Genomic DNA, 72,089 nt, shown 5'->3' on the forward strand with positions numbered 1-72,089 from the left:
ATAAAAATTAAAGAGAAGCTGGTAGGGCTTTCCCCAGTCTTTCCTAAATTAAGGAGATTTGTGAGTTGAAAGAGGGACAGAGGACAGAACATTTCCCACAGTCACACATTTGACTTAACGTCGCCTCATCTTTGCTTACTGAGAATACTTTGAGAAATGTTTCTGTCTTGGAAATGATTTTAAGCAGGCAGTCAACAGATTTTCAAAAGCCCACTGTATCAATACATTTCAAACTCACAAAAGCCTTAAGATATGCTATACGACTTGCGTATCATGCATAGCACATGGTGGTACTATTAATTGAAAATCTACAGACACAAGCTTAGGATTCAAGGAGTACAAAGCAGTATCTACTTTTCTGTTGTTATGGAATTCTAGTACTTCAGTTCAAAAATATATTGATTCAAAAACAGTCACCTTTAAGTTTTTGAATAGTATTCACATTGTAATGAGGGCTAAAGAAAGATGTTGCGTGACTCACTTATGAAATCATCTCACTTTGGGCTTTTAAGATTCATCCTTAGGTATTTTAAAACACTAAAGGCACATCTCCCCTTGTTGGTTTATGGAAAACAAAATAAAACAAACCATACACATTGGCACACACACACACGCACACGACACACACATTGTGCTAAGAGGTGATTGGAACTATAAAGACAATTCATAGCATGTAATTCTTCTTCCATTCGTCCACATGGTTGTCTACTTTTCCTGATTGTTTTGTGTGTGTGTGTGTGTGTGTGTGTGTGTGTGTGTGTGTGTGTGTGTTTGTTTTGTTTTATAAACTGGGTTCCCATTTTCTGGGACACCTGGATAGCTCAGTGGTTGAGCTTCTGTCTTCGGCTCAGGTCATGATCTCACAGTTCCTGAGTTCGAGCCCCATGTCAGAATCTCTGCTGTCAGTGCAGAGCCCATTTTCAGATCTTTTGCCTCCCTCTCTCCCCTGCTCCCTCCCTCCCCTATTCTCTCTCATTCTGTCTCAAAAATGAATTAAAAAAACATTAAAACTTTTTTCAAATATAAACTGGGTTCCCGATTTCCAATGCTCTTCATTCTCAACTGACTTTTCTCTTCCCACTCCGCTACCCATAAACATAACTCCTTCTAATTGAGTCACAAATAGCTCCACGGCAGAGAACGATCTTAAAAAGAATGGTTTTGAAGACCAAAGATTTTTTAAGTCAGACAATTACTATTGCATATCTGGGCTTCTTTCACATTTTACCAGAAGAGAAATGACTATGTGATTAGAGTCAACTAATGAGTATTTTTTGGAAGGTGGTTTGGTGGAAGCTTCGCATCTCATCTTAGCAGGCTTGTTTAACATTAAGAAAGTCCCACTACTAGGGTCTGTCTGATGCTTGTCTCATGTATGGACTCAGGTGTGTGTTCCTGGGAAGAAGGCCACAGTAAAGTCCCATTTTCATCTACTTATATGAAAGGCATATATTATCAAGACGACTTAATACAATTTATGTTCCCCCTGTGTAGTGTTCGTGAGGTTTAACCACTTGAAAGTTATTCCTCCCCTTTTTTCATAGTCTATTCTTTATAAAGAAATCACCATTTAGAGCCCATACCTAAAGAAGTGGGGTTCATGCTCTACCATTTAGGTTATAAGCCAATAATTATTTATTTCATTGTTCGACTTGTCTCTGTTTTAACCACTGGAAATTCTTTCAGCTGGTTTCTGTATCTTTTTTGATATCATTGTGGTGTTTGTGGGATTTTTTCATTTGGTTTTTGTTTGTTTCTTTTTGGACACCTTCTTATTATCTGTTAATAGAAATGCTCCAGGCACATCTTGTACATCTCTGTACAAGATGCCCAGTCCTAGGGTTCACTGAGAATAGTTTTAGAAACCAAGATTTGGGTGCTATATATCTGAGCGTTTTTTTAAATAAACCTACTTCTTCCCTACTTGATATCCCATGCAAATATTGCAATAATGATAGATAGTCTTTGATTGAGTTGTTTCTGAGTGCTCCACAGTTTTAATTACTACATATTACTTCACTTTGTCTCTAAAATAATCCTTTAAGGTTGAGACTATTGTTTTCTTTATCCTATCCATAATATGGCTAATTGCTAAAGGTCACACAAAATAATAAGTTGTGTGGTAGGATTCATACCCATGCAGTCTGACTAAGGTCACTCTAATCCAAAAATGCTGGGCATTTACACCTTTTGTAAGATGTATAATCCTTTCTCTCATTCATCATAGTACTTTGTATTCACACGATTGCCTCCTTTTATTTAGAAAGTAAATTCTAATGCTGTGGAAGCCTTCCCTAAAAACCTAAGTAATATATGGGAGTTAGGCCCTTTTCTTCTGTTTGCAATAGCTTAGAACACTATATTATAATTGTACACATTTAAATCTCTCTTTACCAATTAATAAACTCTGAAGAGCTGGAATTCTGTCTTTTATGTCTTAAAACTTGTCATAATCTATCAATACATTTTGATGAATGCATGTTGACTTTTCTCCATCAGGATATAAACAACTGGTATATTTGATTCATATTAACATTTTCAGGACTAATTCATAGTCTTTGGGCCACATTGTAAATGTCGAATAATCGCCGAGTAAATGAATTTGGACTCATGAAATAAGTCTTACTGCTCCTCACGTGGATGGAATTTGGATTATTTTTCAAATACGAATTAAATACAGAAGGGCTAGATCAAATTTCATGTAAGTCTTTATGCTAAGAATTTGCTGTTCCAGTGTGTGATCCTTTTATCATTTCAAATTGTTTCAAGGTTCATGAAACTTTGTATTATTTTGTTTTGTGCTGGTTTAGAATGAATTTAATTCTTTATTAAGTGAATAAACACAATACTTGACTCCTTGTATATTTTACCCAGGCCGAAAGAATATATGATTTAAAACAATTGGGTAAAATGGTGAATTTTTTAAGAGTTATAATGCTGGAACAGAGGAGAATTCTTTTTGGAAGTAGATTATTCATAATTTCTTGTTTCTGGCAGAAAGAAAAGGAGGGGGATATAAAATCAAAGAGGACTTAACCCTTTATCTTTATTCGCCAAATTCAGTGAACAGAAAAATATGATGGATTTTCTAGGAAAATATTTTGTTATTTTGGAAACATTAAAAACAAATCAAAAGAAAAATAGTTATTGACCTAAATCTATCTAGTGTTAGAAGAATTTTTTTTCCCATTAATCAGAATCACTTTGCTAAAATCTATTTAAAAGGTACTAATTTTTAAAGTATTTGAAGAATTTTTGAAGAATTTCAAGAATTTTTGAAGAATTCGTTTTTGATACAACTGAACCAATCCAATATGATTTTAACCTACTGGAAAAATTTAGAGAATTGTGTTTATTAGATCTTAATCTCTGTATGGGAAAGAATTTCTTACTTATCTTTCTGCCAATTCTTACCCCTTGTTCTTGAACTGAGTAAATATTTATTGAATGCCTGCATAAAAGACATTGAGCATTGGACTTCAGCTCAAGCCATGATCTTGCCGTTCATGAGTTCAAGACCTGCATCAGGTTCTTTGTTGCCAGCATGGAATCCCCTCAGATCCTCTCTCAGTCCCGCCACCCATCTCCTGCTTGTGCCCTTTCTCTCTCTCAAAAATAAATAAGCATTAAAAAAAAAGACTGGTTAAAATTGTGTTTTCCAGGAATTTTCTCAGAGGAAAAACTCTGCTTTAAAAATACTAAGTAATCTAATCAAACTAGTTAATAAAATAGTAGGTATTGAACTTTAACATTATTCTATCCTTTATCAGAAATAAATTATTTTGTTTAATTTACTTATATAACTACTATTGCATTCTTGCTACTTGGGGGAGGGAGTAGCAATTGTAATATGCAAAGAAGTTACTTTGACAGGAAACAAAGGACAGATGGAGTCATGTGGGTTTGTTTTCTAAATTGCATTTGGAGTTTTATTTTCAACATTAATAATGACATTTATAAGCATAGGCAAATGAGTCACAAATAATAATCACATTGTAGCTTATTAACACTGATGTTGTCTGCAAAATTCTTAGGATATGTCTGTTGCACAAATAAAAAGAGTAATTTGGAAATTTTGTAGTTTATTTGTGCCTACAATTGCACAAATTAAAAATATATTCAGATATCCTTATATGTTACCACTATGGATACTTTATCTCTAAAATGTTAATTTCATTTTAAGTCCCAGCACACACTCCGCTAATTGGGACATACAAAATAAATATTTGTTGGATTAAATCTTATCCTACATCAGTATCACTTTGGGTAAGAAGGATGATCTACTAGAAATTAAATGACATTAGTATCATCATTGAATTTTAATCAAATTCTATGCATCAACTTTTAAAAATCATTTTAACCGAACTAAATAATCAAGATATTTTACCCTCATGTATTTTATATTTTGAAGTTTTTATTTTAATTCTGGGTAGTTAACATACAGGGTTAAATAGTTTCAGGTGTACTGTGTAGTGATTCAACACTTCCATACATCACCCTGTGTTGATCACAGAAAGGTCCTCCTTAATACCCATCACCTGTTTTACCCCTCCCCCAACCAGACCCTCAGGTATTTTAAGTCTTGTTCTGGAGACTAGTCAATTCAGTAAAGGCTATTGCTTCACAATCCCAATAAATAAGTTTCCTTGTTTTAAAAAGAAAGACTCTAATTTTTCATACAGATTTACACTCAATGAAAATCAACAAATAAATTCAACATATAAAATTGTTTCTTGACAGTGTGCCCAGAATGTTCTAATATTTCATTTGTTATTTCTTCCTGTGAGTTGTAGAAATCTAGTTTTCAAATTATTACATTGATTAGTAGCACATTATGAGCCTCAACTTTTTCCATCATGCATGAAGAAAAAACTAAAGTCTTAAAATGAATGCATAAATATATTTACAACAATGACTTTGGAAGGAGTGACAGAATTTGTGATTTTGTAAATAGTCCACTTTATGACAATAAACCAATCGTAAATCAATCAAAAATAATTTGTTAAGTTTATGCTTTCTTTGTGCCTAGCATATATATGTATAATATGTGACCCTTTTCCTCTGGCTATATATAGCTATTTCAGCTATTACAACAATACAAAATGGTACAGATCAAATTCCAACACCGCAAGTGGCAGGGGGATTTGGATTGCAAGTATGTTATCACACTGGGAAAGAACAGACTAACAATTTCATTGAAAGTTGACTAATTTTAGAAAATGTATCAAATCTGCATATAAAGAGAAGGGACCAATAATGAAAAACAGGGGCTAGAACATGGAACGATCCCTTAGCCAGCCATGATAAACTATTCAATGTTTAACTGACAGTTTGAGGATAGTTTGAAACAGTGGTTCTCAAACTTTTGGCTTTAGAGTCAATTCGAAAAATCATTCAGAATCACAAACAGCTTCAGGGTGCCTGGATGTCTCAGTGGGTTGAGCATGTGACTTTGGCTTCTTGATCTCATGACCCAAGAGTTCCAGCCCACATCTGGCTCTCTGCTGTCAGCGCACAGTCTGCTTTGGATCTTCTGTTCCCCTCTCTCTGCGCCTCTCATGCTCTCTCTCTCTCAAAACCATATAAACATTAAAAAAATCACTAACAGCTTTTGATTTTGTAGGCTAGATCCACTGATTTTTATCATAGTTTAAATTAAGACTGAAACACTTTAAAATATTGTTTCAAATGGGGTGCCTGGGTGGCTCAGTCGGTTGAGCGTCTGACTTCGGCTCAGGTCATGATCTCACGGTTCGTGGGTTCAAGCCCTGTGTCAGGTTCTGTGCTGACAGCTCAGTGCCTGGAGCCTGCTTTGGATTCTGTGTCTCCCTCTCTCTCTGTTCCTCCCCTGCTCACGCTCTGTCTCTTTCTCAAAAATAAATAAACATTAAATTTTTAAAAATATTGTTTCATTTAAACACAACAATGATAAGAGCATTTTATATTAATAAAAATAACATTTTAATGAAAAATACTATACAATTTCCACAACAAAGTATAATTTTCATGAGAACAGGTGCATTGCATATTGGCCTTTCTCTTTAACATAGAGTTTAAGACAGCTAGATCTACATAGCAACTTTTTCATTTAATCTGTTGTGATATTTGGTTTGCTTCAAGTATACAAAGAAAATTTAGACTCAACACATATACTTAGGAAAAGGAGAAGGGAATATTTTAATCATCTTATCAGATAGTTGCAAATAATATAATTTGATGTTACATTAAACTTTAACAAATGGCAGTTTCTTAAAGGTTAGTTGCAATTTGGAATCCAAAATCATATCAATAAACTCATATTCTGTTAAATTCCATTGGTACATCTCGTACTTAAAACCGATTATTTATTTATTTATTTATTTATTTTTGTAAAATAATTAGTCATTTCATTTGGAAAATTTTACCAGGCAACATAAACTTCCCAAAGGTTTACACACTTCTTCAAATCAAATTGATAATCACGTGTTAGTATCACCATGGAGCTCATCAGAAAAGTTTGTTTCTCATATATTGAGAAGCTATCTGGCTCATGGTGGTGGATAAAAATTTTCCAAAATTCAAAGTGTCTCTTGATATTAAAAATATGTCATTGGCAACACACACTGCTAGTTGTTTTCCTTGAATTAGCAAGCCCTGTTTCTTCACTTTTGAGCAAATTTCTCCTTAAAACCAAATTCTGAATAGCAGCAGTCATTGTTTCTCATAAAATGGTGTTTAATAACAACAATAACAAAGAGCTGGTTGAGCTCACAATTCATACAACTGTACAATTGTTTGTCTCCGCTACAAACGTCATACTGAGGTGGGGAGTAGAAGTGTTTTATACATACTTCCCACTTTCTCACTTAAGGCAAATATCTACTAGAATTAATAATTTTCTAGGGGGGCGCCTGGGTGGCGCAGTCGGTTAAGCGTCCGACTTCAGCCAGGTCACGATCTCACGGTCCGTGAGTCCGAGCCCCGAGTCAGGCTCTGGGCTGATGGCTCAGAGCCTGGAGCCTGTTTCCGATTCTGTGTCTCCCTCTCTCTCTGCCCCTCCCCCGTTCATGCTCTGTCTCTCTCTGTCCCAAAAATAAATAAAAAACGTTGAAAAAAAAATAATTTTCTAGGACATTCTTAGGTGAAATAAATATTGTTTCCACGTGTGTGCAGCAGGGGAAAAGATTACTTTTTGTACGTTTTGGCACCACTGTCTTGATTCGTGTTAAGACAGCGACTATTTTATACGCACTTTTGCTTTTGTATTATCAATACAAAGGTCTGCATTTTCAAATATTATCTCACTATTGTTAAGAAAATGATTTTCCTGCATCAGCTGAAAAGATCTCAGTGAAATTTGAGGGCTAAAAATCACACTGTGATAACCATTGCTCTAAAAATATCAACTCAAAGCTGATGGTATTCTAAGGAATTGACAGGAAAGTTACCATTGACTAAAGAAATTTTTGAAGTGAAAGAATACAGTATATTAATATAATGACAGATAATATGAATCTATCTTAGTAATTGATTTATTATGTTATATATATATATATATATATATATATATAATAATTTTAATATTATTTGTCAAGAAATACTAAAAACCTGTGAGTGAGTCACTACTGAACTTAGAGATCCAGAGAATTTTATCGATCACTCATAGGTTTTTGTTCAGTACATAGTGGCTTTAATAAACTCATAGCCAGTTTGATAGTAAGCTATGATATTATATCACTTTGGCCAAAAGGATAGGAGAAAGTCTAAAATTTCTAAAAATGTTTAGGGCAGTTCCATAGGTTTTATATAAGCATAACTAAGCAGGAGTGTCTATTACAATGTAGGGATTTTGGGAAATATACGTATTTTTTCTCTATTGTGTATAATGTTGAAAAGGGAACATCCATAGCACTGAATATAGTATAAACTAGACACACTATTGTCCTGGTGGTTAATATTGATGGATGATTATAATGAACTATTTCAGAAAGTGTTTAAATTTTAGGGATCAGGCTTGTTGGCTATAAGAAGAAACTAGTAATTTACTAAATATGTAAACAGTATTTTAATGACATAAAAGCAACACAAGTAAAATAATGGGCATCATTATCGAAAATAATGGGCATCAAAGGCAGCAATTGACATCAGTTCTGTCAATAGCTATAGTATATTATAAAATAAAAATAAAAATCACAACTTGGAAATATAAGACCACATCTTCTCAGAAATCAGAAATACTGAGAATAAACTTTCTTCAAAAGGCTCAGATGTTAGTCAACCTAGATTTTAAACTTGACTAACGTCTTTTTAAACACGGAAACTTCTTTCTCAATCTATTTGCAACAAACTTCATCTAAAATAAATGGTGCCAGTTTCTCTGTTGTGACATATATTGTTTTTACTGTATTATTCTTCTATACTTCCATGTATTTTAATCTTGTATAAAAATATTTTACTTTTATTAAAAAATGATAAAACTCCAAGCAAGTACACCAAGATTTTAAAAAGTTGTTTATCCTGAACAAGAGGAATTCAAAAAATGATAAGGTTCTTTAACTTTTCTGTATTTTTTTGCATTTTAATAATTAAAATTAAATTTATTAAAGTCATTAATCATATTGTTATTAAAAATAAAAAAAATATTTCATGCATGTGATAAGCCTAGGCACACTATAAACTTTTATACTTATTAAATACTCATAACAACTCTATTCAACTGAATATATTATTACCCCTTTTCAACAGTTAGCAAACTGAGCTTGAGAGATTAATATCTCCTCTAAAATTGTGTTACAGATAAAATTAGAACATAGATATGCTTTATTTTCTCTATGAGATTTGCACTTCATCTGTTCCATTGAGTAAAGGGACCAATTAATTCATTCAAAACTGCAAATCCAGTTGTCTGCTCTGTACAGAGCCTTAGGGTTATAAAACTATTTCTATTTGTAGCCTGTTTCCAGTAAATAGAATTTCCTTTCTCTTTTATACATGCTTAACAAGAATGAAGAAAAAAAGGGTTTGGGGAAGAATATTGAGGAAGTATTTAAATATTAGCATTGGCTGAAGTAAGTGAAAAGATCATAGGAAACATCTAGGTGTGTTTTCACTTATAATTCCTAGAAAAATCAGCCCTGGTGGTTTCTGTGTAGAAGTTAAATACCGTTTCATCTCATCTGGCATGTGTGAATGATTATGGTTAAGGAATAAGAAATTATTTTAGCTAAGGGTGCCTGAGTGGCTCAGTCAGTTAAACGACTCACTCTTGATTTCAGCTCAGGTTGTAGTCTTGTGTTAGTGAGATCGAGCCCTGGGTTGGGACTCCATGCTAACAACTTAGAACCTGCTTGGGATTCTCTCTATCCCCCTCTCTCTGCCCCTCTGTTGCTCTTTCTCTTTCTCTGAAAAATAAATTAATAAACATTTTTTAAGAAGAAATCATTTTAGCTCAAGTCTTACTTTCTACAATGGATCTTACACCCTATGAGATCAAGCTTTTCTGCAAAAGAATCTTCTTTTTAACTTTCCCTTGGTATTCTTTTTCTACTCTTCTGCTTTCTGAGCTCCTTTTCTTCCTCTGAATGGGTTTAGTCACTGTGATCTTTTGCTCCTAATAAAGGGAAGGACTGTAAGGGGAAACATAATGTTCAGAGCTTTTAAACAGAATCAAGTTTGCACCATTTTGGTTTCAGTGAGAGTTAAGCCTGAATAGGTTTCCAGTCTGTGATCCATAGTCTGTTGAGAAAAGGACATAATGTGGGAATGGTGATTAATTTCTCATAAAACATTCTCAAGTCAAGGTTTTCTTTATGGTATAAGGGAACCAAAAAAGATATAACGGCATTTTCATTTTCTTTATATGTTGTCACATTTCACTCCCACTTCTCATCAACAGAGTTCATGGTCTTCTCATCTAGAAAAAAAAAAAAATCCTGGGGCGCCTGGTTGTCTCAGTCAGACAAGCGACCGACCCTTGAGTTTGGTTCAGCTCAGATCTCACAGCTTTGTAATATCAAGCCCTGCTTGGGGATTGTGCTGACAATGTGGAGCCTGCTTGGGATTCTCTCTTTCCCACTCTTTGCTCCTACCCTCATTCATGCTCTCTCTCTCTATCAAAAGAAACATGTAAAAAATCCTTTTATTTAGGGGTGACCTGGGTGGTTCAGTCAGTAAAACATCTGACTGCTGCTCAGTTCATGATCTCCCAGCTTGTGGGTTTGGGCCCCACATAGAGATCTGTGCTGACAACATAGAGCCTGGAGCAGGCTTCGGATTCTGTGCCTCCGTCTCTGTCTCTGCCCCTCCCCCACTCATACTCTGTCTCTCCTTCAAAAAAAAAAAAAAATACACATTAAAATTTTTTTTAATTTTTTTATTTAACTTGTTCAAGGTAGCAATATGTTTTTAATCTGCATTTGAAGTATCACACATCATCTTTTAAAAAATTCTTCCAGTTTAATAAAATATAATGGATGTATTGTGTAAGTTTAAGGTATACAATGTTTTTATTGATTTGATGCACTTACATATTAAAAAACGATTACCATTGTAGTGTTAGCTAACACTTCCATCACTTCACATAATTACCATTTCCTTTTTGTGGTGAGAACATTTAAGATCTACTCCCTTAGCAACTTCCAAGTACATAATTCGGTATTGTTAATATAATCACCATGTTGCACATTAGACCCCAAAACCGTATTCATCTTTTATGAAATGTGATTCCAGTATAGTTAACATAGAGTGTTTGTTATATTAGTTTCAGGTTTACAATACATTGATTCAACAATTCTACATGTTACTTAGTACTCATCAAGATAAGTGTACTCTTAATTCCCTCCTCTTATTTTCCCCATCTCCCCACCCATCTCCCCTCTGGTAATTCTCTACAGTTTATTCTCTATAATTAAGAGAGTGTTTTTGGCTTGTTTCTTTTTGTTGTTGTCGTTCATTTGTTTTGTTTCTTAAATTCCACATATGAGTTTAGTATATGGTATTTATTATATGGTATTATATGATATTTATCTTTTTCTGACTTATTTCACTTAGCATTATATCTCTAGATCCATTCATATTTTTGCAAACAGCAAAATTTCTTTCTTTTTTATGGCCGAATAATATTCCATAAGATTATATATATATATATATATATATATATGTATATATATATATATATAATGTTTTTCCATTCATCTATCCATATTTTCACTATTGAAAATGCTGCAATAAACATAAGGGAGATGCATCCTTTTGAATTAGTGTTTTCATATTCTTTGGACAAATAATAGTATGATTACTGGATCATATGGTAGTTCTATTTTTAATCTTTTGAGGAACCTCCATAGTGTTTTCCACAGTGGCTGCACCAGTTTGCATCCCTATCAACAATGTCAGCCAACGTCTTTTAAAATTCTCTTTAGGTGCAGCTGTTTGGCTCAGTCGGTCACATGTCCGACTTTGGTTCAGGTCATGATCTTGCATTTTGAGAGTTGGAGTCCTGCACTGGGCTCTGTGCTGACAGGTCAGAGCCTGGAGCCTGCATCAGGTTCTGCGTGGGTCTCTCTCTGCCCCTCCCCAACCTGTGCTCTCTCTGTCCCTTTCTCTCTCTTTCTCAAAAATAAGTAAACCTTAATTTTTTTATAATTCTCTTTAAAAAAAATTTTTAACTCTATAGACTTCTAGTAGATTTTTTTATAATTTTCTTTTTCATCCGAAGTTAGTAAAAGGAATGGAAGGGGAAAATATTAAAGAAAAAGAGGGTAGAAAAAGGAAAGGATACAGTAAGGAAAGTAAAGAGAAGAAAGAAGACAGAAGACAGACCGCTAACTTTTACTCTTCATTGAACATAAGACCAGATATATGTGTTAAGTCATTTCATGTTCATATTTATAATGGTTGGAAGAATTTCTACTTTGTGATATGTTTACATAAGTGTTTATATAAAATCTTGTTTTATATTTTGAAAAAAAATCAGGTTTCTCAGCATATAGCTTTCATTATTTTCAGTTAAAATACATGATTTGGTTATGCATACTATATATTAAATTAAATTATTCCAAGAGGCTATTTATCCATTTTTTATTTTCAAAATACAATTGCCTTATTACAATTTGACATCATTTTATGCTACTTCATTTTCAATGGCTCTGTTATTAGATCTTCTTACTCCTTAATGATTAATATTTTAAATAATTATAATTATGCATTATCTTCATTCTTTCATTTTTTTCTTCAAATGTTTGCTTGATGTTTATGTTGCTGTTTTAGAAATAAACTGAAAATTAGGTTTTGCCTGATATATAAAATCTTCGAGCGCTGCCTGGGAGGCTCAGCCAGTTAAGCATCTAACTCTTGATTTTGGCTCATATCATGATCTTCCAGTTCGTGAGATAAAGTCCCATGTTGGGCTCTGTACGAAAAGCGCAGAGCCTGCATAGGACTCTCTCTTGCCTTTTCCTTTTGCCCCTTTCCCACTTATTCTCTCCTTTTCAAAATAAATAAATAAATAAATAAACTTTAAGAAAAATAAAATAAAATCTTTGAGGTTATGTTTTTTTAAATTTCCATTGAAATTGGCTGTACTATCTAGATCAGTGTTTCTCAAACTTTTATATGGGAATCATATTGAATGCAGGTATGATTTCCCTGTTTGGATTGGGACTAAGTTTCTGCATGTCTAATAAGCTTCATGGTGATGGTGATTCTACTATCCTGTGGACTGCATTTTGTGTACCAAAGACTCAGAGAAAAACGTGCTGTATTTGAATTCTCATATAAAAGCAATCTCTTATTGTGTTTTATTCATTGTATTTTTTCTTTAGTCAATTGATTTTTAAGACAGTGTTTTTTGGTGTGTGTATGTGTGTATGTGTGTGTTCTTTTTTTTTTCATTTTTTTTTTTTTGTTTTGGTTTTTAATATGGAACACTTCACGAATTTGCATGTCAGCCTTGCACAGGGGTCGTGGTAATCTTCTCTGTATCATTCACATTTTCGTATATGTACTGCTGAAGTGAGCACAAAACAGTGTTTTTCAATATTTAACTGATATTGGATTTGATTTGTCTGATTATTCTTTTGATTAGCAATTTCTCTCTTTTTAATTTTTTTTAACGTTTATTTATTTTTGAGACAGAGAGAGACAGAGCATGAATGGGGGGGGGGAGGGTCAGAGAGAGAGGAAGACACAGAATCAGAAGCAGGCTCCAGGTTCTGAGCTGTCAGCACAGAGCCGGATGGGGGCTCGAACTCACAGACCGCGAGATCACGACCTGAGCCGAAGTCAGACACTTAACCGACTAAACCACCCAGGTGCCCCTCTTTTTAATTTTTTTAAATTCTCATAACATATGTCTCAAATAAGCATGCAGCAAAAAATTACTCATTATCTAAAATTAAAATTTAATTTGTAACCTGAGTTTTATCTAACAAACATACTTTAAGTTCTTTTTTAAAAATTATTAACGTTTATTCATTTTTGAGAGACAGAGCATGACCTGTGGGAGCTGGGGGAGTGGTGGCAGGGCACAGAGAGAAGGGGAGACATAGGATCTGAGCAGGCTCTGGGCTCTGAGCTGTCACTACACAGCCTGATGTGGGGCTCCAACTCACAAACCATGAGATCACGACCTGAGCTGAAGTCGGATCCCCAACTGACTTTTTTGTTCTCTTCTCCCCCACTTTTGCCATGATATAGTGTGTTCTTTATGTTTTAATGGCTTTAATCAGAAGTTCTATTTCATTTATTATTAAGCTGATAATATTCCTTTTCCTTATGTTTGAGTATGACATTTACTTGTCTAATGATCCATGATAACGCATTTGGAGATTTTTGAAGCTATATTGGCCAGTATACAGCATATCATTATTTTAAGTGTGCATAGGCTTTTTACTTTTAATGGTGGAATTAGGATAATTTATGACTTTAGCTATATTGGCTAAAGTTTATGTCATCTTATTTTATTTTTTCTTAGCATTACTGCTTTGCCCTGACCTTATTAGGGTATTATTAACGTAAACAGCATATTTGATTTCCTTTTATCTTTTAAGTCAATTGGCAAGGTACAAGCTTACTTAAAAGTTATAATGAACTGTAGTATTTTGCTATGTTTTCCTATTCTCAGGTAATCAGAAATAACTTTGGATTTTACTATATTCAAAACAAGCAAGTAGTTGTATCCTTTTTTGGGATGTGGGGGCTTCAATGTGTCCCTCCTTTACCTACATTTGCCCATCTCTATCAATTTAACCCCAAATTCAGAAACTCTTTTTCTGTGGTCTTTGTTCTCTTTAAATTCTGTGTCTTCTAGCATTCAATAATTAGTTAGATACGTAAAATATAACCTACCCTTGTTAATATTTGTCACAATATTACAAAAGCTCACATCTCAAAACTAAACAGCAATATATACTTTAAAATAATTCATCCAAATAACAGAAAACAGTATCCAGAAATTGTTTAATGAAAACCTTGTATATACTCAAATACTTTAGAAGTCGTGAATGGCTTTTTAATTTTTGTTTACAGAGGTAACTTCTGATTGTTCACAACTTTCTTCTCTGACAGACCTTAAAAGTTCTGTTGCATTGCGTTTTCATTTTGTTACAGTAAGAACTTGAAGCTACTCTGATTTGTGCATTGTATTATGTCTATTTTTACCTACTTACACTTACAAAATCATATTTCAATATATTACCAAAAAATCAAAGGATATATCATATACAGACACTGATTTTCCATTGATCATTTTAATTGGAGCTCAAAGAGTTAAAGTTCTAAATTCAGAACTCATTCCACCAGGTGAAAATTTATTCCACATTATATTTTCAGATGAGTTCCATGAATCTTCTTCTATGTTCTTCCTCAATACATTTAATTGTTCCCATAATAAAGTTCTAGGTTTACCTTATATCAAATATGTATTGTGGTAGTACCTTTATATCTATATAACACCTTGATTGAATTTTCTCTTTTGTCATTTCTGCATTTTACTGCTTCCAACATTACCCTATTAATACATTATTCCATTAATGTATTATGTTTTGGTTTGAAATATGCATCTGTGTGTTCAAATCTACACAACTATTTTTCTCTAATACTCATGGAGCAAGGATTAATATTAGATATTCTTCTTGTTCTATTTTGAGGAAATGTATTTAAGAGATAAATTTATTTCCAAAGACTTACATTCAGAACAAAAATTCATTTGAGCTATATAGCATTTGCATTAGTGTTTATTTTAAACCATCTTCTATAGGGGCACCCAGGTGTCTCAGTCAGTTAAGCATCTGACTCTTGGTTTTGGTTCAGGTCATGACCTCACAGTTCTTGGGTTTGAGACCCAGATCAGGCACTGTGCTGACAGTGCAGAGCCTGCTTGAGATTCTCTCTTTCTCTCTTTCTCTCCTTCTCAAAATAAATAAATTGATTTAAAAAATAAAATGCTTTCTTTAATAAAATGTTTTTAGTTTTAATAAGTTGTCTGTACTGACAGCTGAAAAATTCCTTCATTTAGATGATTATATTTGTATGTTTGTGGAAGAAAAAGAAAGGGGTTGAGGCAAATATTGTTTAACATGCTCCAATGTTGAATGTTTCTTATATACTTCATATTAAACAAAAGTGCTACTGCATTGCATTTTCATCTTGTTACAGCAAGAGCTTGAAGCTACCCTGATTTGAACATTCTATTATGCCTGTAACTGTAAGTTACAAAGTCATATTTTAAAATATTACAAAATATAAGAAAATAATTAACAGAAAATTCCTACCAAGTAGTTCAGACAATTCATCATTCCAAGACAGTGTGGAGTTACAGAGATGAGATCAGGAAAGGAGGGAAGATCTCGACTATGAGCCTGGCCATTTTTATTTCACTTTTTTCCAGAGGCTCTTTTATTCCAGAGCCTTCTCTAGAAGTAAGAACAAACTAAGAAGAGATCAGTACTAAAATCATGGCTGAACTTGCAGTCATCTACACTTCTAATTGGATTACAATGATCATGGATTGGTGAAATTCCTCTGCTAAGTGAATGCCAGAAAAAAAGCATACATTCTTTGGAGGAAATAGAATCAATATAAAACCAATAGAAAAAGAAAATATAATAGAAAGTAGACACTTATATTATTTTTACCTTTTTTATGCATCCTGCTTGAGTTTCACCATCAAATAGCCAGTCAGAAAAGAGAAAGATAATAATAAAGACTGAGAGAGAGAGAGAGAGAGAGGAGAGAGACAAAGACAGATAAAAACAGATCTTTAGGAAGTTCAAATGATGAGATTATCAGACAAGCTATGAAATCAATATGATTAATTTGTGGAAGAACTTAAAACACAAAGTAGAAAATTTTGCCATTCAACTGGGGATTGCAAAAAAGGGAAGTGACTGTTTAAAAAAATTACAAAAAGATAATACCTAAAATTAAGAACACTTAAGTTTAATAGCATAATTGACAGAGCTGATAAGAATAGGAGAGCTGTGAGATAAGTCAGTATAATGTGCCTAGCAGGACAAAAGGAAGGAAAACAGACAACAGAAAGAAAAACAGAAGATTCAAGAAAAAGGTCAAGCACAGGGGTAACCAAGTGCTAAAGAGGTGAGAATGGTTTGGACTAGAGATATATGTGAGGAAGTCATGACTGATAACCTCCCAAAATGATGAAGGTCACCATCCACCAATCAAGAAATCCACACATGTGTGCGGCGTGCACACGCATGCGTGTGCACACAGATACAGTTGGTCAAAGTTAAAGAACATTGCTCCTAGTTTGTATTTCTCAAGACACCACAGAATACACTTTAAAACATTTTCAATCCAGCATAACACACACTGAGTCCACACCTTAACACAGTAGTTTGCCTCAGAACATTTTTGAAAAATTGTATTCTTCAAGCAGTCTTATATGGCATAGAGACAAGGAAGATACACATTTGCTTTTCCAGTAAAATTGTGTGCCAATAACATAATTATTTCTCTCTTTCATTAATAATAATCATTTCGTTAGCTCATTATTACAAAGTTTCAAAAACATTTTTTTTTAATTTAACGCTTAATACATTTTTAAATTTTTTTTAACATTTATTCATTTTGAGAGAGAAAGAGACAGACAGAGCGTGAGTGGGGGAGGGGAAGAGGAATAGGGAGAAACAGAATCCGAAGCAGACTCCAGGCTCAGAGCTGTCAGCACAGAGCCCTATGCGGGGCTTGAACCCACAAACTGTGAGATCACAAACTGTGAGATCATGACCTGAGCTGAAGTTGGGTGCTTAACCGACTGAGTCATCCAAGCACCCCTGCTTAATATATGTTTTAAAAAACTTATTCATTTTCAGCTAAGAAGTGACATTTAATATGGAAATAACTGCATCTGAAAATTTCTACAATAATATGGTTTTCATCAACCACCTCTTTCAAAGAATTTTATTCTGACCGTCTAAAAGTGATTATTTCTGGATACCTATTATAATCTTACATTCAATTACTCTTTCTGTGACTATATTTACCTATTTTTACAAAAGGCTCCTAAATATGATGCAATTAAATAGCATTTCTCATCCAGGTTAAAAATTCAGCTGGTCATATAACTGATCGAAACTTTTGATCGGATCAAATCAGGTCATCCGCTTTGGTTTCTTGTTTACTTTGTTAGTTTCTTTGTTTTTGAAACAGTAATAAACTCAGATTTCAAAATTCAACAATTATTAAAAAGAAAACAACAGGTGCATCTGGGTGGTTCAGTCAGTTGAGCGTTGGACTTCGGCTCAGGTCATGATCTCACAGTTCTTAAGTTTGAGCCCCAGTGGGGCTCTGTGCTGACAGCTCAGGGCCTGGAGCCTGCTTCAAATTCTGTGCCTCCCTCTCTCTCTACCCCGTCCCCACTCATGCTCTCTGCATCGAGCTCTGCACTGACAGCCTGGAGTCTGGAACCAGCTTTGGATTCAAAGAGAGGGGGAGTCTCCCTCTCTCTCCCTCCCCCATTTATGTTCTCTCTCTCTCTCTCTCTCAAATAAATAAATAAGTAAATAAATAAATAAAACATTAAAAAAAGGAAAAGAATAAAAATTAATTCACTTGAGTCCTCTGGAAATGCAGTCACCTCTCAAGACACAAGCAACGTTACAAGATTTTTTATTTCATTGGAGAGATATTGTATATGAGTGTGTGAAGGTGTGTTATGTCTAATATAATAAATATAATATAATATAATATGTATAATTTTCCTAAATTTTTGAGGAAAGTGATATCCTGCATTACATCTTTCTCTGTTTCAGAGACCTTTTACATGCCTCTCACTGGCTTCTAAGCAACTTGTTATACTAGAATGAAACTCATTAAAACTAGTCAAATGAGAAGGGTACATTCTTTCAAGAGTTCCTAACAGATTGCCATATATTATAGTCACAATTTATAAAGTATTCTGTCCTTACTTTGTTCATATTCTGAAATGTTCCTTTTGTTCCACTATTTACTTTTGCTTTCCACAGTTGAGTTTGTTATACTAAATTACAACAGAAAACAAGGCAGGGTACAGACATCAAACAGAGACAGGATGACAAGAATTTGCAGTTTTTTGTTTAATATTTCTAATGTAACATCAAAATTGAGTATTAAAATCAATATCCTTGTGAAAGATATCACCATCGGGAGTGAATATTTGAAATGTGTTTCTTTATACTCGATAATTTACTAACATCAGTTTTGATATATATGTTACTTCCTTGCACACATGCTCTTTATATCCTGGAAATATAAAGACCCCTAGATGAAAAATGAGGATGGGATAAGTGACCCCATTTTAAAAACCTCTACCCCAACCAACTATGGAGATTTAAATAGTGACATGGGGATAGATGAGGTTATTTTAAAATATTTTTAAATATGTGTATTCTGATAAGCTTTTAAATAATTAAAATTCCTCAGAGTAACTATTCTGGGCATCACATGAGCAAATGTGTTTAAGGATCCAGTGGGAAAACAATGAAGCTTGTCTGTGGTTGCTAGCATGGCATAACACAAAACATGCTAAATTCTTAAACAAGCTACTCAGATCCAGCATAGTTTTGCCATGTAAGAGAAAGGAAATACAGGTCTTCTGCCACTGTAGATTTTCTACAGAAATCAGAAATTCAGATTGGTATTGAAATACTCTGATTTCTACATGTCTCCCAATTTAGCTGATACTTAATGATGCGTGTTTCAGAATATATAAGGTTTATTCTACTATCTCAGTAGATTCTCATGACACTCCTATACGTCAGGCAAAGAAAGCAACTGAGGATCAGGAAGTATAATTTGTCCAAGGCTGTTCAGTAGCAGCCAGTAGTTCAGCAGTAATTCTTGATGCCTGAATTCTGATAACACTTCTCCCATTTGATACATTAATTTATGGTGAGTGAATAAAGAGTCCTTCTGATTTTCTCTACTTTGTCTGAAAATACCAGCAGGGATTTTTGTTGTTGTTTATGTCCCTTTGCAACAGGTGTCTTTCCTTCATGCTCAATAGTTATTTCAATTAAACTGTCAGGATATGTTTCACACTCACCCAGACCTGGCATCTTACGGCAGTGTGTGCACAACCTTTTACTAGGAAGTCTGGAGAGCTCTCAATGAATGTACAAATGGCTTCATATAAAAGTCTTCTGATCTCTCTCTGTATAGCACTAAACAAATCCCTAAATAGGTTATTGTTGTAAGAAAAATCAAATATTTGGTTCTAATTACACGTAGATTTAAAACTCAGTTTCTACAAGGACTGAAAGTAAAGGACATTAAGTTTTGCTTTGTAAGCTCTTCTAGGAATGAATTGCATTGGCCTCTTGAAATGCCTCCTAGTCATCATTTTCAAAGGCATTTAATGGTTGTACTAGATCTAAATCATAACTTACATGTGCATTGATACTTGGTAGTTGTATTAAAGGCCTGAGTCAGCACTGGCCATGGCCGAGCAAGATCAGTTTATTTGGTGGCTTCCACCCAAGTGGAAAAGGTTGCAGCTTTCACCGTGACTGTGATAAACCACTCCGTCTTGTAGCCTGATAGAGAAGATTCTTTGAACTTGTTATATTATTGTCTTCTTGGTTATAAATTTGATATAAGTTGTAAATTTAAATATGGCTTTTCATAATTAAAAAAATCATAATTGTAGAGTTTTGACTTTGAAGGCAAATGAGAGAACACAGCCCAGTTCCTTATTTTTAGGACAATGAGGCACACAGCAGGATGACTGCTCCAGGTCATATAGCTTGTTAGCAGCTAAGTTGGAATGAGAACACAGGGCTCCAGAATGTAAGGCTAATATTTGAACTCCTGTTCTATGTTGTTAAGTTCTAGGATTTAGTATTCAGCCATGCTGACATAAATGGAAAGAAGAGGAGAGGTGGGAAGTCAGACTTGGAAACAACACTGATATTCTTTGTTAAAGATTTCCTACTAAATGTTCACAGAGGCTATAATGTTTTCTCTCTTACCGAAAAGCACCTGAGATAATCAACAACTTCACAAAAAAAGGCAAAACCACACAGATTTGAAACAACCATGACATTTCACAAGCAAGAATTTCTTCCTACAGATATTTATTTTAATTAATCTTTTGATGCTCTTTTGCATTCAAGCTATTCTTCTAGGTGACATGGGCCTAGAGAGTTCCCATACTATGAAACTTAGAAATGACACAGTGCAAAATAATTCTTCCATCAAGTGTTATTTAGGATCAGGAGGAAGTGATATCATCTCTGATTAATATATCCAGAATAGATTTATGGAGCTAATACATGTGATTTGTCATTAAACAAAAAATAAACAAACACTTTTCAACAGGTAGTAATGAAAGCATCAGTCCCAATACAACTAGTAATGTATATTCCCGGCAGAGGGAGTGACAAAATAAAGGTATTGACCTACATCAAGAATGTAGCAAAGGGTACAATTTGAGAGGTAGTATATTTCAAAGGTAGAAGTTGAAGATAACCTTGGTAAATAAAAAAATCTTGAATGTTATACTATTGCACTTAGGTGTTATAAATATATGAAGAACTATAGAAGATGTTTAAACAGAGAAGTGATAATGATTAAAACGACAGTTTAGAAAGATCATGCTACTGATAGGATGGATAGCATAGGGATAGTACTGCAAGGAACGAAGAATTTGAAGACCTGCATTTGGATGGAGCGGTGGAAATGTATGATACAGAAGCATGTGACCTTCTTGAAATAAAATCAACATATCTTTGTAATTAATTCAATGGGGAAAGTGAACAATAGAAGCAAAAAGTTACCATTGGGGCCCCTGGGTGACTCAGTTGGTTAAGCATCCGACTATTGAAATCAGGCCATGATTTCACAGTTTGTGAGTTCAAGCCCTGCATCAGGCTCTGTGCTGACAGCGCGGACCCTGCTTGGGATTCTCTCACTATCTCTCACTCTGTCCTTCCCCTGCTGGCACTCTCTCTCTCTCTGAAAATAAATAAATAAAATTTTTTTAAGTATCATTAAAGATTATTTAAAATTTCACACCTTTGAAGAATATGATACAATAAACAAAGATAAGGAAGTCAGTTAAGTGGAACACATTTTGAAAGAAAGGTAGTGAGCTTTGTTTTGCATCCTCTAATTTTAAGAAGACACTAGTCTGGCCAGGTGAATTTTTATTGAAAGATTTAGATATGTGAATATGGCAGGCATCCTTCAAAATGTGATATTGGAAACAAAGGGAATGAAAATCAGCAAAAAAAAGTGAGAATTTCAGGAATACATGCAGGAATATAGAGAAGGTAGAAACAGTGATCCAAGCAAAAGAGCCAGAGAAGATATAGTCAGAATGTATGAGGCAAACTGGTGGGTGCTGAATGATAAAAATAACCAAACTGAAAAAAAATCCCGGATGAAGTTGGAAAAGATGAGTAACTTCTATTTTCTTTAAACTCTGAACCCAAAGCAGACCTTAGAAGACAGAAAGTCTGAAAGTCTTACCATAGAGTGTAAAAACATTACATATATTTCTTATTTGAAAATAAATAGCCTGAGATTTAAAACACCTGTCACACTGTCAGAGTGATATGTGCCATTTTAACACATTATGACATCATTTCATGTTGAAAAGCCTTTTTCTAGATTTTGTTGACTAGATTATATGATGCCTGTCAAACTGACGGAGTCCATCACTGACACAGATAAATGTACATTACGAGTAAACACAGTATGTTTGATATGTGAGTGAAATGTCAAGGCAAGTCTCCTAGCTAATCCACGGCTTCTTCCAAAATAAGCACTTCTTTATCTGATGAATCCCTATGAATGAGAAATACTTTGCGTGTTAAAGTTACATAATATTAATTATTTTTTTTATAACAGAGCAATGCATGTCTCCAAAAACTAAAACACAGCATTAGGAATTTCACACATTTTTTTAAAATAGTTGATAAAATGACACATTTGGTTTCAAATGACACATTCAATTTTCCCCATTACATTCTTTACTCTTCATTAGCATTACATGAGACAATTTTCCAAAATAATATTTATGAGCAGGACTTTCTAACAAGTAGAAAACTTTTTAAAATAAACTTCACTTCAGGAGTAGAGAATTTTGTATTCCAATTGCTTGCTTTTATTGAAGTGATAATAAGTATATTCAAAAGAATAAAAGGCTACTCTGATGTGTTGAACAATAGTAAGATTGTTCTACCATTATTTTACATTTTGTTGTGAAAAATATTGAGAAAGTTATACAAAATCCATGGTTCGAGTCAATAATAAATAAATGTGACCTTATTTTTCAAATATAAGACAAATGATATTAAATTAAAAAAACTGTTGAAGAAAATTTTATACACCTTTTTGTTCACACACACACACACACACACACACACACGCATACCACACCACTGTCTTTCTCTTTATATCATTTGTATCAGAGGATTTTAGCTTTCCTAAAATACAAGGGTTTGGATTTTTGTTTCCAACATTTAACTGGAAATATACGAAAACTTCTCTGCTACCACTCTCTTCAAATTATTGGAATGTGTGTATTTAAAATTGAGATGATGCAAAATTAATGCAGTTTTTCAGATCGTGATTTTTTTTTTAATTATGAATCCATAGAAATAAAATGGCTTCAAAAACAGAATTTGTGTTGATTTTATCTACTGAGTTTATCCCTGGCTACTGGAGACTCGGATTTACCAAGTAAACAGGTCAAATGACAAAGCCAGGGCTACGAGCAGAAAAAAAGTTTAAACGGGAGCATCCAAGTGGAGCTAAGACTCCAAAATCACAAAATCCTCGTAAGTGGAGCTAGACAACAGGGAAAACACGCATGTCCGATTTTGGCTCTGGGAAGAGCAGGGGAAAAATTTTTGTGAAAATTTTTAACCATGAATGTCCATTTAGATTTGGGGTTAAAATCCACTTACCTTTATGACTGGAAACCCCAAAGTAAAAAATCTGAAGAAATTTCTGATTGGTAGGATGTTTAACTCCATGACAAAAACAAAGACAAAAATGTTTTAATTCAAGCCTCAATGTCTTGATTAGCAGACCTTAAGTTTTGAGAAAGTTTATTATGAATTATTCAAATTCGCTTAATTTCCAGTGTTTTGCATTTCCATATACATTGAAATTATATTTAAAATAAAATACACAGTCTGCTTGGATTTTGACTAAGATTACATCAAATGTAACAATATTGAATCTTAAAATCAATTAACATGCTTTATATCTTCAAATTTAGGTCCTTTTTGTTTTCTGTCATCAGGGCTTTCTAGTTTTCAGTATACAGCTTACACACACATTTTGTTCAATTTGTGCCCAATATTTTATTTTTTGGAGCTTTTGTAAATAGTATTTGCTTTATAAATTGGATTCAATACTTCACTGCTAGTATACAGAAATGCAATAGATTTATTTGTATTATCTTGCACGCTGCAACCTTGCAAAATTCACATACAACTAATGTGTATTTATTGCAGTTTCTTTGGATTTTCTGACAATGATTTCATCTGTGAATTGAAACAGTTTTATTTCTTCCTTTCTAATCTGTATGAATTTTATTTCTTTTCATTGCCTTTTGCATTGGTTAAAACTTTAGATACAATGCTGGATGCCAGCCTTGTTCTAATCTAAGAGGAGAAAGGATTCAGCCTTTTAGTACTTAAGCATCATGATAGCTATAAGGTTTTTGTTGATGTCCCTCATTAGATAAAATTGTTCCATTCTACTTTTAGTTTGCTGAAAATTTTTACCATGAGTGAATATTGAATTTTGCCAAATGCCTCTGCATCTATTAAGATGACCATAGCATTTTCCTCTGTTAGCATGCTGGGAAACGTTAACATTCTTAGAAAATATTATTTTTCAAGGTTATTCTTTTTGTATATTGCTAGAATAGGTATATTAACACGTTGTTAAAAATTCTGGAGTCTAAGTTCATGAGTATTTCTGCCCTTACAGTTTTTATTTTTGTTGTTTCTGTGTTAATTTTGATATTAATGTGACCTCATAATATTTGACAGAAAGTATATCCTTCTCTTCAATTTTTCTTTTTTCCCTTTTCTTCAGTTTTTCTGGAAGTTTTTGTGTGAAAATATAGAATTGTTCTTTCTTAAGTGTTTGAAAGTTTCTCCAATGAAATTTTCTGTGCCTGAGGTTCTTTGATGGAAAGATTTTTACTAAAAATCCACTTTGTTTAGTAGATGTAAGACTATTCAGGTTATCTATGTCTTCTGAGAAGTTTTCATAATTTGCATCTTTTGTAGAATTAGTCCATTTCAACTATTTGTTGAACTCATGAACACAGAATAGTTTGTGGAATACTCTCTCTCTCTCTCTCTCTCTCTCTCTCTCTGTAGTGGGAAATGACTTTATTTCTTACACTGGATTCCTCTTTTCCATAATCCTTGTTTGTCCTAATATATGGCCCTAATATATTATTTTGGTTCTAAGGGTAATGACAGGCAGGATGAAGAAACTCCTTCAGGGATAAAAATGATTCATTCTGCAACTATTCATGCAGTCCTTGGCACACCTATTCCCTGCGTTAAAGAAAGAGCTTCTTGGCAAGAAAGTGATGTCTAAGGCCATTCAGGAACCGTCCGTGTAAAAAAAGTACAGCTGTGAAAGGAGGTGGCCCCAGAAAACAGACTGTTGATTAAAAAAAAAAAAAACAAGATTACACTCCAATAAACTGTTCTTCGTTTCACATTTGAGGAATGTAGCCATGTGGCATAAATGTTGAACCTATAGCCACATTGTTGTTTTGAAAGACCAGGAACTAGAACAGCTAGGTGTTTTCTCAACTTTATTGTGGGGGGAGGGGGCAGTCAGGAGGGAGGAGGTGTAGATGTGAAGGTTTTGGGTTTTTCAATGCAAAAGAATTTATCTTGTGTTTGATACCAGATGAGACTATTAAGAGTCATGGTCCTCCTTATGCCTATATGCCATTTCCAGGTGAAATGTTCCAGGCTTCTGGCCCTGATGCCTAAGAAGGGAGGCCCTTCTAGGCCTGAGCTCTAAAGACTGCTTGTGATTCAGTTTGCACATTATGTAAACAGTCACAGACTTGCTGAAGGGGATGGTGTTCTCGATGCTGCCACCCCCGATCGAGGGGGATTTTGGAATGCAGGAACGGGAGTTGCAGGCCAGCAGCAGCCTGACTCTCACGGGCATGGTTCCGTCCAGACAGTGTGGGAGACGTACGGCTGGGTGATAAGCCGGTGGAGCCCTGGCCCAGGATTCCCGAAGTCTGCCAGTTTAGGATGAATCATCTGAACCTGGCCATCTGGATATAAGATGTGGACCTTCACAGTACTCTGAAGATCCTGCACATGTTCTAGGCTTGCATCAACATCCAGGGCCACAACCAACCCAGATGTAAACTGCAAAGCGATGTCTGACTTGCCCACTGGCAAGTGGTGGTGGCTGAAGCTTTGTGGATCTGCTCTGGAAGGGGGATGTGCAGGAAGGTACTCTGCCACAGCATGGTCTGTAGAATGTTGACGACTTCTCTAGGTTTGGATGTCATGCGTCAGGGCATAAGGTCAAGAAATTTGTCCACAAAGTCGTCCTGCAGGTTGGGCAAATCAGTAATAAAACACCTCTGAAAAAAGTCCACATCGTGTAAAAACTTTGCACACACCCCAAATAAGGGTCACCTCCTCCAGTTGTCCGTGCTGCTACCATAAATTGCAGTGCTGTGACTTGCAGCCTCATGTGATGTATAATCACCACGTGTTTGTCTTCCACACCACTGTACAGGAACTCCATTTTGTAGGTCTCTTCCACGATCTGTTTTGCTGCTGTTGAGGCCAAATCACTCTGTTTCAAATACAAAAGGGTGGCCACATTCCACACTTTCCCTTGCAAGGCCTACACAGACAAATCAGGAGAGAACAGAACACAGAGGTTGCAAAGATTGGCATATCATTTGAGATTTATGTGTTTGTTTTGCTTTTGTGTGAAATCTCTTATGTGACGGGCAGAAATACCCCCTCTCACTAAAAAAGTCCACACCCTAATTCTATCTTAAACTAGCTTACAGGGAAAATTGACTTGACCAATGTGATAAAATTGAGGATTAAGATGGGGAGATAATTTTGGATTATCTACGTAAGCCCAAAGTCATCATAAGGACCCTTGTAGGAGAAAGAGAAGGGCAAGAGAGTCAGAATTAGAGAAGGTGCTATGATGGCAGAAGTGGTGAGAGAGAAGGCAATATGAAAATGGAAGCAGATGTGAAAGGGATGCAGGTCCCAGTAGAAGATGAAAATGGCAAGGAAGCAGATTCTTTCTTAGAGTCCCCAGAAAGAATGTAATGTGGCTGACATTGATTTGAAGATTTCCAACCTCCAGAAATGTAAGAAAGTCTATTTCTACTTTTCTTAGCCAATAAGGTTATAGTTATTTATTACAATAATAAACTAGTATCTTATTATACCTTTAATGCCTGTGTGGTCCACATGGTACCCCCTCTTTTGTTTCTTACATTGGTAATTGTGTCTTCTCCACTTCCCCCCTCCTTTGCCTTGCTCAGTTTGGTGGGAGCTCAATTATACTGATGGATTTTTAAGAAGCCATCTTTTAATTTCACGGATGATCTCTATTCTTTCTCTGTTTTGATTTAATCGACTTCATTTCAACTATTTAACTTATTCTTCCCACTTGTTTTGGATTTAATCTTCTTTTCTTTCTCTAGTTTCTTAAAATTTTCTTATCTTATTGATTTGAGACATTTGTTCTTTTCTAGTCTATGCAACTGAGAGTCAAAAATTCCCTCTAAGCAATGCTTGTGCTGAATTCTAAACATTTTGATATTGTGCATTTTCATTTTCATTCACTTCAAAATATTTTTAAACTTATTTTGAGAATTCCTCTTTGACCCATGAGTTACTTAGAAATGTTTTGCTTAAATTTTAAATAATTGGGAATTTTTCAGTCATGTTTCCATTATTGATTTTTAACTTAAACCTCTTATTATCACATAGAATATACACTGCATGATTTTTATTCCTTTAAGTTTCTATAAGTAGTGTCCCAGAATGGGATTTATCTTGGTTAATGTTAAATGCACTTGACCAATGTGATTAAATTGAGGATTGAGATGGGGAGATTATTTTCAAGTAACTGGTTTCTCACCAAAAATATTAAATGACAAAACTATGGAACAACATTTTAAAAGAAAAGAAGGAAAACACAGAGTTCTGTATCTAATACAAATACCCTTCATATATGAATGACATTTTCAAGTGAAGGAAAACTAAGAAAATAAACAGCAAGCAAACTGGCTATATACAAAAATGCTGAAAGGATTCTTCACACTGAGAGGAAATAATGCTAGTGGGCAACATTAATGGTAACTAGCTGGATAAATACAAAATACTAAAAACTTTTTCCTTAAGTTCTTACAATTACTATATATTTAAAATATGTAATATTGGTTGGTAAGTTTTTAAATAAATGTATATTAAATACACATAACAACTATAATATAATTGTTGGTGGGAGTAAAAAAACCAAACTATTAACAAACTATTTGTCTTCAACCTTTCTATATTTTATGTGAAGTGATACAATATTAAGTCTAAATAGTCTGTGAAATCTTAGGTCTGAATGTTTCAATTTCTAGAGCCACTTCTAAAAAAATACAAAAAAAGGCAAAAGTAAAATAGGTAAATTAGAAAGAGGTAATTAGAAAATTCTAAATAAGCTAAAAGGAGCCATGGAAATGGAAACAATGACAATAATAACAAAACAAATGGGGCAGACAGAACACAAAGGAGAAAATGGTGTACTCAAAGCCAACCACATCAGTTGTTGCATACCAAAAGCTAATGATCTAAATACTCCAATTAAAAAGAAGAGATTGGCAGAGTTCAATAAATAATAACCACAACAGTATTTTACTATATGCCACATACAGGAGATAAGTTTTAAATATAATGACACAGATTGGTTGAAAGTGAATGATGGAAAATTATACACCATGCAAATATACACATGAGAGGACCAGGGTAGTTATTTAATCAGTGATTTAAAAGACTCTAAGACTAAGAGAATTACCAGAGATTATATAGATATTTTGTAATTTAAAAATGAGGCAGTTCATCAGGAAGAAACAATTATAAATATGTGTGTCCCAAATAACAAACTCTCAAGTTATAAGAAGGAAAAAAAAAAAAAAAAGGTAGAACAATTAGGTAATAAAGGAAATAATGAAGAGCAAGTGATCAATGAAATAGAAAACAGACACATAATAGAGAAAATCTGCAAAACAAAAACTGGTTATTTAAAAAGATTGACTACATTGCCAAGCCCATATCTAGATCAAAAAGAAAATTAGGGGAGCAACACAAAAAAACTTAATATCAGGGATAAAGCAAGAGATTTTTCACTACAGATTTGACAGATAGTAAACCAATAGCAAGATAATACTATAAATAATATTATGTCAAGAATCTGATAACTTCAACAAAATATACATTATACATTTCATTAAAAAATTACAATTTACTGAAATTAACACCAGAAGAAACAGATTCTGGGAAGCATAATACCTATAAAAATAAATTGAACTAATGACAAAGCTTTTACAAATGAGAAAGCTCTTTTCCAGATAAGTTTACTAGTAAATTCCATCAAATATTGAGGAACAAGTTAATACCAATCTAACATAAATTATTTCAGAAAACCGTCAAAGAAAATTCATGGCACATTTCTCTCTGGTCACCCAGCTTATTGGCATAATGTTTTTGAGGGCAATATAACCCTAATATGAAAACCTAACAAATATATTACAAAAATGAAAAGCACAGGGACACCTGGGTGGTTTAGTCGGTTAAGCGTCCAACTTCGGGCTCAGGTCATGATCTCATGGTTCATGAATTCAAGCCCCACATTAGGCTCTCTGCTGTCAGTGAGGAGCCTCCTTAGAATTCTCTCTCTCTCTGTCCTCCCCCACTGGTCCCCTTTCTGTCTCAAAAATAGATATTTATAAATAAACAAACAAACAAACAAGTGAAATTTTAAAAAATGAAAAGCACAGACTAATAGCACTCATGAGCATAGATGGATAAATAATAAAATATTAATGAAACTAATTTCAACATAAAAAGAATAATATATCAAAACCAAGCAAGTTTTATTCAAAGAATGTGAAGTTTGTGTAACGTCTGAAAATCAAATAATGAAATTCATGATAGTGACAAAATAAAGGAGTACTACATAATCATTGTTACAGATTCAGAAAAATCACTTAACAAATTCAACACCTATCCACTGAGAAACAAACCAAAAAGAAAACCTCTCTGAACAACTAGAGATAGTAGGGAACTTACTCAAACTGATAAAGAACAGATACAGAAAACCTTCAGTCAACATCATTCTTATTTTTGAAAGTCCAAATTATTTCCCCATGCTTTTTATAAAAAAACGAAAGTACCCTTTTCCACCACTTTTACTCACATTTTCTTAGGTTCGGTAGTTATTTGCAATTAGCCAAGAGAAACTAAAACATCAAGAACAGAAGGAAAATACAGTCTAGATATGCAGCTAATATAATTGTTTTCCTAGAAGATCCCAGGAAACCTATGAAACAAGAGCTTGTAGGCAAATTTAGCAAGATCAGAGTTTACATGGTCACTATACAAAAATCAGCTAGTCTTTCACATTAGCAGAAAATAATTGGAAAAAATATGAAAAAGAAAATTCAACTTTCAGTAATGCCTAGAAACATAAAATGTTTAGAAATAAATCTAGCAAAAGGCATCAATGACCTGTATACAAATATTGTTGGATAATATTTTTAATGACTTAAATAAGTTTGTGAGATATACCATGTATATGGATTAGGAGATTCAATCTACCTTATGATGGCAATTGTCTCTGAATTGGTCAATACCTTCAAGTATCAATCAAAATTACACTAGGCTTTTTTGATAGAGATTTTTGAGTTTTTCCTGAAATGTATGTATAAATGAAAAAAAAAAAAAAAAACTAGAGGATAACTATAAAGCAGTTTTAAAATAAAGAAAAAGTGGAAAGATTCACTATATCAGATTTAAAGCCTTACCTCTAAATATGCAGGAATTAAAACACTTTAATAACGGTGAAAAGATAGATATGTAGATCAATGTAGTAAAATACATTATCCACAAATGGGTGGCAAGGCAATTCAATGGGAAAAGAAAGTTTTTAACAAATAGTGCAGGGCTAACTGGGTATACTTGTAAAAATAATTGAGGATTTATCCTAATTTCACACCATATTCATATTATTTATATTAAAATAGTTTTAACTATTTCATAATTCATAACTTGAACTGGAACTAAAAATAAAACATAAATAGATTAAACCATTTTATTGCAAGTTGGTTATTTCTGGAACAGAGATGGAAATTGTTTTCATATCAATCTCATATTCTACAACCTCTCTTATGGGTACAAATACTATGTCTGCTTATTTTCCTCTATTTTCAGCTACAAATATGTATTGGCTCCAAATAATAATTATGTCTCTTCCCTACAAACTCACACTGTAGCTCTCTTTTCATGCTATTATCTTATCATGCTATTATTATATTTTTGACAAAATATTCTAATGTGGTATTAAATAAGAAAATAAAGGCAAATATAGGCACTTTTGCCTTGTTAAATGTCTCTGTCTCTATTATTTGGTTTTTGCCTTAATAAAACAAAAGTTTTAGCATTAATTATAAATTTCATTACAGATTTTGGTGAAAAAAATAATGTTATGGAAGTTCATTTTTATTCCTTTATTTTCTAGTATGCTTATGACAAATATTGAACATTAAAAATGCTTCTTTGCATCTATTGAGATGATAATCAGTCCTTTCTTTAGTATTTTAGTGTAATGCGTAATGTTAATGGATTGTCTACATTTCATTGTATTTACTTTCTCTGGATAAATCTAATTCTTATCTAATTCTTTTCTGAAATGTGTTTACCTCAATGTATCTGTACAATATGGGCTTATTTTTTTTTCCAGTACCTGTTTATCCATGTTTGATGCTGAAATTATATATATTATATATTCTTCCGATTTGAACTTATACATCCTCCCCACATTCTGATTTTTTCTTTTTTTCTTTATTTTTTTATGTTTATTTATTTAATATTTTGAAAGAGAGACAGAGAGCGAAAGAGAGAAAGCATGAGCAAGGGAGGGGCAGAGAGAGAGGGACAGAGAGAATCCCAAGCAGGCTCCAAGCAATCATCACAGAGCCTCATGCAGGGCTCGAACCCACCCTCCCTGAGATCATGACCTGAGGCAAAATCAAGAGTCGGATGCTTAACCCACTGAGCCACCTAAGAGCCCCTTTCTTTTTCTTTCTTTCTTTCTTTCTTTCTTTCTTTCTTTCTTTCTTTTTCTTTCTTTTGAAATGGAGCCACTAAAGTTACGAAAGCAAGGAAGGGGCATTTTATGAAGATTATTAAGATATCAAAGTCCAGAATGAATTCAAAGAAAATTATGCTACTAGAGTCAGGAAAAGCAGTTAAGAGAGAGGGGTTTTTGTTGTTGTTATTTAGTTACCAAACTGTTAGATTCTTCCTCTGAGGTGTGTGAAAACTTAGCAGAAGATAGAAAGGAGAGGGGACCCCAATGAGCTGTGAACAAAAAGTGGAAAGGAAGAGGATGCACACCACACCAGGTGTTAGCCAGGGTGAAAGAAGAACAAAAGTAAGAAAACCTGTTGCAACTATACCTTTTGACCATTGTGCTCAGATGTCCCTGTTGCCTCACCAAGGACCAGCCTGGAGTCCTCTACCCTTCTCAGGTGGTCTTTGTCCTAAATATCCAACCTCAAGTGGGAGATGTCTCTCACTCTCCCAAGAGTGAGTCCTAAAGTTGTTGCGCCACTTGTGAGTTTTTACCAATCACCTAGGAAACCTGTTCTGTCCATCGCTGTCCCTCTCATCCATGGCCACTGTCACATGGAGATGATGGTCACAGAAAGGGCAAGCTCAGGCATGAAGTAGGATGGCCCTTAGAGACCTCCCTAGCCAGTGATCCTCAGAGGATCTCCTCTGGTCCCAACAATGTGACAGGAGTCAGGTGACTCTTGGAGGCCACTGGAGGTCCTCCAAGCTATTGGAGGACCAAGGCTGTCTAAGCAAGCTCACCAGAATTTGTTCCTAGAGTGGTAGGTTCTTTCCCTACTCATACCATTCACCAAAAAGTCAAATAGCAAAGCAGTCTTTGACAGCAAGTGGGTAGTTTATTCAATCGCTATAGAATGAAGAAGGGAAGCTCATGTTCTAAAAATGCCTTCTCCCTTCTCCCTCATAGTATGGGGTTTTTGGGGGTTAGAGTAAAATGAAGGGTCTGGTAAGTAAGCTGACCTTGGAGTTTTTCAGGGAAAGGGAACAGGGTTTCTTGGAATCAGTCCATCTGTTTCCTTCCTTTAAATACCTCACTCCATTCTGTCAATGTACTGGTAGGTGTGTTTCTTGTTATTACCATTAGACAATTGTGACCTCAAGTTCATCTGGAAGGTTAGCAGGATGTCTGAACTGGACCAAACCTGTGAAAACTAGGTCATGTGGACTTGTTTGGAGCTCATGACTTATAGGAGCTTAGTTTCTGTTGGCAAACAGCACCTGTAAGCAGGGCTGGAAGATTGGGTTATTGTGGCTTGTTAGCAAGTTCTGGTGACAACTGTTTTATGTTTCTTTGGTTTTGGTAATTTGAGTTTATTTTTTTAAGTTTATTTATTTACTTTTGAGAGAGAGGGAATGCAGGTGGGGCAGAGTCACAGAGAAAGGGAGAAAGAGAATCCCAAGCGGGTTTAGTGTTGTGAGCACAGAACCTGATGTGGGGCCCGATGCCATGACCATGAAATCATGACCTGAGCTGAAATCAAGAGTTGGATGCTTAACCAGCCAAGACACCCAGGTGCCCCTGGTAATTTGGGTTTAAATTACGAGGCAGCAGAAAAAGATAAAGATCTAAAGGTTGTCAGTAAGAAAACATGAGATCTATATACTATAGTGGCCATCAGATATGTGGGGCAAGAACTAATGAAGTTTGGGAACCTCTATGATAAATCCATTGCTTGGAGAGTATAGGACAATATCATGGCCACAAAGATGGCCATGATAACTTTGATATGCCTATGGCAATTGATAGCCATTTAGAATTTATAAGTATAGGGCTCTGAAGAGAATTTAATTTTAGAGATTCCTATCTAAGAGGGGCTAGAGGTCATGGTTGTAGCCAGAGAATGAAAATATTCAACCTTCAGTAAGCAATTCGGTAGAAAGCAAGAGTCCTGTGAATTGAGCGCATATTACAGGAGGGTTATGCAAACTAAGATTCAGCCTTCCTTTTTTTGTTTGGTTTTGCCTTAAGCATGTTACATACCTTCCCTTGAGCTGTATTCCAGATTCAGTTCAGTGGCTCCAAATCTGAGGCCTCGAAATTAGGGAATTTAGAGAGTCACTCAAACTCCTTACATCCGAGGGATAACAGCTATTAGACTGCAGTCTGCCCTCCATACTCATACCCCTGGATTTCAGGCTACAAAATGGCACCTTAATAGACTAATTAAGCACCAGTGCTATAGGCTTTTCTTTCACAGCCCCGATGTGTAAATTTGGACGAAAGTAGTTTTGGAGGGTATGAAGACTTCCAGTCAAAAAGAAATATAAATGCATGATCTTGGTTAGGATTCCCTGCAGCTTTGTACCCCACCAGCTGTCCCTCCTAGGATTGTGGTGTTAGCAGGAAAGTAGAGTGGAGCCTGAGCAAGGCTCCACTGAAAGCCTGCGTTAAAGGGCTTAACACCTTGCTATATAAAGAGAACATAGTCCCCATCTTTCCAGAAATGTATCCAAGCAATCCTTGTTCTTGTGCAAGTGAACACTGATGCTTTTATTCTTCAGATTTCACCTACAGAAAAAGTATCATGTAAGTCCCTTTCATTCCCCAAAGTGGCTGCTATGGAAACAAGTTCTGATGCACGCAGGGAGGGAAACCTAGCTGCACTGTGCTTAAACAAAGAGGAGACATTTCCACAAGATTTCCAATTCTATGTGGAGCCGATAAAGAAGCAGCTGGGAAGTACATCGCACAGCAAATCTAAGAAAGAGATTGCTAATTCAGTTTTGCCAGTTATACCTTCTCAAAGCCCATGATTAAAAGGGAGCTTCAGGGTACTAGCAGAGAAGTCAGATTTGCTAGGAGCCCGAGGGGCTTATAAATTGGCGGCTTTTGCAAACTGCTTTCACCCCTATAGGTTAAGAGGGGAAGAATTAATGCCTTTGTGTGATGGAATAAATGCTCCCCTAGTGGCTTGGAAGAAGAGATTTGCCTCTCTAACCTTCTAAGATTACATAGACAGGGAGAATTGGCTCTGGACGAGTAGGTTTGCTGTGAAACGTTACAAGAATACTAGATTACAGCGCTGTGTCTCGTGTTATGGTCACATGGCCCCAGCGTTGTCTTCCACATGCTCTTTACCGTAACCGTATAATTGGGAGCTTAACAAACACATTTATTAGGTTTATGTTTAAAAGTCTAGGTCAAAATATCCTGCGGGCAGCAGAAGTTATCTGTACGTTCTCATAAAAGAGAGGTTTTCTCAAAATCCATGTATATTTTGGAAAAAGTCTCGGAATCTCTCTCCCTAGGATATCACAGCCTTGGTTTAAATCTAGTCACATTAATATTTATAAACCATGTTTCCAAGGTTTTCATCCCCTTCTGATATAATGGGATCGCTAGCCTCAAGCGATGTTTTACGTGTGCTAATAAACAATGCCTACAGACTCCCACAAAGTCTACTCCTACCCTGGCCTACTTTCCAGATATCCCTGACAAATACTGCAGGTAGCTCTTGGCTGATGTTGGTACCTAGAATCTAAGGTGCTTCGAATCTGGTGTTGCTAAGGACTGCTGACAGACACCAGTGCCTTACAGAGTCCCAAAGAGCCAAAGTGAAACTGAGATGCCTGTGAGAAACTTGTATGGCAGAAGCCCTTCATGATCCGTGGACAAGTGGGGTCAAGGTTTCTCTCCTGGGTTACAGTTATATGCAAATACATAATGAAATTGAAGGGAAGCACTTATATTGACTCAGTGTCTATCCAGCACTCTTTCTGATTCCCCCTGTATATAATCTTATTTAATCCTCAGAACAGCTCTATGATGCAGGCTTTTTTTTTTTTTTTAATGATTTAATCTACGTATCTATTTGTTTATTTTAAATGTTTATTTATTTATATTAGAGAGAAAGAGAATGAGAAAGCTGGGGAGGGGCAAAGAGCCAGAGGGAGAGGGAGACACAGAATCCAGAGCAGGCTCCAGGCTCTGAGCTGCCAGTGGACAACCCAACGCAGTGCTCAAACCCACAAACTGTGAGATCATGACCTGAGCCAAGGTCTGAGGCTTAACCAGCTGAGCCACGCAGGTGCCCTACCCCAGTGCAGGGGTTTAGGTAGTGGGGGGATGGGTTCAGTCAGAAGGAAGAGATGTGATCCTTGCTCTTCAGTCTCTCCTTTCTGCTCTCTCAAATGTCTTAGGTATGACGAGTTCTCTCCCCTCTGGGATGGAAATGTAATATTTGTCAGCATTGCTCAACTTAGAATGGCTCTGATTTGCTCTAACCCCACATGCCCGGTCTGGATTACCCCTCGCGGAGTCTCACCTTGAGCACCTGTAGCTCAACTTTCCACCAAAGATTCTTGAGAAACCCCCCCGCAAGTTCTTCCGGAACTCAACCTCTGCACAATTCTCTCCTCCATACTTGCCGTCGTGCTGCAGAGCCTCTTTAACAATCCTGAGCTAATAATTAGTGCTAAATTTGGGCGATTGAAGCAGTTGGTTAGGAAATTTTCCTATGCAGATCATCTGACCAATAGCAGGGCTCATCTGGTGAATGTCCCTTTTATTCTGGAATCCTGTCTAGTTTGGTCTAGTTTTCGATGCCTCAGTATTTACCTCCTATATTTTCTCTATTTTACAAATTGCGGAATTGTTAGTCCACTACCGGTTAGTCTTCCTTGGCTGAAACTATAGTTTCTTAATTTCATGATAAGAAGTAATTACCCTGAACTACCCCACCCCTCCTCACCCAAATTGTTGGAGGAATGAAAGGTACAAACTGGGTCATTCTGTTAAGGTCTCTGCAGTAGATGCGAGTGCCACGTGGATGCTTCTGAAAGCATTTTTATTTAGGGGGGTGCTGGGTGGCTCAGCGGACTAGGTGGCCCCCTTGATTTCAGCTCAGGTCATGATCTCACAGTGAGATCTAGCCCCATGTCTGGCTCTGCACTGACAGTGGGGAGCTTGCTGGGGATTCTCTCTCCCTTTCGTTCTGCCCACCCCCCCTCAAAATAAATAAATAAACTAAAAAAATAGGATTTTTATTTATGTTCTGTTTAATCATCCAAAGGATAGGGGCTAGGATGTATATGTTGGCAACACCCCCATCTTGGCACAGAGCTCAGCACATAAGGCCGCTTAACGTTTGGTGAATAATTAATTGAATATATAAGTACACTTTTCTCAGATTTTAAAATGTAAAACAAATGTTAATATAATAAGTTCTGTAGCCATTATTTGGAAATAATAATTTCTTTTTCGGAACTATAAGATTTTCTACAAGATTTTCTACAAGACTGAGGAAGGCAGAAAATATGGCTAAGTGTTAGAAAAAATATTTGGAGTTATTTTCACATTAAAGAATGCTAAGGGAACTACAGAATCTAGAGTAATTTAAAATCAGAGGATTTAAATCATATTTCCATATTGGAGCTGGAATTGGAAATACCTGTGTAAAGATACACCCCACCTTTTATATATATATTTTCAAGTTTGCCTCCCTGTAGGAGATACAAATCAAAACTACAATGATATACCACCTCACACCTGCGAGAGTAGCTAAACGTAACAAGGCAAGAAACAAAAGGTGTTGGCAAGCATGTGGAGAAAGGGGAACCCTCCTGCACAATTGGTGAGAACGTAAACTGGTGCAGCCACTCTGGAAAACTGTGTGAAGCTTCCTCAAAAAGTTAAAAACAGAACTATCCTGCAATCCAGCAATTACACAACTAAGTATTTACCCTCCCCCCAAAAATTCAAAAGTATTAATTCAAAGGGATACATGCACCAAAAAGAATGAAGTCTTGTCATTTGCAGCAATGTGGATGGGAGCTAGAGAGAATTATGCTAAGCGAAATAAGTTGGTCAGAGAAGACAAATACCACACAAATTCACTCATATGTGGAATTTAAGAAACAGAACAGATGAACATAGGGGAAGGAGAAAAAAAAGAGGGGGGTAAACCATAAGAGCTCTTAACTATAGAGAACAAACTGAGGGTTGCTGGAGGGAAGGTGGTGGGGATGGGTTAAATGGGTGATGGGGGTTAAGGAGTGCACTTGTGATGAACACTGGATGCTGTATGCTAAGTGATGAACCACTAGATTCTATACCTGAAACTAATATTACATTCTGTTAACTCACTGGAATTTAAATATAAACTTGGAAAGAAAAAAATAACAAAGTTTACCTCACTGTAGACTTTATTTTCCTTTTCTTTTCAATATTGGCTAAAGTTATTTTTTAGAGAAAACTTCAGATTTTTAATATTTCTGTTTAAAATTTTTATATAACCAGAGTATAACATTTAAGTATTTTCTCACTATATGACAGTATCATTTGAATCGATTTATTGATACCGCTAGCTTATGTTTGTTGAAATTGGTTGGGGCTAAGGTCCTAATGTCCCTAGAATACTGTCACCAGGAGATCCTTTGAAGATGACCCCTGGGGTACCAGATACTAAGACTAAGCTTTAGCAGAACTTTTGTCAGTATGAATATGCAAAGGAAAATGAAGACTTGCCCAAGAAAATGCTTAAATTTAGATTAATTATATCTTGTAAATATTCAATGCAAAAATAACTCACTGGATGATTACAGTATTCTCTATTTTGTTCAGAAATGTGAAGCATTTACTCTAACACATATCAAGATTTAACTTTTAAAGGCATTCAGCATAAGTAATATCAAGAGTCTACTTTTTGGGGGTGCGGGGGTGGCTCAGTCAGTTAAGCATCTGACTTCAGCTCAGGTCATGATCTCATGGTTCATGAGTTAGAGCCCTACATCAGGTTCTGTGCTCACAGCTCAGACCCTGGAGCCTGCTTAGGATTCTGTGTCTCCCTCTCTCTCTGCCCCTCTCCTGCTCAGGATCTGTCTCTCTCTCTCTCTCTCTTTCAAAAATAAATAAACATTAATTTTTTTTTTAAATATATAAAAGGTGGTAGAAAGAAAAACTCACTAAAATATTTTAATTTTGTTTAAATTTCATTTAAGCATTTTGTTTATAAAGGCTCTTTCAAGAGGCTATAATTGAGACCTTTAGGGGCGCCTGGGTGGCTCAGTCAGTTAAGCGTCCGACTTCAGCTCAGGTCACGATCTCGCGGTCCGCGAGTTCGAGCCCCTCGTCGGGCTCTGGGCTGATGGCTCAGAGCCTGGAGCTTGCTTCCGATTCTGTGTCTCCCTCTCTCTCTGCCCCTCCCCTGTTCATGCTGTGTCTCTCTCTGTCTCAAAAATAAATAAACGTTAAAAAAAAATTAAAAATAAAATTGAGACCTTTAGTTAACATTTCCATAAAGTGTATTTGTTTTCTTTACATATTCCTAACAAATTTCCTCTTCCAGTACAAAGCAGATCTAAATTCTATAAACTGGGAGAGTAGAGCATCAAGGTATTTAATTCAACCTGCCTGATTATATTAAACCTCAAGTTAAATGAAGTTATTTTCCTGCTCAGTACTTTCCAGTGGCTTATCACATCACTTTTAGGGAAAGGCAAAGCCCTCCTAGTAGCCTGCAAATCTCTATACACACATTTTTCCTTTAGGCATTGCAGAATTTTTGGCATAAGGACAATATTCTCTATCTTCATTAGGTCCAAGTTACTTGCATGATTTCATGGGTTACAATTCAGCAAAAAAATTTTCAAGACACATTGATTCATATGCTTTAAATCCATATGTTTTATTATATAAGCTATATCTTAATAAAATTGAGTAGACAAAGTAGAGGAAGGTTGAGGAGCCCAACAAGCTCAAATACAATTTATTTGGCATTCCCAACGAAAGGTAAAACTTGCCTTTTTATTCAGAGATTCTTGAATAACAGCTAAGAAGGTATATATCAACTTATAAAAGGCATTGTGGACAGTTTGAAAATTGTTAAGAATTTATACAGAATAATATTGAAGTCACACAGTGACAAGCTATTTAAATTTGTTGTATTTTACTTTGATTTTTTTCAGTGCTTTTATTTTCATGATTGCAATGATTCTAAATCTATGCTATGTTCTACTCTTTTCTCCTTCATTTTAGGATTTTTGTATCATTCACAATGAACAGGAGAACACAGCTCTGGAAAACTCCGAATGATCTCCACTTGTTGCCAGCTTTACAAAATACGGTACAGATTGCAATCTGACCACTCAATAGTTATAGAGACCCACTTAATAATCGTGAGTACTCATGACTACTCTTCTCCAATTACAGCCACTGGCTATTATCAGATATTACTGGGAAATTGTAACCATCTCTCAGTCAACAGCAATATGAAGTTCTGACTTGAGTCTAATGCAAATTCTTTGCATTTGGAAAGTCAATCTCATCCTTGGATTTTTCTCTGGAAATTACCCCCCAAAATCTGAGCTATTACCTGAGAGTAAGAGGAAATCCTGCTACTAGCAAGTATAATAGTGAGGAAAGAATTCAGAGAAAACATATACTTACTTTTATTTCTCCGTATTTCCCAAATAGTACGTCTATAACATTTTTGGTTATGGAATCTCATTGCATTCATCAATATACTAGAAACAGTTTATAGCAGAATTCGACTATTATTGTGATATGGTTTAATTTTTACCAAAGAATTTTAAAACTTCTAAACTAAATCTTTAAATTCTTAGTGTATTTTCCTTAACAGCAATTTCTACACATGTTATATAAACACATAATTTAATTTTTATTTTTCAAATAAAAATGAGTACATTTCATAGTATATTCTGATGATACCTGTTTTGCTAGAAAAAATATCCATCTTATACATGGTGTAAACCAGGGAAATGTGAGTTACTGCTAAATTTACTTACATAAGAGATCTTATCTAGTTATAACTGATTGCTCCCTTGGGTTTCCAGTGATTAATATGTCTAATTATTCAGTGATTATTTGGAAAATCACATTTGTTTCCTTTGAGAAGGCAAAGATGGGGGGGGGGGGAGGAAGTTTTCTAGAGTGGAAAAAAAGTAGGAGACAGTTTGAAATCTTTGAATCCATAAAGATGGAATAAAAATTCCATCTATGTTTTTCTTTTTTTTTGTTTCCAGAATTGTTTTGCTACCCAAGTACAATAAAGGAAAGAAGCCACTTTACTAAGGCAGACTTACTTTAATTGTGTATCAACAGACTTCTGTAAAATTGGGAGTCGCATCGTGGAATTGCTATTCCCAATGACACTGATGTTTAAGGCGTGTCTAGGCTACCTCAGAAACCATTCTAGAAGGAGGTAGGCATATAGTACGAAAAATAAGTCTGCCGCCATCAGGAAGATTTACATTCTTCCCCAGGAGATTTCTGTACATGGTAGCAAGTAGCCCGGTGGAAATGAGAACCAAGGTCTTCCAATTCCTTAGTCTCTTTCTCAGACTGTTTTACAGTGGTATAGTCAAAGCCACTATTAGCACGTGAAGGCATTCTAAAGGGTGGGAATTCAGAGATGCCATTAACTCAAGCAATTAAGGTAGTCAGTCTGGGGTACCTGGGTGGCTCAATCAATTAGGCATCTCTTCATTTCCGCTCAGGTCATAATTTCAGGGTTCTTGGGATCAAGTCCTATAGTGGGCGCTGCACTTACAGCAGGGAGCCTGCTTGGAATTCTCTCTCTCCTTCTCTCTGCCCCTTCCCCACATCTCAAAAATAAATAAATAAACTTAAAAAAAAAGTAGTCGGTCTACCACAGCTCCTTTCTCCCTCCCACTAATGGTTAAATAAGTAGTCCTCTGTTCAGTTATTAAAGGTGTATTCCAAAATATCAAAGAAATGACATATCTCTGAAAACAGTCTGGTATGAATAGCTGGAACAAATATATAAATATATTAGTGAATTATTTCTTTGTAATATTTGATATGTGCATATTTCTTAGAATACCATCTCTACCTAAAGTCCATACTTAATAAATAAAACTGAATTAGATATTTCCTGAAAGTCTTTCCTAATTCTAAAATGCTATGACTTAAAAACCATCAAAAAAGGGGTGTCTGGGTGGCTCAGTCAGTTGAGCATCCAACTTGGGCTCAAGTCATGATCTCGCCATCCGTGAGTTTGATCCCCAAGTCGGGCTCTGTGCTGACAGCTCAGAGCCTGGACCCTGCTTTGAATTCTGAGTCTCCCTCTCTCTCTGTCCCTCCCCTGCTCACACCCTGTCTCTCTCTCTGTCAAAAATAAATATTTAAAAAAAACTCTTACCTCTAAAATCCACCAAAAAAGTATTGAGAAAGAATTGCTAGTCTAAACGCAATTCCATTAGTACAGTCTTATTAATTAATAAACTTTATATTTTAAGGGCAGGTTTTGTTAACAGGAGAAAAGAGAGAGATCCCATATACTCCCTGTTCTCACACATGTACAACCTCCCCCACTATCAATGTCTCAACCCACTGTGGTACATTTATTACAATTGATGAGCCTACAATGACACATTATCACTCAAAATCCATAATTTACGTTATTTTCCACTCTTGTACATTCTATGGATTTCGACAAATGTATAATTACATATATCTACCATTTTGTAGAATAGTTTCAGTGCCCTAAAAAAATCCTCTCTGTTCTGAATATAATTAAGTCTAGATGTAATTAAAGCTTCACTGCAAGTCCATTAATAAACTTCATGAATCACACTTTAAGTATATCTTAAGTTTACCTTATACATTGACACTGAAAGAGTGAACTCTTTAATGTTTGAGCCCTACTATTCAAAAAAGTATGCAAGAGCTTGATAATCCTAATTAACTTGTGTTATCTTTTATCATATAATAATAGTGCTATGTAGATGTTGAATATCAGATGGTGAACTCAGTTCACTAGACTTAACACAGCAGCTATGCATTTCAGGCTCATTAGCTATAGCTTGAATACCACCAAAAGGAACAGCTATCATTTTTTCCTCACATAAAATGTTTTTAATCCTCAAAATTTGCTTTCTAAGAAATTATATCCAATGTAGTCCAATTAATTGATAAACTGAAATAGCTTGGAGTTTGCTAATTTTGAAGATGACAGAAGTCCAGCTCTTAAGCCATTTGATTGTACCCTGGCTATCAGCCGAACGATGTTATAGCTTATCTACAAGTCAATAACTCTAAGTCACCATCAATTCTTCTTTTGATGATATTAGTAAATAAACTGTCAGGAAAGAGGGATATCTGTAAATAAAATAATAGTCCCTAGTATTCTCTCACCAATTTCTTTCCCTTTCCCCCCTCTGATCTTTCCTGTATTTTATTACTCATTGCCTTAGTGTAAGGTAAGTCTACATCAAATTTAACCTAAGGAAACTAAATATACTTAGGATATTATAATATTATGGTTTTGACAGCTCTGTAATCAGAGTTAGATCATTAACTCATAGTCTAGAAACATGGCCTAAGTCTACTCACATGAATAATGAGAATCTCAGGCTCTGATATCTTTTTTAGTTGGAAGCGTACTATTCAGAAAGGTTGGTTCTAGCATCAGATCGCCTGGATTCACTTATTAGTGGATTCACTTATTAGTTCCATCACTTGATTGCTTTTTACACTTGGGGGAATTATTTCCATCCTCTTTGATTCAGTTTTCTCATCAGTATAAAGATATGATCATAATAGTACACACTTTATAAATTCTCTGAACATGAAATTAGTTAGCATACATAAAACTCTACCTGTCATATCATTGTATAAGTTGTAGCTAATATTATTAATTTATTCAAAAGTTAGAGAAAGCATAGTTTGTTGTTCTGCAAGTTTCAAGAATTCACTATGGAATTAGAGCTTAATTTATTTTTTGTAAGTCAAATATAGGGTTCTGGATATCTTCTGAAGTGCAGGTTACAATTTAATTGCTAATTACGGAGCATTGCTAAAGGTATGCTATGTGAAGTCTTCTTTATCAGTTCTGGATTTTTAGTGTCAGCTACAATCCCTCTAAAAGAGTTGAAGCCAGCCTTTATTTTAAAAGCACGTTAAACATTTCACTGAAATAATTTAATGTATGGGTATTAATGGAATTCTCATGATACAGAAGAATAAATGGGCTGTTAAAAATATTGAAAGAATTAGAGGGCAGTGGATTTAAAACGCCTTCTTCAACTTTCCTCAGATATTATAAATGTAACCATTAATATGCAGTTTCCTACTAAAGTTCAGCATACTTGAAAGATCTTTTTTTTTCTTTTATGACTTAGAAATGGTGGTTAAAATATGTTGAAAGAATAAGCTTTGGGTTTCATATATATATATATATATATATATATATATATATATATATATGAAAGCACTCTGAAATCATAACGGAGACAATTTGTCCTGTAGCTCTAAATTATCTATTTAATTTAAGACAGGAAGAAATTGGCATACAGAACTGGTGTAGAAATGTCAATAAATGTTAGAGTGGATTTTGGAAGTCTTTCCGGTATATAATTAGTAAGTATGTATACATTAGGTTGCTTTGGGAGGATATAATACCTTAGAACTCTATCCATAATAATAACCACCACTTATTAAATATACACTATATGTGAGACTACAAAATGTTACATTTTAATCTTATCTAATACCTCAATAATGAGCACTGAGTTGTCCCATCTAAATTCTCCCCAGCTTCAAGAAACACTAGGAAATTGACGTTCATCAAAATAGACAAAAACATCAAAAAGTTTCTTAGCAGTAGTTTAGTATCAGTGGCCCATTTATATCTGTTGCTGAATCATATCCTATTGTATGTATACCACATCTTACTTTCCTGTTTATCAGTTGACGAGCTTTTGGATTATTTTCATTTGTTTATTGTAAATACTGCTACTATATAAATTCACATAATGTGTTTCTGAGGACATCTTTTCTCTTGGTCAAATTCTTAGGAATAAAATTATTGGGTCACATGAAAAATTTATGTTTAACATCTTAAAAAATGCAAATTATTTTTCGAAGTGGCTTTTATGTTTTTACCTTCTTATCTGAGTTACATGAGGATTCCAGTTCCTCTACTTTTTTGCCAGTACTTGCTTTCATCTGACTTTTTTAAAATTTTGTTTTAGAAAGAAAGAGAGTGTGGGTAGGGGAAAGGAGCAGTGGGAGAGAGAGAATCTCAGTCCCACAAATGTGGAGATCATGACCTGAGCTGAAACCAAGAGTCAGACACACAAACAATGGAGCCATCCAGGTGCCCCTCCATCTGACTTTTATTGTAGTCATTCTATTGGGTAACAACTATTATTTCATTGTTGTTTTAATTTGCATTTCTCAGATGACTGATAATAGTGAGCATCTTTATTGGGCTTATTGGCCATTTGTGTGTCTTTGATTAAATGTATATTCAAACATTATGACTTTTGTTAAATTGTTTATTTTATCTTCTTGTTTTTCACATTGTAAAAATTATCACATATCCTGGATATAATTTCTTTACCAAATATATTATTTGAAACTATTTTCTTCTTCTCTATCACTTGTGCCTTCATTTTCATAATGGTGTGCTTAGAGGGAAAAAAGTTTTCAATTCTGATAAAGTCTAATTATTATTTTTTTCTTATATGGATTGTTATTTTGGTATTATAACTAAGAATTATTTGTCTACCCAAGGTCATGAAAATTTCCTTCTAATTTTTTTTTTATTTCCAGATATTTTTTTAATAATTACAGCACTTACATATAGGTGTTTGATTCATTCATAATTAATTTTCTTTTTTTTTTTAATTTTTTTTAACGTTTTATTTATTTTTGAGACAGAGAGAGACATGAACGGGGGAGGGGCAGAGAGAGAGGGAGACACAGAATCGGAAGCAGGCTCCAGGCTCTGAGCCATCAGCCCAGAGCCCGACGCGGGGCTCGAACTCATGGACCGCGAGATCGTGACCTGAGCTGAAGTTGGCCGCTTAACCGACTGAGCCACCCAGGCGCCCCATTCGTAACTAATTTTCTATATGGTATTAAGCACAAGTGTCATATTCGTTTTATTTTATTCTATGCTATTTATTTTGAAAAATGTATTTATTTGAATAAAGATATATAATTTTCCGAGCATCATCTGATAAAACCACTGTCTTTTCCTTATTGTATTATTTTTATACCTTTTTAAAAAGTCAGTTGATCATAACTATGAAGTTTATTTCTAGACTTTTAATTCTGTTCCATTAGACTATATGCCTCTCTTGGTGCCAAAACCATAGGATATTGATTACTATGGTGTTATACTTTTTATTTCCTCTTATCATTTAATATATTATGGCTATCATCTCAGGTCAATATATGTGACTTTGACTAGCTTAATAAGTCTTTCTGATATTTTTATAATAATAAACAGAATGAATAAATTATAGTTTTTCAAATAGTCTACTATGGTTTCATAAATATAGTTTCCTATGTTTTCTTTTAAAATCTTTATTGCTTGGCATTTAGATGTAGTTTCTAATATTTGGAATTGATTTTTTCATAGTGAAAATTAGAGGAATGATAATTTTCCCGTGAGTATATAAATGCCTCTGAATCGTTACTTGAAAAGACTATAGATTTCTCATTGGTCTATAGTATAAACTTTGTCATAAATCTATTGCTTTGGACTTTTAATTGTTTCATTATATTTTGATAGTTTTTATTTTTTGAACTCATGTTCATCTTTTGTTAAATTTATTTCTAAGTGCTTGATATTTTTCATATTATTGTAAATTATATCTGTTGCTTTGTAGTTCACTTTGGAATATTGCATTATTAATCAGAAACTTTGATAAACTTTCCAATTAATTCTAAAATTTAATCTTTAGACTCCATTGACTTTTCAAGCAAATACAATCCTATCACACATTGAGAGACTCTGTATTCCCAATCCCTATAATTTTAATTTATTTCAATGCTTTACAACATTTTCCAATATTGAATAGAAGTGGTAATTTCAAATAATTTTTCTTGGCTCTGATTGCATATGGAAAAATTTCAATGTTTCACTTATAGTATGGGGTTTTCTATAGGTTTTTTTTTTGGTCAGTTATTTTTCCTTGTTTATTCGTTGTTGTTTTGAGGGAAATATTCTTTTTCCAATTAGAAATTTCTATTATATTGCAGTAAGAATTTTATGAAACATTTTTCAGTCTATTTAAATAAATGATTTTTCTTCTTAGCCTAGTAATACGACACATCTTGATTGCCTTTATTTTTTTATGATAAATCGTGGTGATGTTGAATCCTATTTATATATTGGTGTGCTATGTTTGTGAATATTTTATTAAAGATTTTTTAATCTAATGTTTTTTTTTTCATTTAGTTCATCTGAAATTGTCAATTATTGTCAGTTTTGGTATCAAGGTCATGATTGCCATACAACATAACTTAAAGGGTATATTTTCATTCTAGTCTCCGAAAAAATTTATTTAAGATTTGAGTTTTGTTCTCTTCAAATGCTAGATTTCTGTACTGAAGATGTCTGATCATGGAGTTTTCACTGTAGTAAAATATGTAATTACTAATTTGATACCTCTATTAGGTATAAGATCATATAAGCTGCCAGTTTGTTTCTGTATATACATTAGTTGGAGTAAGTTTGCACACATCTTGTTCTCTTGTCTATTGGGCCTAAAGTGAAGCACTGAAGATTCCTTATTTATTTTTGATATCAGTAATAATACTTCTTTCTCTCTTTTTATTTATCTTATCAGGCTGGCCAGAGTCTTACTATTTTTTTTTTTTTCTTGGAAGGCAGGAAGTTTATTTTACAATGGTGGGCTTAGAGGAGATCATTTTCCACAGGTCTGGGTCCCAAGCATAAGCAGCAGGGACATTTTATAGTCTGTTAGAGTGCAGCAAGCAGGGTGGGAAGAAAATCCCGGAAGGGGAGTCTTCAGGCGGGACTCGAATTTCCCTATCAGTCTTGTAGACTGTCTTATAACAGATTCTTCCTTATCATTCCCCCCTTTGCTGTCCCTTTAACAGGTCTAGATGTATGCACATCTAGACAGATGTATGTAATCTAATACAGATGTATTAGAGGGCATCATCTGTATTTATTTTGGACTAGTCCTTTCTCTCAGTTCCCTGACTTTGGTTGTGACTATTCCCGACTGGTTTATAAAGCAACAGCATTCTTTTCTGAGGAAGATGCAGGTGCCTCTTTTCCCAGCAGTGAGGAGGTCAAGTGCCCATTTGTTCTAGAGGGCAACTCCTGCCAGGGAACTTTTTCTGGCTCTGCAGGGACACTAGGGAGTCGGCCACTCATTAATCCCACAGAAGAAACTATGCCTCCTATGCCAGTCCCTATCCCCGTGGCTATCCCTGCCCCTAACAAGACCGGTAGTAGCCTGGACCTTAAGGCTGAAGGTTAATCTAAGCACCAACTTTTATCTTGAGAATGATTTAGTCTCTTTTTCCTGAAGCTTGAGGCACATACATTACTGCAAGCACTTCCCCCAAATGACATTGGCAACCTCCTTACTGGCAAGGCAACCAGCAGGCCGAAAGAGGTTACACCACATTTAAGCTTTTAAGCCCCCTGGATTCTTCCACTGAAAGTGCCCTGCTCTTACAAATGGGGCCCAGATTAAAGGCAATTAATACCAATAAAACACCCCATCCATAAGAGGAAGGTGAGTGTGAACAGGAACCTCTCACTGTTTCCCCAGCTTTCTGGGGCAGAGTCTTATTAATTTTATAGATCTTTTCAAAAAACTAATATTTGACCTTGTTTTGTATATTTATTGTATCCTCTCCTTTGTATATTTATTTTCTATTTTACTAATTTCTGCTCTATCCTTTATTAGTTTTATATTTTTATTTGCTTTGTATTTATCTTACTATGCTTTATCTAACTTCTTAGAATGGGTATTTAACCTTTTTTTCTTTGCCCTTAAGTTTTTTCTGCTTTTTCTTCAATCACTGGATTATACTGTTTATTAACGGTCAAATTCTCCCACTATAATTGTTAGTTTGTCTACTTTTCTGTAGTTCTATTCATTTTTGTTTTGTGTACTTTGAAGCCATATATTTGGGTCCATATTTATTTAGACTTGTTGTATTTTCCTGGTAAATTACATATATTGTTTTGTGAAATAGCCCTCATTATCTCTTGGCAATATTTTTTAAGCCTTCTATATATAGGGGAAAAATTCAAAATTGATGTTTATAAACAAAACAAAGTCACACCATACCTAAAGTTCCTTCTTTATGTTATAACCAGTGTCATTGAAAGTGACAGCTTCCAACATCCAATTATATTTTTTGTTGTTCCTTCTCAACTGTGGCTGGCACTTAGTGGGAATCTTTCTATGTTTCTGACAAAACTATTAAAAAAACAGAATGCATGATTCAAAATCATAGAATCTTATGATTTTATTTACTCCTGTAATTAGAACTTATATAAACTAGTAAAGGGCTGATAAATTAACTTATCTTTTGGGGGTGAACAGCCTAAGTCCTATTTTGTACTTTGCTTTCCTTGTAATTGTTAATATATATATATATATATATAATATATATAATATATTATGTATATATGTGTTAATATATATATGTGTGTATTTATATATACACACATATATACACACATATATATACATACACACATATATATTATACACACATACACACATATATATTATATATACACACATATATATTATATATATTATATATATAATACATATATTGTATAATATATATGTATATATATTGTATATATATATAATGTATATATATAATACATATATATACATACACACATATATATTATATACATATATATATGTGTGTGTTAATATATATATATATATATGTGTGTGTGTGTATGTATATATACACACATATATCCATCCAGGGTCACCTGGGTGGCTCAGTCAGTTAAGGAGCAGACTCTTGATTTTTGCTCAGGTCATGTTCTCACAGTTCGTGAGATTGAGGCCCACCTTGGGCTTTCAGCTGACAGCATGGAGCCTGCCTGGGATTCTCTCTTCCCCTCTCTGTCTGCCCCTCCCCCACTCATTTACACTCTCTCTCACACTCTCTCTCTCTCTCTCTCTTTCAAAATAAATCAATAAACTTTAATGAAGAAAAAGAAATCCAGTGTTCACAGATAAAGAATATTTTGATACATGGGATGAATTTTACCTTAGCTCAACAAAAATTAAGAACAATGTCTGAGGACCCTAAAATGCACCTTCAGTCCCAAGAAATGTGTATGCATGTGTGTATCCATAATGATTGTACTATTAAATTATCTAGCCACAATTTTTTAACCTATAGAAAAAGGCTATTTTTAAGATGCTAGTAGAACTCATATTTTATAGATTACAGTAAGGGGTCATTCCCCTAAAAGGAAAATTAGTGTGTATCATTTTCATTGAAAAAAGTAAGTTAAAAAGATTAAGTAAGAAGACATTGCCATAAAATTTGTGAGGCTTCATGAGACAGAGACTATCTCTAGCTTCTCCCACAACTTAATTCTTCTATACATTAGAACAACTCTATATCTTTGGCTCAACTCTACCAACATTTTTTTAAAGATATGAAATGAAAAGAGTTAGTAGGAATAATACTGAATTTCTATGACTTGGAATTTAGCAATCATGACTGTATTTGCTTCACTGATTTTAAGTAATTTAAGTGTATATAAATCAAAATGTACAGCTGACATGAATCTAAAAATTTGTTAGGAAATCTGCAGAAGGCTTCTTACTGAATTAAAGAATTCATGAAGAATGGAAAAGTACTGTAGCTTAAAAACAGAAAATAGCCTATGCAGTTTGAATTAACCTTGTCACTAATTTATTTTGCCAATTTCTTTAATATTATCTGAAATATAAAATAGCAAATCTGGGCAATTAATATATAGTTAGTTAGCTATAGTTGTTATGATTAGTCATAGATATAGTAGCATTTGTTGAAAAATACATGGAAAATAAATTACAAAAATATGAAGAAGAAGAAAAACATAACTATGAAAAATCAGAGGCAGATATTATTGTTATCATTTTAATATAATTTATTTTAGTCTCAATCATAGTAGTGTGTGTGTGTGTGTGTGTGTGTAATTTTACCATGTCTAAAATTAATGTGTTGTCTCTTTACCTAATTTATTAAATATTTCATTAAAATTTTTAAAAACTTTCAGGGTGGGTGCTGGAAAGATGGCAGAGTTAAGAGGACCCTAAGCTGACCCATCTCACACTTAAAACTAGATATCACCCAACACATCTAGGTCAATGTCCCAGAGATCAGTCTGAAGACTGGCAGAAGAAACTCCATTACTAAATGTAGAGAAGAAACCACATCTGAGAGGTTAGGAAGGGCAGACACAGTGGCCTCAGGAGATGCCGACAGGAAGAAGGGACCTGAGGTCAGAGAGAGGAAAGCACTAAGGAGCCCACACAGGGAAAATAGCATCCCCATAATGTCTGGCCCTGAAAACCAGATAGTCTGGATTCCGTGAGTTTGAATAACCAGCCAGTGTTAGAGCCTGGGGTCGCCACCCTTAAAGAGAAAACAGCCTGGGGGGGAGGGGCTGAGATGGTGAAACAGCATGGAAGGGTTTTTTTGTGTCTCTCGTCCCTGAAATGTACCCAGATCAATACTAAATCATCTTGCACACTTAGAAAACTGATTTGAGGATGTACACAACAATCTGCAAAACCTGAACCACAGAACTCTGCAGGTACCCACTGCAGAGAGGTGAACTGGGGAAGAGAGAAGCCGTGGAGTGCAGTGAGCTGTTTTTTGCTTGTGGAGAGAGGACAAAGACAGGGGAAGAGTATGGGAAAAAGCACCCACCCTCCAAAAGCAGCTGAAGAGAAAAAGGAAAATAAAATAAAAAAGGAAAATAAAAAAAAAGGAAAAGAGAAAAAAAATAAAAAAAGGAAAAGAAAAAAAGGAAAAAAAAAAAAAAGACAGCCACAATGTCTGAACAAAAAAGGGAGAAAAGAGAGGGTTTAAATTCCATTAAGACTCTATAAACAGGAGGAGCGCAGAGTCTGAAACTCCACGGCTGGAGGGCTGGCAGTGTTCTATTGGGAAGGGTGAATCCCCAGGAGCAGAGAGCGAGGACCCCTCAAGTCACCTGGAAAGAGGTGGTTTCCTTGCTGGGAGGACATTTGATAGAGGATGTGCAGCCACCCCACAGGCAAAGGTCCCAGCAGACCATGGAAAACAACCACATTTGCTGGTGCTGGAACAAGGATATTAAGGGTGAAGCATGGTGCCAGATGTGTGTTGTGATTTACCATAAACCCTAAAATACTGCTGCTACATGATCACACAAACATTTTGTGGCAGGCTGGCACTCAGCCACAGTCTCTGGGCATTGGCAGCAGCATGGTCTCCCAAATGCACCAGGGGCAAGGCCTGCACCTGGCCATTGCTCAGCAAAACCTTCCCCCCAGAAGATCTGAGCGGGTCAAAGCTACAGTCCCTCAGAATTGAGGGGTTGGGAAACACAGCCCATCTTAGATAAAACTCAAGGGGAGGTGCTGCCTGGCAGTCTGATGGCTTGGTCACAGACAGTATAGAAGCAGTGAGTGGACGGAAGCTGTAGACCAAGGAGGGGTGCTTGATTGCTGGTCGGGGAGAACACAGAGTTCTGATACAAGAGACTGTGTAGCTGGGTGATGCCATTTTCACCCCTCCCACACTTGAGCATACATGCCTACACTATGTCACAACAAACCACCCTAGTAAGCTAAGCAGCACCATCTAGTGGCGAATGGAGCCGTTACAATAAGCCCCACCTAACTGGGCAAACAGCGCTCTTGACAAACACCACGTGTCTCTCTGCTGGCTTAGTTTACGGACTATAAAGTGCTTCATAGTTTGACTTCTATAGGAAACTAGAAGGAATTTCAATTGTATTTCATTCTTTTCACTTGCCCTTTTATTCATTTTTTTTTTACTTTTTCTTTCATTATTCTTGAATACAGAAAGAGAAAACATTTATTTATATTTTCCATTTTTATTAAACAGGTTTTTTTTTTTTTAAATTTCTACTTAGGTGTAAATTTTTTGAATCCTATTTTACTTTAATCATTTCACTTTATTCTATTTTATTGTATTCATTTTTTCAAATTTTCAAAAGGTTTCCTTTTTTCCTTTTTTTTCTTTTCTTATCTTTCTCTTTATTCTCTAATCTATCAAGCTTCTTTCAACAACCAGACCAAAATGCACCTACTATCTAACATCCTTGATTTGATTTATTTGTGTTGTTTTCAATTTAATTTTTTTTTACTTTATTAATTCCTTTTCTTCCTTCAAAATGACAAAATGAGGGAATTCACCACCCCCCAAAAAAGAACAAAAAGAAATGACAGCCAGGGACTTAATCAACAGAGATCCAAGCAATATGTCTGAACCAGAATTTAGAATCACAATAATAAGAATACTAGCTGGGGTTGAAAAATAGCATAGAACTTCTTTTGTGGAGATAAAAGTAGTAAAAGCTAATCAGGATGAAACAAAAACTGCTATAACTGAGATGCAATCTCTAATGGATGTCACGGCGGCAAGGATGGATGAGGCAGAGCAATGAGTCAGAGATATAGAAGGAAAACTTATGGAGAATAATGAAGCAGAAAAACAGGAAGACTAAGGCAAAAGAGGTTGAAATAAGAATTAGAGAACTCAGTGACTCATTAAAAAGGAATAACATCTGAGTCATAGGGTCCCAGGAGATGAAGAGAGGAAAAGGGGTAGAAAATTTATGTGAGCAAATCATAGAGGAAAACTTTCCTAACCTGGGGAAAGACACAGATATCAAAATCCAGGAAGCACAGAGAACTCCAATTAGATTCAGCAAAAACCAACCATCAACAAGGCATATCATAGTTAAATTCACAAAATATACACATAAGGAAAGAATCATGAAAGCAGCAAGGGAAAAGAAAAGTCTTTAACCTACAAGGGAGGACAGATCAGGTTTGCAGCAGACCTATCCATGGAAACTTGGCAGGTCAGTAAGGAGTGGCAGGATATAGTAAATGTGCTGAATTGGAAAAATATGCAGCCAAGAATTCTTTACTCAGTAAGGCTGACATTCAAAATAGAAGGAGAGATAAAGAGTTTCCCAGACAAACAAAAATTAAAGGAGTTCATGACCACTAAACCAGCCCTGAAAGAAATTTTAAGGAGGACTTTCTTAGGGGAGAAAAGATGAGAAAACAAACAAACAAACAAACAAACAAAGACCAAAAGCAACAAAGACTAGAAAGGACCAGAGAATACCACCAGAAACTCCAACTCTACAGGCAACATATCTTTCAGTACTAGCTGTAAATGCCAATAGACTAAATGCTCCAAATAAAAGACAGGGTAACAGAATGGATAAGAAAACAAGATCCATCTATATAGTGTTTACAAAAGACCAACTTTAGACCTAAAGATACCTACAGATTGAAAATAAGGAGATGGAGAACCATTTATCATGCTAATCATCACCAATAGAAAGCTGGAGTAGTCATACTGATTGTATCAGACAATCTAGATTTTAAAATAAAGACTGTAACAAGAGATGAAGAAGGGCATTTTATCATAATTAAGGGTCTATACACCAAGAACACCTAACAATTGTTAACATTTATGCTCCAAATGTGAGAGCACTCAAATATATCAATCACTAAATCATTAAACATAAAGAAACTCATTGATAATAATACCATAAAAGTAGGGGACTTCAACACCCCACTTACATCAATGGATAGATCATCTAAACAGAAAATCAACAAGGAAACAATGGCTTTAAATGACACACTGGATCAGATGGACTTAACAGATATGTTCAGAACATCGCATTTTTAAAGGAGCAGAATACACTTTCTTCTCGAGTGCACATGGAACATTCTCCAAAATAGATTATACAGTGGGACACAAATCAGCCCTCAATAATTACAAAAAGATCGAGATCATAACGTGAAGATTTTCAGACTACAAGTCTATGAAACTCAAAATCAACCACAAAAAAATTTGGAAAGATAACAAATACTTTGAGACTAAGGAACATTCTACTAAAGAATGAATGGGTTAACCAGGAAATTAAAGAGGAAATTAAAAGTACATGGAAGCCAATGAAAATGATAACACCACAATTCAAAACCTCTAGGATGCAGCAAAGGCAGTCATAAGAGGAAAGTATATAGTAATCCAGGTCTTCCTAAAGAAGGAGGAAAGCTCTCAGATACACAACCTAACCTTACACCTCAAGGAGCTGGCAAAAGAACAGCAAATAAAGCCCAAAACCAGCAGAAGACAGGAAATGATAAAGATTAGAGCAGAAGTAAATGCTATTGAAACCAAAAACAAACAAACAAACAAACAAACAAAACTCAGTAGAACAAATCAATGAAACCAGGAGCTGATTCTTTGAAAGAATTAACAAAATTGATAAACCCCTAGCCAGTTTGAGTAAACAGAAAAAAGAAAGGACCCAAATAAATAAAATCAAGAATGATACAGCAGAGGTCACAACCAACACTACAGAAATACAAAGAATAATAAGAATATTATGAGCAATTATACACCAATAAAATGGGGAATCTGAAAGAAATGGACAAATTCCTAGAAACATATAAATTACAAAAACTGAAACAGGAAGAAATAGAAAATTTCCACAGACCTGTAACTGGTAAAGAAATCGAATTTGAAATCAAATATCTCCCAAAAAACAAGAGTCCAGGACCAGATGGCTTTCTAGAGGAATTCTACCAAACATTTAAAGGAGAGTTAAGACCTATTCTCTTGAAGCTGTTCAGAAAAAAAAAAAAAAAAAAAAAAAAGAAGAAGAAGAAGGAAAACTTCCGAACTCCTTCTATGAAGCCAACATTACCTTGATTCCAAAACCAAAGACCCTACAATAAAGGAAAATTACAGATCGATTTCTCTGATGAACATGGTTGCAAAAATCCTCAGCCAGGTACTAGCCAACTGGATCCAAGAATACATTAATAGAATTATTCATCACAACCAAGTGAGATTTATAACTGGGATGCATGGCTGGTTCAATATCTGCAAAACAATCAACGTGATACATCACATCATTAAAAGAAAGGACAAGAACCACATGATCCTCCCAATAGATGCAGAGAAAGCATGTGACAAAATACAGCATCCTTTCTTGATAAAAACCCTCAAGAAAGTAGGGATGGAAGGATCATACCTCAAGATCATAAAAGCCATATATGAAAGACCCACTGCTAATATCATCCTCAATGGAGAAAACCTGAGAGCTTTCCCCTTAAGGTCAGGAACACGACAGGGATGTCCACTCTCACCACTGTTATTCAACATGGTATTTGAAGTATTAGCCTCAGCAATCAGACATCACAAAGGAATTAAAAAGCATCCAAATGGACTACGAAGAAGTCAAACTTTCACTGTTCGCAGATGACATGATACTCTATATTGACAACCCAAAAGATTTCACCAAAAAACTGCTAGAAGTGATCCATGAATCCAGGAAAGTCACAGGATATAAAATTAATGCACAGAAATCGGTTGCATTCCTATACACCAATAATGAAGCGACAGAAAGAGAAATCAAGGAATGAATACCATTTACAATTGCACCAAAAACCATAAAATACCTAGGATTAAAGATAACCAAAGAGGTGAAAAATCAACACTGAAAACTATAGAAAGCTTATGAAAGTTGAAGACACACACACACACACACACACACACACACACACAAGGAAAAATATTCGTGCTCCTGGATTGGAAGAACAAACATTGTTAAAAGGTCAATGCTACTCAAAGCAATCTACATATAAATGCAATTCCTACCAACATAACACCAGAATTCTTCACAGGGCTAGAACAAATGATCCCAAAATTTGTATGGAACCAGAAATGGCCCCAAATAGCCAAAGAAATCTTGACAAAAAAAACAAAACAAAACAAAACAGAATCTGGAGGCATCACAATCCTGGACTTCAAGATGTATTACAAAGCTGTAATCATCAAGACACTATGGTCCTGGCACAAAGATAGACACTCAGATCAATGGAACAGAATAGAGAACCCAGAAATGGACCTACAAACATATGGCCAACTAATCTTTGGCAACCAGAAAAGAATATCCAATGAATTAAAGACAGTATCTTCAGCATATGGTGCTGGGAAAACTGGACAGCAACATGCAGAAAAATGAACCTGGACCACTTTCTTACACCATACACAAAAATAAACTCAAAAAGGATGAGAGACCTAAATGTAAGACAGGAAGCCATCAAAATCCTAGAGAAGAAAGCAGACAAAATCTCTTTGACCTCAGCTGCAGCAACTTCTTACTTAACACGTCTCTGGAGGCAAGCGGAACAAAAGCAAAAATGAACTATTGGGACCTTATCAAAATAAAAATTTTCTGCACAGTGAAGAAAACAATCAGCAAAACTAAAAGGCATCCAACAGAATGTGAGAAGATATTCGAAAACGACATATCAGATAAAGGTTACTATCCAAAATCTATAAAGAACTTGACAAACTCAACACCTAAAAACCAAATAATCGAGTAAAAAAAATGGGCAAAAGACATGAATAGACACTTTTCCAAAGAAGACATCCAGATGGCTAACAAACACATGAAGAAATGCTCAACATCACTCATTGTCTGGGAAATACAGATCAAAACTACAATGAGATACCAACTCGCCTCTGTCAGAATGGCTAACATTAACAACTCAGGAAACAACAGATGTTGGTGAAGATGCAGAGAAAGAGGGTCTCTTTTGCATTGTTGGTGGGAAGCAAACTGGTGCAGCCAATCTGGAAAACAGTATGGAGGTCTCTCAAAAAATTTAAAATAGAACTACCCTATGACCTAGCAATTGTACTACTATGTATTTACCCAACACATATAGTTGTGCAGTTTCAAAGGGGCGCATTTACCCCAATGTTTATAGCAGCACTATTGACAATAGCCAAAATATGGAAAGAGCCTAAATGTCCATCGATGGATGAATGGATAAAGAAGATGTGATACATACATACAATGGAGTATTACTTGGCAATCAAAAGAGAATGAATTCTTGCCATTTACAACTATGTGGATGGAACTGGAAGGTATTATGCTAAGTGAAATTAGTGAGTCAGCTAAAGACAAATATCATATGACTTCATTCATATGATGACTTTGAAATACAAAACCGATGAACATAAGGGAAGGGAAACAAAAATAATATTAAATCAGGGAGCAGGACAAACACAAGGGACTCTTAAATACAGAGAACAACCAGAGGGTTGCTGGAGGGGCTGTGGGAGAGGGAGATGGACTAAATGGGTAAGGGGCATTAAGGAATCTATTCCTGAAATCATTGTTGAACCATATGTTAACTAACTTGGATGTAAATTAAATAATGAATAATTTAATTAATAAAACAATAAAAGAGAAATCAGCCTGAGGACAGACAACATAGAAGTGACAACTCATGGATTGGAAGTACAAATATTCTTAAGATGTCTATACTACTTAAAGCAATATATAAGTTTAATGCATAATTTCTCTGGCATCACCCATAATAACATTTTTCTAGATATGTCTTCTGAAGCAAAGGAAATAAAAGCAGAAACAAACTATTAGGACTACATCAAAGTAAAAAGCTTCTGCACAAAAAGGAAACAATCAACAGAACTAAAAGGCAACCTACTCAATGGGAGAAGATGTTTGCAAATGACATATCTAATAAAGGGTTAGTATCTCAAGTATATAAAGAATTAAACAGCTCAACTCCCAAAAAAACAAATGATCCAATTAAAATGGCCAGAAGATATGAATTGACATATCTCCAAAGGAAACATACAGATGGCTAGCAGACACTTGGAAAAGATGCTCAACATCACTGATCAGGTGGGAATGCAAATCAAAACTGCAATGAGATATCACCTCACACCTGTCAGAATAGCTAAAGCCAAAAACACAAAAAACAAATATTGGTGAGGATGTGAAGAAAAAGGAACCCTCATGCACTGTAGATAGGAATGCAAACTGGTACAGCCTCTCTGGAGGACTCTCAAAAAGTTAAAAATAGCAGTAGTCTGTGATCCAGCAATCACACTACTAGGTATTTACCCCCAAAATACAAAAATCCTAATTACAAGGAATACATGCACTCCTATGTATATTGCAGCATTATTTACAATAGCCCAGTTATGGAAGTAGCCCCCGTGTCCATCAATAGATGAGTAAAGAAGTGGTATATATGTACACAATGGAATATTACTCAGCGATAAAAAGCATGAAATCTTTCCATTTACAACAACATGGATGGACAACAAAAAATAAGCAAACTGATAAAGAGAGAGAAAAAGATAAACCAGGAAATAGTGTACTGACCCTTAGGTGATGTATGGAATTGTTGGATCACTATATTTTAACCTGAAACTAATATGACGTTGTATGTTAACTGTATTGGAATTTAAAATTAATAACAAAATTTCAGGGTGTTTCCATTACTTTCATCACAATAATTAAAGTTGAAATGTTTTATTGTTTTTGTGTGAACATATGTAAATATGCATTCACAACTTTGCCAGTGTTTCTGAATATTTCCTTTGGATATTGTCATTCTTTTTTTTTTTTTCCCTTCAACTAATTAGAAAGGTATACCATCTTTTTATATTCTAAAAATTACATGTGAGATAAAATTACTAGTGCAAATCTTGTGAGCATTCTTAAGAATCGTGTTTTAGTCAGTGTGATTTCCAGAAAGGTTGTACTAAGTTTCCCTCACACCACCAATATCTACAAGTGATCATTTCATTGTCCTTTTACAGAATGGAATTCAATTAGTATTTGTATTTCTATTGTTTTATACAAAATGCATTTTATTTACTTGTAGATCAAATGTTAATTAATTTTCTATATTTCACCAGTGACTACGTTAGGCACTGGAAAGATAATTAGTAGACAAATATGGCATGGACTGTGAGTTTCTGAAATTTATACTAGAATGAGGAAGATTGAAGTGAATCAAACGATCCCATATATAAATGTAAATTTATAACTCTGGTCAGTGCAATGAAGAAGTGTACAAGGTGATATGAGATTATAAGAGGGAAGTCAAACCTCCTTGTGGTTTCTGTAAAACTGCCACAGTGAACTTGGAGCTAAAGGAGGAATAAGGGCTTCTGGACAAAAAAGCAAATGTGTGTAAAGAATGTGTATAAAGTCTCTGTGGTAGGAAAAAACATTGTTTTTTGGAAGCAAGACCAGTGCACTTGAAGCAGAGAGAGTGACATTTGACCATTTTTGTGCATATGAAGCTGGAGAGATAGATAGGTCAATACAAAAAATTAGGTATTACCTAACTTCTTTTCTTGGATCAAAATGAGAAGCAATTTGAAGGGATTTAAAAACAGAATGACAATATTTGATGCAACTTAAAAACAGAGTCGTGTTTTTCCTTGTTTTGTTTTGTTTTGTTTTGTTTTGTTTTGTTTTGTTTTGTTTTAATGTGGAAAACGGATTGAAAGGAGGCCCTTGTGGATTCACGGAAACAAAGTAAGATTTTGACATAAAAGATGGAAATATTTGGAGGTAGGTTTGATGGGAGTTGGAGATGTCTTGGGAATTCAGGATGAAAGAAAGGGTGGGGTTGAGGATGACTCTGTTTTCTGGATTTTATTGTGAGATGGATACAGATAAGGAGGAGGAAAGTTGTGTGAGTGATAGCATCATAGAATTTATTGGATGTGTTTCAATGTTGTTTCACCATTAAGAAACTATGAAAACAAAACAGCTTTCAAATTAGCTTGTTTCTACCCATGCATAATTTGAAGCATAAAGGACACTTTTCAGGAGGAGATACAAAAATGAAGTAATAACTGTGTAATAACTGAAATCGTGAATACAAATGCATATATTTAGGGAGAATTTGGGAATGAAATGGAGAGTAGTTCATGGGCCACAGGGCAAAATAATCACCAATGATAACACATTATGTACTTTATTACCAATTTTCCATCTTTTCCTGAGAACACGTTTTAGGGCCTTTGTTCATTTCTCTATTGAAAATTTAATGATTTTCTTATCAATTTTTAAATGTGCTTAAATGTCTTAACTATTCTATATAAATCAAATATTTGTTTCTGACATTCTATTTAATTATACGTTATATTTCCTTTAAAGTGCACAGTATTAAAATTGTATGAAGTCATATCGTTTGTCATTTATTATTTGAATAATTATGATTTATTAATAAATTATTTTATTGTATCTGTCTTATATTATTCTACCAATGTTTAGAAAAAAATTTTATTAATGCTTACATAAACATTCTCTTTTCATCTTAAATTTTCCCATTACTTGGTTTGCAAAATACATGATGTGAAATATAAACATTAATTAACTGATATTAGTTATCAAATGCCTACCTAATTCTCTCAACTCAATATGTTGAGTAATCTAACTCTTAGTCACAGAATTTTATTTCTACATTTTATTCATGTGAAACTTTTACACATATTAAAGCTGTTCTAAATTATCTGTTTTGTATCACTGATTCTGTTTGTCTGTATTTCCACTTACCTTATCACTTTTAGGGGATGAATGACCTTTGAACTGTGTGTATATTCATGTGTGTATATCATTTTTCTCAATGTTATTTTCAGTAAAGTCCATATTAATGGAACAATAACTCCACAAATAGAAAAATGTAAAGCAATTTGATTAGCTGACTGTATTTATAGCATTTAATATACTATTTGTTATTTATAAAAAGCAAAAATAAAATATGGAATATTTAGAATTTTAAAGATAGTAATACAGCAGAACATATGATTTATTAAATCTTCAAAATTGTCATAAACAATTTAAGAGGAGGACAGTTTCATTTATCCAAGATTTTTGGTGAATGCTCATGGTCATGAATAGATTTGCTAACTATTACTGCATAACTTCTGATAAACAGAATTGTATGTTTGCCTATATAAGTGAGTTCTTTAAATAGTCATGGCATCAGATTATACTTCTACTTAAGAACATTTTTGGAATAAATACCTTCTAACTAATGTCTTTTAAAGATTGATTTTCAGTGCAGAAGACACAGATGGACATTTTTCCAAGGAAGACATATACATGGATAATACACACATGAAAAGATGATCAACATCACTTATCATTAGGGAAATTCAAATCAAAACTTTGATGAGATATCACCTTACATCCGTCAGAATGGCTAAAGTTAACACAGGAAACAGCAGATGTTGGTGAGGACAAAGAGAAAGGAGAACCCTCCTACACTGTTGGTGGGAAAATACAAACTAGTGTGGGTACCCAGGGAAACAGTATGGAGGTTCCTGAAAAATTCAAAACAGAACTAGTTTGCAAAACAACAATTGCACTACTAGGTATTTACCCAAAGGGTACAAAAATATTGATTCAAAGGGACACATGCACTCCAATGTTTATAGCAGCACTACCAATAATATCCAAATTAAGGAAAGAGCCCAAATATAATATCCATAAGCTGATGAACATACAAAGAAGGTGTGGTGTGTACACACACACACACACACACATGCACACACACGCACACACACACACTGGAATATTACTCAGCCATCAAAAAGAATGAACTCCTGCCATTCGCAATGATATGGATGGAGCTAGAGTATATTATGCTAAGCAAAATAAGTCTGTCAAAGAAAGACCAATAGCATATGATTGCATTCATATGTGGAATTAAAGAAGCAAAACAAAAGAATATAGGGGGAAATAGAGGCAAACCATAAAACAGACTCTGAGGGTTGCTGGAGGAGAGGTGGGTGAGGTGATGGAGTAAATGGGTGATAGGTTGGGATGAGCACTGGGTGTTGTATGTAAGTGATGAGTCATTAAATCCTACATCTAAAACTAATATTGCACTGTATGTTAACTCACTGGAATTTAAATAAGAACTTGAAACCAAAAAAATCCACACACAAAAAAAAAACCCAAAAAACAAAAACAACAAACAAAAAACACTGGGAACTCTGCCCAGGCTGGAAATAGATGACAGTCACACACCTTTGCTTAGGAGTGAGTTGTCTTTCTCTCATGTTAAATCATCTAATCAAAATCATGGAAGCTTTTATGTTTAATAAGAGTCCTTGGTGGATTAAATTTTCTTTTTCCTTTCCAGTCATAAAATTAATATTTATTAGTGAACTAATCAGTTACTTTTAACATTTTTAGAATGATTCAATTCTTTTAACTTTACTGAAAGCAGTTAGCTAACCAAAACAAAAGAAAATTTAATCAGTTAAGTGAAAAAAGCTTTTGTGTCTATCTTTTAATTTATCAATTAATTGACTTATTTCTGCTTTTAATTTTTTTGGACAGTTGTGGTGCTCAGATAAGCACAGATTTTCCCTTCTTTTAGTTCTATACACTGTAACATGAAATATTTTGTTCATGCTTTGTGAATATTTACAATTCTATATGCCTTACTGTATTAATTTAAAGCAAAAGTGATTAATGCTAAGGAAATTAAGTTTACAAAACAACTAACAATGAACAGTTTATTATAGTCTTTAATCTCATTCAAACTACAGCTTTTATTTTGGAATTCAATTATTTTTCCAAACTGAATGATATCTTTTAGAATAAGCTTTGATTTTGTTTTATTGTTTCATGATATTTCTAGCTGTTCTGCCTTCAAAACATTCAAGAAAAAAGGAATTTCTAGTGTATAATCATTCTGTTTCAAGTCTATAATCTTATAAATTACTCTCCCACATTCTATTTTAGAGAAATATTGTTAGAAAGGAATAATTTTCCTCTAACTTTGGTTCTGAAGAGTGAGGATTTTGGTAGCTGAGTGGTGGCCAAGAATGCCTTTGCTGAAGTTACTTATGAGGTTATCATTACCTATAGAAGTCCGATGACAACTGTCCTGTGCCCTCACAATTCTCTGTGATTTGAATCAAAACCCAAGAATATATAACTGCTGAATAAAACACTCATCTCAAAGGAATAGGTCCAGAATTTAACAGAAAATCAATGCGATCTCTTTATGAAGGTGTCTTGGTGTTAAATGGTACTCAAACATAGACAGCAGGCGTGTTTACCCCGACCTCTGTAATCATTTGTAGGGTACTTAGAATAATATAAGCATTCATTCTCTAACCTGAATCTCTGAAGTTGCATTCTGTGACAATGAGTCCCAAATGTCTACATTTCTTTAAAACTCTGTCGAAAGATGATTCTAACACAGGGTGTCATTAACGCAAGGAAGTGAGTAACACAACACAGCTAAGAGTGCATATCTTTTTTTTAACGTTTTGTTTATTTTTGAGAGAGACAGAGCACGAGCAGGGGAGGGGCAGAGAGAGGGGGGTGCAGAGGATCCGAAGCAGGCTCTGTGCTGGCAGCAGTGAGCTTGATATGGGGCTCAAACTCACAAATTGTGAGATCATGACCTGAGCCAAAGTTGGTGCTCAACTGACTGAGCCACCCACGTGCCCCAGAATATATTTCTTATTACCATTTAAAAAATTTAATTGAAATTACCTGTTATTTCATTAGAAAGTCTTAGAAGAAATAGGGAGAGTGAGTGTGAAAAAACCTGGCATGCTAGAAAGAGCCCTGGACTCAGAGTCAGAGGACTGAGGGTCTTCCATTCCCATTAACTGTCTAAGTTCTGCTTTGGTTCTGTGTCCCAGTCCATAAACACAAGAGCACACTAGATAATGTAGCAGACTTGTTTGCCTTCCACATTTTCCCTTTTCTCTCCCAATAGCCTTGGACATCTTACAATCTGCATAGTTCTGGGGGAGTTGACCCCGCTACCAGCTCAAGGGACACAGTACAGCATCTCTTCAGAGTCAGTCAGTATATTCAACCTCTTTTGGCCACACGTATCAGCATAAGGCCCAAGCCAGACAAATCAGAATCAATATTTAATATCCTGCTTCAAATGTTAGGGAAAAAGACATTCTCTATTTGTTGGAGAATGTAGCATATGCATAAAAATGCCTGGGATTGAGTCAGGCACGTTTGCTGCTATTAAAAAACTAAATTCAACTGAGTAAATTTTAAAGATCTCAAGTGGCTTTACTCAGCAATTCATAAATTGGGCGGCATTTGATCTAGCAGATAGAAAGGAGCTCTGAGGAGCTGTGCAAAAATGAAGGGCCTTCCTAGGCAGAAAGAAGCAGAAACAAGAAAGTTATCCTAAGCAAAAATTGGGTTGCTTGTTGCATGCAGTTAACTTTCTTCCAGGGGATGACACGGGTCAGGCAGATTACCTAACTAGTGCTGATCAGGAAATTCCTCATTGACTAGATTCCACTTCTGAGAGAGCCAAAACTCCAACTGTTAAGTCTCAGTTTGGTGACCAGATGCCTGTTATCTTGCTTTTAACAGTACCAAAAGAGAAGTCGCCCCAAGAAGAAAGCCAAAGCACAAAGGCAAGACCGAAAGGATTATAGAAAAAGACCTCTCTGTAAAACTATATGTGAAACCCACTCTACCTCCAGACCAATGATTGCCTTTTATTTTTTAAGTCACTTGAATTTGTCTCCCTATCAATTGTAATTCTTGCAACTGAATTGATTTTGATATAGCAATCCTTAACACCTCTTCCAGATTTAATATTTTTGCTCTTATGATATTTAAAATTTAAAATAATTAGTGCCACACGATTTCATTTTGGTCCAGATTAACCTGGAATTCTGTCACATGCATTTAAAAGTAGGCAATATGGCATATCTTAAAAATTACTAGACCAAAGAGACACGTTTCCAATAGATGTGTGATCTTCATATCTTCAGGGAATATGTCAGACGCAATTCTAAAAAGAATAAAACAATATTTAAATATTCATTAAATATAATGATAGGTTAAGAGATTTCAAAAATTGCCAGGCTTTCACGCACAGTATTTCTCATCTCTCCAAAACTGTGCATATTTGAAGAACATGTGTAGACACTGTTCACTCCTGATGGGCCCGCTCACCAGTACTGAGCACTGAACCATCAACCCTGAGTTTTAGCTGGAAGTATTTGAGTGAGTCTAGTCCAACACTTTGAGATTCCAAGCCATTTTTCCTGTAGCTAATATGCCTCTGACTTTGCCTATTTTACACGGGATGTAAGTCCAACTCCCAGAGTCTTCCAGGGTAGTCCTAAGTTAACAATGGCCTGACACCGGGATAGAAAAGGGCAGCCTCTTTGCCTTCTGGTCTGACCAACTCTCTGGGGCAATCTGTGCTCCTGAGTCCCCGTTGCATCAGGTGGAGGCTAGTGTCCAATACAGATTATGCTCTTTCTTAAATAGTTTCCCCTGCCGGGGCACCTGGGTGGCTCAGTTGTTTAAGCCTCTGACTTTGGCTCAGGTCATGATCTCGTGGTTCGTGAATTAGAGCCCCATGTCAGGCTCACTGCTGTCAGCATAGAGCCTGCTTCAGATCCTCTGCCCCCTCTCTCTTTGCCCCTTCCCCACTCACATTCTTTCTCTCACAAATAAATAATAATAATAATAAAAGTATTTTCTCCTTCCTTACACATCTTCTTCCCTAGAGAGTTCTCCCTCAAATAATCATGCTAATGGGAATCTGCATCTCAATTCTGCTTGTAGGTAACCCCTGCTCTCTGTTTTTCTCCTGGTGCAAGTCTCTACCCGGGAAACATGCCAACTTCTCTAATCCCCTGAAAAGTATAACCACCATTGCACTTAACATTTTCTCATCAGAGACCTAAGGTTCAGAATCTGGTGACTTATTGCCTATTACCATGCTTTCCCATGTGTATTTCTGAAACTCCTCTCTTCTGAGTTCTAATTTATCAGTTGATATTTGCCTTACATCATGAGGTTGAAAGATAGGGGAATGTACTAAGAGAGGCTTAGTCCAGAGGAGCCTATTTTTAAAAACATTTCAAATGCCAGTCTGTTCTCTTGGGAAATCTCAATGGTTGTAATATTGAAATGGTTGTAGGTGTAGAGATAAAGCAATAGACATTTAAACACCAAGATTGCTCTGTCTCTATCTAAATTCACTAACTTTCTATCTGTATATCACATATTGAGAAAGGCACTTTCTTTCTACTTGGCTTTCTATGGGCTATATACTAGACACATACTAAATGTTTGTCTCCTCTCTGACACCGTTGGTTTTTTTAAATTAATTAATTAATTAATTAATTTTTTTAATTACTCAGCTTCTTATAGTTGGACTTAGAAAGCACTGAGAGCAATTGCCTGTCTGGGATTCTTCATTTTGTTTGTTTGTTTGTTTGTTTTGTTTTCTCATTGTGTTTGTGTTCCTTTCTCAACAAGACATAAGGATACAGATCGGCCACATGCCAGAATGCTGGGTAGCTGCACTCCTTTCTGTTCTTGCTTCATTTAAATCCAAGATGTGAAACATTTGTAGGAAGTAAATGTAGGTCAGTGTAAGCCATAGCTATCCAGTCGAGTGTTTCCAAATTGAAATAATTTGTGTGGGGAAGTAGGTAGGAAAATAAGCCAACATTTAAGAGAAGTACAACGAAGGGTTTAAGCCATTTGGAGGCAGTGCTGGACTAGATGACCCAAAGGCCCCTTCCAATTCTGAGAGTCTATTATTCCCTAAAATGATAGAGAGTAAAATGGTGATGATTCCAAGTGGTAAGGCATTGTTATTTTTATTTTAAGTTAAATAAAATCTGAACATTTCATCTTTTCATCTTTTATGTTCCTGACAAATAGGAGAGATTTGGTGACATTTAAGTTTGACCCAAATTTCTTAAATCTTTTTATATTTTTCTATCGTGTTTAAGATTTTTCTTCAATTCCAGGAGGAAGCCGGGAGGTTTCTGATTATTTTTCACTTAAGGAATGATGTGCCGGTTGGTGTCTTGAAAGTTCTAATAGAGTGTCTTACTAACCCTGTTGAGTGTTTTTTTTGAGACAAGAGTTCCCTTTTCATCAGTTCTCCTTGCAATGAAATGATTGTTGTTGCTTACATAACATTTGCTACCTGCAAAAAAATCTAAAATCAATATAGTTAGGTCGCCCTTTTTTTGTTAAGTCATAGTTAACCATTATTTTCTTTTTTTTAATTAACACAACTGAAATACAGATACATTAGGTGACTTTGTGAGAAGCCACAATAAAATGGGTAATGAATTAAAAAATCTAACTCGTTGCTTCCAGTTACTTTCTAGGATTAAAATGTGAAAGCTAAAATTCATGTAGGTTTTAAATTAGGCAAAAGACTAATAAACTATACTTTATGTATAGAAAAAGGGTTATTTAATTTTTTCACATTGTGAAATTTCTAAAACTTAATTTCCACTTCTCACTTATATTGGCACAGCATTTGGTTCTATAAATAAATAAATATAGCACCTAAGAATAAACAATCTTCAAGCTATATTACACGAAGTAACTTTTTAATTATAAAATTCTTCCAACCAATATATTATAGTAATAGGAATAACATTAAAAATTGTAATTACTTGGTAGTTTAGAAAATTATTTTACTTGTTTTATATGTCTATAATATGGGTATTATTTTTCTTTTCCCCTTTACAGATTAGAAATGAAAAACTCAGAATAGTTAAGAGACTGGCATGAAGTCACATGAAATCACCCTCAAATCCAAGTTTTCCCATTCAGCTATGTATTCATTTATTCAAAAATCATATTTATTGAACACCAATACTGTTTCAGGCTTTGGACTAAAGTGTTTGAGGTTACAAAAAGAGCACTGTATCTCTTTTATACTATGCACATACAACTAGAAGTTACAGAACTTGGAAAATAGCAATTTTGACTTCTAGAAAAGTTCCAGATAAGTCAAGAAGAAAAGATTTGCAAAAATGAAATAATGAGAAAGGTAATTTATCTCTTGTCCTCATGGTCAGGGCCCCTGTCTATCATGATCGAGGACTTCATGATAACCATGTGACCTATTAAATAGGCTCGTGGTTTGTTTTATTTCTTCTTTTGTATCACCTATGCAGCTCAATCTTCACTCACAACTCAAAGTTACATTATTTTTAGAAAAATTAGTTTCATCATAGCACTCCTCTACTCGTGATATCAATCGTTATATAAATTCATTAAGATAAAATCTTTTAAACTCATTACACACTAATCTCCATCAATTTTCAATACTTTCCTCAAAGAAATTAAGTTGACCTATTATGATATATATTTTGACTGAAATGACAGAAACTGATCATTAATACTCTCTTTCCTGAGGCTCAGCCACGACAAAAACATATTTTAGATAAAGAAGTCATTTTAAATAAAGGCTATAAAATGCTCTCCAATTAAGTAATATTTATTCTCTTTAACTTTTCTTACAAGTTATCTATAGCATTTATCTTTATAACATAACCTTGCTGTCAACAAAGGATACTAGATTTCTCTCCATATTTTTCGAGACAAATTATAATTTGGGAATTATATTGATTTTTATTTACTTACATGTATTAATATTTGTATTCACACATATAAGTAATAATTGACAATGTATTAATATAAGCATTTAAATTATGATATACAAAACAAAACAAAAAGTTAAACTAGTTCATTGGTTGCCAATACGCAAGACAAAACTGGATTAATGGGAATCAGATCTTTCGACTTCCAGCAATCAAGCAGGAAGCCTTCCTCTTGCTTTTATGAATTTTGTACTAATTTCTTTGTTGAGAAGAAATGTCTTTCTCTTGAAATTACCATTTCTGATGGAAAGGGGATTTTGTTATAAAAAATGTAATTGAACGTATGCTATGAGAAGTTATAACGTAAGAGATGGTTGAGGTTTCCTGCACAGAAGATTCTGAAGAAGACCTGAGTATTCCCAATAAGGAATACAGCAGAGTCTTTGCAGCCTTGGGAAACATACGTTGATTGTTTCTGGCAGACCAGGCCATTGTTTCACCCAAGTAGAGCCCGGGACTTTGCCTAAGCTTGATTGTGTGCTTAGCTTTCTGTCTTTCTCAGTCTTCTCTTCTCCACCCCTCACCAGTCATCTCTTGAGGCAATTCTTTAATACATCACCTGACCTTTAATCTCCCAGCCAGAGACTGCTTCCAGAGAACTGACCTAGAAAAGAGCACTGGCAGAACTTAACCCTGAGGAGAAGACAGATGTAAAAGGAAAGAAGAACAGGTTTGAAGGTGACACTGTGTGGCTTTTGAGTGTGATCATAACCAGTAATTAGTGATTGTGTCCTTCTTCAGGTAAACAGCTGTATCTACATTTATTTTGACTGCTATGAACCTAATGACAGGATTACATTTGTATTGTTGGTTTTTGGCTATTTGGTGTCTGTGTGTTTTATGTCTCACATTTGTACCAAATTTGTATCCAGTCTGTATCCTTAACTACAATAGTTTAATGAAAAGGGATTTTTTCCCCTTTATGTGGGGAGCAGCCAGAGTGTAGCAGGTGGAGGTTCATGGGACTTCATTGTGCCCCTTAAACACATTTCTCAAAATTATCTGTTGTTCTAAAACTGAAGAGTATAGTAAAGGTATTAGAGGTGGTAATTATATACAAGACCATGATGAATAGTGATAAGGGTATCCTCTCATCCACTGGACAGTTGTACAATCCAGTGCCCCATCTTCTACCCCTGGCCCTGCTGTCCTGGACTTGGTTCTCAGATATTAGAAGATACCAGAGGCTCTGGGAAAAGTCATGTGAAAACTGGGGACAACAACTAGGGAGAGCAGAATTTATGGTTTTTACTATCGGTCCATGTTTCTACTTACAGCCTCCAAATGTTGCTAAAACCTGACACTCTCCCAAAGAGATTATACTCTAATATTCTAATTCTAAATCAATTAGTATGTTAGAAATTAGTATAGTTTCTAGGAAAGTATACTTCACATTGAACGACATTCAAAGAGAGTTGAATTGACCTTGTATTGTGACATTAGTTTTCAATTAACGGGTTAATTTATTGTGTGTTTATATGTGTGTGTCTGTCTGAGCTGCCTATATAAATGAATAATGGGTAAGGGTAAGTGACAGCAGGAGGATAGGAAGACAAAGACTTCATGGAAACAAGCTGAGTCTTGTGATTGACGTCTTGTATTGAATCCTAGCACTGTTCGTCTTGTCAGATTACACTAACCAACTGTCTTGACTCTCTGAAGATTTGTTTCCTCCTTATCAAATGGAATGTTTCCTTTCATTCATCAATGTAGGTATGAATTTCTATCTGGCATCTCATCTTTAGCCTGAAGGACTTTGTTTAGCATTCCCTGCAGTGCATATGTGCTGGTTGATAACCTCTCCATTTTTATTTATCTAAGAATATATTTTGCTTTAATTTCTGAAGGATATTTTTACTGGTTATAGAATTATGGCTTGAGATGTGTTTTTTTTTTCCTCTTTCAGCATTTGAATATTGTTAGCCTGTTATCTTCCAGTCTTTATTTTTTATGATGAATAGTCAACTCTCATTTGTATTATTAATTCTGTTTGTAATGTGTTTTGTGTCGAAAATTTCTATTTACCTACAGTTTCTAGCATTTTGACCATGCTTCAGTGTTATTTTTGCTAGTTTTATCCTGCTTATATTTGTATTTTCAAGAAATTCTTGGATTTCTTGGGGTTTTTGTTTGTTTGTTTGCTTGCTTGTTTCTGCCAAACTTAGTAATGTTTAGGCCATTAATTTTTCTGCCATTTTTCATCTGCTCTCAATCTGAGATAAAAATCACACGTATTTTAGACCACTTGATTTTTTCCCCAAGTTTTTCTTTTTTAAATGTTGTGTCCATTTACCATGTAGGATTATTTCTATTAATATATCTCTAATTTCATGAATCTTTTCTTCTGCTCTCTCCAACCTGCTGTTAAGCTAATAAAGTATTCTAAATTTTCAGTTATCATTTTCTGCTGTAGAATTTCTGATTTCTTTTTCCATTTTCATTTTCTGTTTAGTTTTCTATATTTTTATTCATTAAAATATTTTATCCTTCATGCTTTTGCATAATTTATCATAGTTGGTTTAAGGTCCTTCTCTACCAAGAACTTAATCTGGGTCATCGCAGTGTCAATTTTTGTGAATTGCTTTTTACCCTGACTATAGATTATATTTCCTCATTCCTTTGTATTTCTAAAAATCTTAGACTTTATATTAGATATTATGAATGATATTTTGCAGATACTCTGCATTTTGTTATATTCCTCTGAAAATTGTTAATATTTTTCCAACATGCATGTAATTAACATCTGTGGACTTAAACACCAAAATCTGGCAATCGTGTGATGCACAGGAGCTACAATACTTCATTACTTCCAGAATTTCAGCTGTGATTTTCATGTGCATAAGCACTTTAGGGGAGACAATCCTGGGGTTTAGTGTAGGCACACACCAATTATGGAACTCACCTGTCTGTAAGTATGTCCTTTCTAAGATTCCCCCACC

At 34.9% G+C, this 72,089-nt stretch overlaps 1 non-coding gene and 1 pseudogene across 1 annotated transcript; both read right to left on the reverse strand.

The window, feature by feature from the left end:
- Window positions 1–12,891: 12,891 nt before the first annotated feature.
- On the reverse strand, window positions 12,892–12,998 carry LOC128772568 (U6 spliceosomal RNA). Its single transcript, XR_008416746.1, has one exon. It is a non-coding gene; the product is annotated as a U6 spliceosomal RNA (small nuclear RNA).
- A 12,382-nt stretch (window positions 12,999–25,380) lies between these two features.
- On the reverse strand, window positions 25,381–41,217 carry LOC109264242 (integrator complex subunit 4-like; annotated as a pseudogene).
- Between the last annotated feature and the right edge of the window lie 30,872 nt (window positions 41,218–72,089).

This window comes from Panthera pardus, unplaced genomic scaffold, assembly GCF_024362965.1.
Source record: "Panthera pardus isolate Hobbes unplaced genomic scaffold, ASM2436296v1 HiC_scaffold_22, whole genome shotgun sequence".
Taxonomy (NCBI): domain Eukaryota; kingdom Metazoa; phylum Chordata; class Mammalia; order Carnivora; family Felidae; genus Panthera; species Panthera pardus.